This window comes from Callospermophilus lateralis, chromosome 3 (genome assembly GCF_048772815.1).
Source record: "Callospermophilus lateralis isolate mCalLat2 chromosome 3, mCalLat2.hap1, whole genome shotgun sequence".
NCBI lineage: Eukaryota > Metazoa > Chordata > Mammalia > Rodentia > Sciuridae > Callospermophilus > Callospermophilus lateralis.
The window spans coordinates 103570866-103628158 of record NC_135307.1 but is presented as its reverse complement, the minus strand read 5'-3'; the positions used below and the strand labels follow the sequence as shown (position 1 = coordinate 103628158).

The 57293-nt window shown below is 35.4% G+C and overlaps 1 protein-coding gene across 5 annotated transcripts; it reads left to right on the top strand.

Moving 5' to 3' along the window:
* The first annotated feature begins 7255 nt into the window (after nucleotides 1-7255).
* On the top strand, nucleotides 7256-53063 carry Sltm (SAFB like transcription modulator). Of its 5 annotated transcripts, none has more exons than XM_076850861.1 (21): nucleotides 7256-7489; nucleotides 8455-8542; nucleotides 19676-19740; nucleotides 22390-22587; nucleotides 23475-23522; nucleotides 31330-31357; nucleotides 32732-33146; nucleotides 33762-33811; nucleotides 35943-36061; nucleotides 38035-38184; nucleotides 38765-38868; nucleotides 39460-39626; nucleotides 40093-40178; nucleotides 40384-40547; nucleotides 43015-43195; nucleotides 43926-44050; nucleotides 44883-45053; nucleotides 45841-46155; nucleotides 46265-46409; nucleotides 49528-49688; nucleotides 52009-53063. In XM_076850861.1, exons 1-21 carry the CDS (start codon nucleotides 7328-7330, stop codon nucleotides 52115-52117), a joined length of 3051 nt encoding a protein of 1016 aa, XP_076706976.1. In that variant the 5' UTR covers nucleotides 7256-7327; the 3' UTR covers nucleotides 52118-53063. The 5 variants fall into 5 exon arrangements, with proteins under 5 accessions (XP_076706976.1, XP_076706974.1, XP_076706980.1 ...); XM_076850859.1 differs by having other exon boundaries at nucleotides 32678-33146; XM_076850863.2 differs by lacking the exon at nucleotides 7256-7489 and adding an exon at nucleotides 7761-7849 and having other exon boundaries at nucleotides 32678-33146.
* Nucleotides 53064-57293: the final 4230 nt, after the last annotated feature.

Sequence of the window (57293 nt, the reverse complement as noted above, 5' to 3'; positions counted from 1 at the left end):
CGTGAGAGGCGAACGCTCTACCACTGAGCCATAACCCCAGCCGGGTTTTGGTTATTCTTAATCATTTGCATTCCACATAAAATCTGAATGAATTTCTCTAATTCTACTCAAAAATAGGGTAGTTTTCTGCTTCACACTCCATTGAATAAATATATCAATTTAGGATGACTTGATAGCTTTACAATATTGAGCTATTTATTTATTTTTGTGGTATTGGGAATTAAACCCAGGGGCACTTTATCACTAAGCAACATCCTCAGTGATTTTTTGAGACAGGATCTCATTAAATTGCCCAGGCTGGCCTTAAACATGATCTTCCTGCCTCAGCCTCCCAAATTGCAAGGATTATAGGCATGCACCATTACACCCAGCAATACTGAGCTTTTTAAATCCTTTAACCTGATATCTCTCCATATATTTAGGTCTTTCATAATTCCCTCAGAAAGTTGTATAGTTTTCTATACAAAATCTTCCACATACTTATTAGCTTTGTTCCTAGAAACTTTATATTTAAAAAAAATGTTTTTAGTTGTTGATGGACCTTTAGTTTATTTTGTTTATACATAGTGCTGAGAATTGAACCCAGAGCTTTATACATGCTAGGCAAGCACTCTACCACTGAGCTACAACCCCAGCCTAGCACTTGATATTTTTGATATTATTGTAACTATATTATTATTTTGTGGCATAAATATATAACCAGTTTAAATTTGATTGACTTTTAATAATTTTAAATGAGATTTTTTCAATATTTCATTTTGTTAATGACTGCTATATAGAAATGAAATTGATACTGTGTCCAGAAACTAAGCTAAACTATCTCATAAATTCTAACAATTTTTAAAATAGATAATATCATCTAGGTTGAGGCTGGTGTATTTATTGCTACCAGGATCCCATGGCTTCCTTGCTATGAAGTCACCATGCCTATATCCCCCATTAGAGCCATGGGCCTCTCACACAGTCCTCCCCATAGGGCTATCTTTTCTGAGTTTTAATAATTTATTAATTCCTTGTTTACGAGGCTTAGAGTTAGTAACAGCTTCCAATAGTTTTAACCCAAGCATAGTATCTTTTGTGTTTTCACTAAACCTTGCTCACAGCTTTGTTAATAATCCCTTTATTGGGCTAGGGATGTAACTCAGTTCACAGAGCTCTTGCCTGGCATACCTAATGCACTGGGTTTGATCCCCAGCACTGTAAAAAACAAATGAAATAATCCTTTATTAAACTTGTCTGGGTTGAGCTGGGTGCAGTAGTACACATCTGTAATCCCAGATGTTCCACAAGCTCAGGCAGTAGGATCCCACATCTGAGGCTAGCCTGGCCAATTAAGCAAGACCCTGTCTTAAGATAACAAATAGAGCTGGGAACAGTGGCTCAAGCCTGTAATCCCAGCACCTCAGGAGGCTGAGGCAAGAGGACTGCGAGTTCAAAACCTGCCTCAGCAATTTAGTGAGACCCTAAACAACTCAGCAAGATCCTGTCTCTAAATAAAATATAAAAAGAGCTGAGGGTCCAGGGGTTGTAGTTCAGTGGTAGAGCACTTGCTTAACTCATGTGAGGCACTGGAGGGTTTGATCCTCAGCACCACATAAAAATAAATAAATAAAATAAAGGTATTGTGTCCATCTACAACTAAAAAAAAAAAAAAAAAAAAATTAAAAAGGGAGGGGGACTAGGATGCAGCTCAGTGGTTAAGTGCCCTTGGATTTAATCCCTGGAAAGAAAGAAAAGAAAAAAGAAATAGAGGGCTGGGGATGTGGCTCAAGTGGTAGTGTGCTTGCCTAGAATGCATGAGGCACTGGGTTCGATTCTCAGCACCAAGTAAAAATAAAATAAAGATATTGTGTCCACCTAAAACGAATAAATAAATAAAAGAAATAGAAAAAAAACTTGGGATATGACTTAGCAATAGAGTACCCTAGGCTTTTTCCCCAGTGTAAGGAAAAACAAAACAAACTAAAAAACCTGACCTACTCAATTCCAGTTTTTAAGACACTAATTAATATGTTTTCTTCTATACTTCCCATCTTTTTGCCTTTCCTTGGTTAATTATGTTTGTTTTATGGTGCTAGGGATTGAACCCAGAACCTGACACATGCTAGGCAAGGACTCTATCACTGAGTTATATCTCTAGCCCTTATAGTTCATTCTTGATTTTCTTCTGATTCATTCTCCAAATCATAAAATCTATCTCAGCTGTGTCTAATATACTGAAGAATCCATAAACCAATTTCTTGGTTTTATTTATATCATTTTTCAATTCTAGAATTTCTACTGTCTCTTTTCTTGATTCTGTAATGATACTTTTTAATTTTTCAAGTTGTAGTTACTTGCTTATTCATAATAGGTATCTGGTAATACTACTACCTGCAGAACCTAGGACCTGTTTTCTGTTGTTTGTGGTAGTTTCTATTCATGGGATTTGTCTCCTTGTGAGACTGAGTGAATGCTAGACAATGCAATATTTTAAATATTTGTAGAAATATTTGTGGACATTGTTTACCTTTTTGTATATTCCTTTAGAGATTATTTATACTTGCATAGCAATGGCACTAATGTGACATAGGTATTGGGATATGACTTCATGTTATCTGTGTGATGCCAAGCATAGCTGAAGTCCATGCAGGTTTTCCTTTCTACAAATTTATCTTTTCTTCCTCAGAGAGCCCTGTAATGTCTCAAAACAAAGCCTGGAATGGTCTCCTTCCTTTAGCAGATCCTGGTCTTCAAATTTTGTACCTTTGGGTAGGTGCCATGGTGCATACCTATATATTAATCTCAGCCATTTAGGAGTTTGAGGCAGGATGTCAGCCTGGGCAACCTAGTGAGACCTCTCAAAATAAAATATAAAGAGAGCTAGGAATGTAGCTCAATGGCAAAGCACCCTTGGGTTCTATCTCCAGTACCATGAAAAAATTTTCTTTTTTCCTTTTGTACCTTTGACTCTCAAATCATTCCAACGTTATGTTCAAAATCTCAACAGCTTTAGGACATTAGCGAATACCTCCTTCTACTCCAAATGATGGGCTCCTCTCACTAGATTTTGCTTTCTTTCAATTTTTTGCCCAGTAATTTCTCACTATCTTGTTAGTTCTTTGATGCTTTTGATATGTACATTTTAAAAATACATATTTGGTTAAGGATTTTGTATCTGATTTACTACCTCTGGCATAACCAGAAGCTACGCACTTTCCATTAAGAGAAGAACACAATAATTCAACTGTTGCCAATAGGAAACAGCTGGGTCAAGTAAAGATGTTGCAAGATAAGAAATGTTTAAAAGTATATTACAAAGTAGGAGTAAGGAATGATGGTGTTGAACAGGAAAATGGTTAGTAGAGTTTAAGTGTCCCCCCCAAATTGATTAATGTTTCAGTTTAACATCAGAGTGTAAACTTCATAAGGGCAAACTTCATAAGGGCAAGTCAGTTTCTGTTTTCATTAATCAGTATTGAGGGTACACTCTATAGAAGCTCATACAATAATGAAATAAACAATGGAATAAACAGTATAAGATTGGGACTTAGCATTAGGACGAAGGAAGAAAACTCTTTGGGAATGCAAATAAACTTTGATGGAAAACAAGATGTCATAATTTTAAAACTGCAATGAATTTGAATCATTCTGGATCTTCAACTTACCCTGTGCTCTCAGACTAATTATTGACATTTTTTTAAAAATAGTTTTTAGTTTTGAAGGACCTTTATTTTGTTCCTTTATTTATATGTGGTGCTGAGAATTGAATCCAGTGCCTCACACATTGAGGCAACCTCTCTACCAGTGAGCCACAAATCCAGCCCAATTATTGACATTTTTAATGCCAGATTTTAATTCCATAAAATAACCATCATTTGATCAATCCTAAAGGTTTTTTATTATAAGCTTTCAGAGCTCTATGTTCTATTTCTTCATTGCTCTAGCTGCAGTTGCAATTTTACATGTTTTTATGATCGATTAATGTTTCAGTTTAACATCAGAGTGTAAACTTCATAAGGGCAAGTCAGTTTCTGTTTTCATTAAAGTAATCAGAATTGAGTGTACACTCTGTAGGAGCTCATACAATAATGAACAAGGTAGGTAAGGTAATCATTACCTTCCCACAGTTGTATAAGATACATTTAAGATATCGAATACTCAATAGATATTCGTTGAATAAGATTTTATAGAATCAAAATAACATGAATGCCAAAAACTCAAATGGTGAGAGGTTTATACAAAAAAATGTAGGTTCTTATTACTTTTTGAAGATTATTTGTTACATGGAAAAAATATAAATATGTATATAAAATAGTTGAAGCTAGAACAGGTCAAATATTGGTCTTATCCATAACACTGTTTAGTGCATTTGCAAAGAATGGGAGATAAGACTATTAACTGTAGGAAAAATGAAATGGAATATATCCAAACAATAAGCTGAATATTGAGAAAAAACTCTCATATTTCTTAATTTAAGATACTAAAATATGGTAACAAAAAAATTGTACCAAAGAAACATTCATTGAAAAGTGAATTACTTAAAAATAATACTCATAGGTTAAATGGCAAAGTTAAATATTCTGTTAAAAGTGACATTTTCTCCATTTTATATTTTCTTTACTAACAAACAAACAAACAAAGAACCCATAGATTTGTGTATGGGTCTCCCCCACAAGTTATCATGAGTAACTTCAAATCTATTTTTTAAATGTTTAAGCACTATAAAATTTATTATATCCCCCAATTAGTAACACTTTGCTACATTTATTTTAATGATTGATAACATATTGCCACAGTTGCTTTTTCTCTTTCCCCCAATCACAAGTAAACTGCAGATAGAATGACAGAATACCTTCCAAGAATGTCAGCATCCATCACTTAAGAACTAGGACATTTTACATAATTATGTCACACTCCAAATACTTTACATTGGAATAATGACAAAATCTAATATGTCAAGACTCCCAATCATCACAAATTTTCTAATTGTCCCCTTGGTAGCCACCTTCTTCCTCACTTTGATTCAGGATCCAAAACAAAATCACACATTCAATTTAGTTGTCTAGTCATTTTTATTCTAACAGTTTGAATATTTAGGGGTTTTGTTTGTTTGTTATGCAATGCTGGGGATTGAACCCAGGACAATGGCAGGCAAGAGCTCTACTATTGAGCTACATCCCCACTAGTCATTTTTATTCTAGAGCAACTCTATTGCTTTCATTTTCACAATACTGCTCTTTTAAAGAGTCCAGAAGAGCGGTTATTTCAACTACAATTGTCTGATTGTCTTTATCAGATTCAGGTTAAATAGTCTCAGCATTTTGGCTAGTGATGTTACAGCTTCCTCAAGTGCATTAGATCAGAAGTAATAGATACCTATTTTAAGGTAATTTCTTTGTAGATTTTTTGTTTTGTTTTCTTAAAAGACAGTCAAATAAAAATCCATTCCCTTTAAATATACTGCTAGTTTTGGGTTGCTGTAACACACCCTACCCCCATTCCTGCTTCTAAAGTGTACACAGGAAGCTAGCTGGGCATGGTGGCCATGCCATAATCCTAGAGACTTGGGAGGCAGAGGCAGGAGGATTGCAAGTTCAAGGCCAGCCTCAGCAATTTAGTGAGATCCTGTCTCAAAATTAAAAAAAAAAAAAAAATTAAAAAGGATGGGGATGTGGTTCAGTGGTTAAACACCCCTGGGTTCAGTCTTCAGTACCAAAAATTAAATATATGAATAAATAAATAAAGTGTCCGCAGGAGGAGTGGGAAAGACATTGGGTTGAAATCTGACATTTAAAGCAAACGGGCCAATAGTTAGTTGTTGGCCCCTTAGTAAACCTTTTAAAATCTTTATTTACATGAGGGTGGAGGGGAGTGAGCCAAAGAATGAGAGAGAGGAAAAAGAGATTGGGCTAGAAATTTTCCAAAGAGCCTTTGAATTCTAAAACTCATAACTGTGAAACCAATGTTTCGGTAGAGAGAGAACTGGATTTTGAATCAGGAGGCTGGGATCAGGAGCACAGCTATGCCACCTACCAGCTGTGTGAACATGGACAAGTCATTTAATCTCTCTAAGCCTTGGAGAGATTTACCTCGTAGAGTTGGGAAGGATTAAGGGGGTTACTGTATGTCAAAGTGTCTTAGAAACCCTGAAGAACTATCTGAACGTCAGGAATTATTTTAAATAACATAATTATTTTATAATTACATAATTATTTATATAATAATTGTTTTATAAAGTCTTCCTCTTTTTGAGCTAATTATTCGATAAAAAAAAATTTAAAAAGCAACCTAAAGTGAGTTTTAAAACCTAAAGTGAGTTTTAAAACCAGGAAATGATTGGGGGGGGGGCGGGGAGAGGCAGGAAATGCCAGACTATAATTGTGCATCATACTCAGTTTATAGAACTTAGTTTCATTCCATCAATGTGTTGATAATTAATTATACTGGCTAAAATTAGGAATAGGTACTCACTTGTTCTGATCGGTCTTCCATAAGGTCACTGTTCTTGGAATCCCAAAGTTTGAGGGACAAAACAGTGAACATCGCATATGATTATGGCAACAAGTATTTTAAAACTGATTTCCTCATTCAGTAAACACTTTCGTGTTAAGTAATCGGGTCCACCATGGAGGATGGCAAACCGAGGCACGTAACAAGTGGAAGTTTTCCTGGTTTTCAAGCAAGCAGGGGGAGCCCTGAAATGAAGTAAGCTTTAGTGGGTTGAAAGCATGACATTCTTCTCTGAGACAGACAGTGTCGCACAGGACGGCCCTAGGTTTCCTTGGAGGCCTTTGGAATGGAACTCGGGGACCCCAGTTCATTAGTGCCCACTGGCCACATTTTTTCGATTATTTAGCAGAACTGAATAAGTATTTCCCTGGGAGAGGTTCGGCGCGTGCACACGCCCCCTTCGTTTGTGTTGAGTAACGAGCGAACTATCTATGCCTCGTAGCGTCCAGCCCACTGCTGTTGCTCAAAACTCGAGACGTTGCAAGAAAATGGCTAACGAAGCCGCGGGGAACCGCGGCGCGACGGACGTTGGTGCGGTTGGACGTGGCTGACCTCGCAGCCCACGCAGCGGGGTCGCACCGCCCAGGTGGCCGCAGCTGGCTTCGCTGAGCGCACCTCGTCCGTCCCCGCGCCAGTTTGCGCACGCGCGCCCGTCATCCGGGTGCCGGCTGCGGCTGCAGGTTGCGCCGGGGTAGCGGACCGGGGGCGGGGCCAGCGGCTCATTGTGCGCAGCGCTGCGCGGCGCCGCCGGCCGCCGAGGCCTGGGTGGAAGTTGGTGCTGCTGCCGCCGCCCTGCAGCCCACTCGCTGCCTCGGCAGCGCGCTGCTCTTCTAAGATGGCTGCCGCTACCGGTGCTGTGGCAGCCTCGGCTGCCCCGGGTCAGGCGGAAGGTAAAAAGATCACCGATCTGCGGGTCATCGATCTCAAGTCCGAGCTGAAACGGCGGAACTTAGACATCACCGGAGTCAAGACTGTGCTGGTCTCCCGACTCAAGCAGGTGAGGCCCGGCGAGATCCGCGAAGAGGAGCTTAGGCCGCGCCTCGGCGCCCCCCTTCCGCCGCAGACCCTGGCCGCCCGCAGCCGCCAAGACCCGCGGGGCAGCGCTGTAGGGAGGCCCCGGGCGGTGCCCGCGTGCGCAAGGAGGGCGAAGACCCTCCCGTGTCGCCTCCGCCCCCGCGCGCGGGGTAGGGCCTGCGACGGGCCCGCGAGCCACCCGGGACCGGCCGCCGCAGCCGAGCGCGCCCCGCCTCCCCCGGGACGTCCCCGCCGGGCTGCGAGGGCAGCGGCCGGCCGGCGCGGCCTCCCAAGGGCGATCGTGGAGACCTGGGAGGCTCTGGATTCCCAGCCTTTAGCCATGGTGAGCGTGTGCATTTCTTGGGCTCGGAGGGAATGGTTACTTTGGTGACTTCTGCGAAGTTACCGTTTAATTGTGCCCAACCGTTTCCTTCCCATCTTGGGGTAATTGGTAGTGGGAGTTGATGGGTGGGTGAGAAAAAGGTCTTGTTTTCTACTGGGCTTTTAGTTTTTGTATCATTATAATAACCGTTTTCATCCCTGATTAGCTTTCTGGTTTATTTGAGCGGTGGAATTGTAGTAGAGGAGCAGTAAGTTTGCGCTATAGAGATCAAGGGGGAAAAAAAAAAAACCTAGTTATTTCCTTTAGTAGCTAGAAACTTTTCTGCAATAGAGCATATTTAGATTTTTCTTCAGTACAGTGATGTATGATATTTAATTATCGACTCGGTAGAATTTAAAGCTCCATGTGATTCTGATACCTAAAATTTTTCCCCTGAAAGTTTCCTTCACTCTTTGGTGTAGCTTAATTTTTGAAGTCGGTTTATGACATAACTGGCAATTCTAATGTCTTGAGGCTTGAGGTTTGCTAATTTTTTTTTCATTTCTTTTTTTATAAAATAAGTTTAGATAGATTGTGTAGCATATTAACTTCTCTTTCTAATGTAGGCTATTGAAGAGGAAGGAGGCGATCCAGATAATATTGAATTAACTGTTTCAACTGATACTCCAAACAAGAAACCAACCAAAGGCAAAGGTTGTTACGAGTTATGAACATATTTTAAAATATATTTTGGTTATATAACTTGCCTCTGCTCTTGTGCCACTTGCCCTGTTTATATAGTGCTACTCTTTGCTATTTCCCTCTGGCACTCTGCCTTCTTGGGTCAAGGAAGAAAAGTTACTGTTGCCAGGCTCTGTGTAACTTGTATCCTTTAAGATTCGGATGAAGCTGATCAGAAAGTTAGAACAGTTCTTTATTGCTTCCATACAAAAGTATAAAGTCAAGTTGCGTAATGATTCTTCATAGTGTGAAGACTTGGAAGAATAAAATCCACTTTAATACATGTCTACCTTGCCCCACAATTGGCAGAGTATTGATGGAATTCCTACCAAATCTTTCACCTTGGTTCCTTGCTGTTCTCTCTAGTTTTTTAAAATTCTGTAACTTTAATGCTAGTATTTTGTTTGACTTGGTGAACTTAATTTGCATTTATGCCATTATACATTCTAATAATTTTCAGTGAAATTCAAAGAGACCTCACCAATTGTACTAACAAGGTAGGGGGAAAAACCATGATTAATTAGCTTTAAAAAAAGTTTGAAGCTAGGAATATTAAAGTTTTTTATTTTATAACTTCTAAATTAGGCTAGGTATATTTCCAGGATATGGTGATTTAGTATATAGCTAAATAAACATTTTGATAACACTTAGGTGTTTTTTGAAGCATCTGGTGAGTAAACTCTTTATTTGAATAATTGCAAATCCCTCCCTTCAAAGGACAGGCAGAGGGTGGACATGACTTATATCTGTATCCTAACCTGGTAGCTATCTATAGTTTCCATGCAGAATATGTCATGACATCTAAAGCATTTTGTTTTGTAATCTAACTTTACTGCTTTGTGTGATCCAAATGATACTACTACTACTGGGTGATTATAATTAGAATAAAATAATTGGTTAATCTTGAAAAGAGGGGACTTTGAACTTTATCCTTAGGCAAACAGCATCTGGACAAGTCCAACTCACTATTTCGAGAGACCCCTGTTTGTGTCAAAAGGAAATTGAAAAGGGCTAAGAAGCATTTCCTGGGTGAGATGGGAAAGGCAGAGGTGGAGATAGAATTTAGAAGAGTAAGAAGGGCTGTGGCTTTTAATGTAATGGGGACTCAGTGTAGCCCTTTAAGAGATACATTTGTATCACCTTGAAAGATACATTACTCTGTTTAGAGAAGCTTATGTCAAGATTCCTCTGCTGAAAAGTCAAATGGATCTTCTAAAATGGAGAAGTATAAAAATTAAAAAATAAGTATATTAGGAATTAACCATTTTTCTTATAGGGTTTTGATTCATATCTTTTATTTGGCATGTTGTGATAATATGACAGATGCTATGTATTAATCACAGTTCCAAGTTATTTGAGTTGGCTATTAATGATTTTAGCATTTAGAGTAAATTTCATTTGATTTATTCAGTTCTCACCTACTTTTCTTTTTATATCCCCCCATTTTTTTTTTTTACTAGAAACTTCATTTATCTTACCCTTAGAAATAACTTCAGCAATATACTTAAGGAATTTTTCAGTATCAGTATTTTTTAAAGAATAAGCATTTATTTTTGTTAGTGTGTTATTTTTTCCTTTGATAAGATTATAAAGATACTTGAACTTTATTTTTTCCATTACTTTGATGTTAAGGTGTTTTAAGGTCTTTAGAAGTTGTACAGACTACCGAGTACTTAATTAATAAGCCTTATTCTAGGACATGCATGACAAATAGCTCTAGTCTTCTTGAATTTCACCTACCATTATTCTGGATATTATATAAATTACAAAGAGCATAGTGTAAAACCCCAAATCAGAACTTAGTTTGAATTAATTTACAATTAAGGTACCTGTAGATAAGATAATATTTACTTGGTTGTACAGGGGCTAAAACCCAGGTCCTTACCCATCCTAGGCAAGTGCTCTACCATGAGCTAATCTGCCAGCTCCCTAAGATTGTTTTAACTAAGAAGTTTGAAAAACATTTTTTAGAGACCAAACTTCTATAAGGAAAATTGATCAAGATTGATATTTAATGTATTTTTAAAACTAAGTTTATAAACAATTAAGTTGGCTTTTTACCATTATGTCAGTTTTTCAGTCTAGTTGCTAAATTACTACATTGAGCTATTTTTGCCAAATTTTATTACTTTGTGGTATCTATATTGAAAATAATTTCATCTTGGTCATGCCATTCTTCCCCCTTCAATTAGTTTGTTTCTTTTACTGTGAAATTGGAAATTTTACTAGTTTATAAGAATCTTAGTTTTGAAATTTAATACTTACATATTGTCAGAAGAAAGAACAAAGCACTTTCTGTTAAAATATATACATAAATAATAGCTTATCTGGAAAAGTAATCCTTATATTTTTAAGGTAGCAAATAAAAGTTAAATGATAAGAAAGCAAGAAAGAAATTTCATGGATTTGGAAAAATTACTTTAGTGAAACATGGAGTTTATTCTTTTAGAAGATAAATATAGGGTAGCTTTTTCCTTTTTAAAAGTTGTATGTGCTGGGGGTTTTGCTCAACGGGCAAGGCCTTGGGTTCAATCCCACGCTCACGTGTGCACACACAAAGAAAACCTGTTAAAATGATTGTGTTTAGACATGTTAAAAGGAACCTAGTTTTTTGTTGTTATTGTTGTTCTGGGGATTGAACCCAGGGGCACTTAACCACTAAGTCACATTCCAGACCTTTTTATTTTTTATTTTGAAATAGAGTTGCTTAGGTCTTTGCTAAGTAGCTGAGGCTGGCCTGGAATTTGCAATCCTGGTATTACAGTTGTGTGCCACTGCACCCAACCTATATTCTTAAGAATACTGTGGAACTTTTTAAAATGCAGTTATAAACACTTTCTTGTAATAAGTGTTGATTATGTTATAGTGGGTTCTGGTATTTATAGTAACATTTATAAAATCTGTTTACATGTAGTAAATATAGTTGAACAGTTTGTGACTTGGATTGTTTTTCCCTTCTGAGTCTTTTTACAGTTTCTTTGCTAGGAGCCTTTTAATAAGTAACCTAGATGAAAGTTTTACCCAGTGAGATTTACTGTTGAATTATGTGGGCGTATGTCAAGAAAGCAGTTAAACAGGTAGAACTAATTCCTCATTAGCTTGTTGTAGAGATTATAAAGTCTTTTGGTTCATCTGATAATGCAATATTATTTTTGTTTAGATTTTTAACTTTTAAAATTACCTATAAACTTCAGCAAAAGTTATGTGGTTAATCAGTATAGTATTCAGAATTATATATAGTGGGTTTACTGATGTTGAAACTAATTTACAATATATTTATCACCAAAGCACTTTGATACTTTTTTCATTTTTTTTAATATCAAATATGGTATTTATCAAGAATCCTGGTAGAGAGTTAAAATTTTCTGTTGCAGTACTTTTTCTGAATCAGTCATCTTCTAGGTATTCTGAATTAGAGACAGAGGAAGACTTTTTAGTCTTTGTTCTCTTTTTTATGAACTCATGTAAAATAAAATGTTGATTTTTGCAGGAATTACAGAAAAAATAGATATTTTCTTTTCTTTTTTTTTTTTTCTTTCTTTTTGGTACTGGGGATTGAACCCAGGAGTGCTTCACCACTGAGTTAAATCCCCAGCCCTTTTTATTTTTTATTTTGAGACAGTCTCACTAAATTCTAAGGCCTCACTAAATTGCTGAGGCTTGCTGAGTTACTGGGATTACAGGCATATAGCACTATGCCCAGCCGGGTGGTGGGGGGGGAAATATATATATATATACACACATATATTATTTGTTGATGACATAAGAAAAGGTTTTAGTGAAGATGTTGAACAATGGCTTAGACTTAATGGGTAGAATTTATTGATTGATTTAATCAACTATACTCTTGTCTATAATAATAAGGGCCTTGGTGTTTTGTAGTTCCAGGAGTTAACTGTTCAGATTGTAAAGTTCACAGCCTGAGTAGCTTTATATGGTATTCCTACTACCTCACAATACTAGTTTGCATTGTACCTTTATGGTAATATTTTCCATATTATAAGAGTGAAATGTTTCTATTTTATTTTAAATTTTTTTTATAAGAGAGAGAGAGAGAGAGAGAGAGAAAGAGAATTTTATTATTTATTTATTTTTTTTAGTTTTCGGCGGACACAACATCTTTGTTTGTATGTGGTGCTGAGGATCGAACCCGGGCCGCACGCATGCCAGGCGAGTGCGCTACCGCTTGAGCCACATCCCCAGCCCCATGTTTCTATTTTTAAAATAAGATGGTCCAGAAAAATACAAAAAGTGAAAATTACTCTTAATTCCACTACCCTTAATTTGTCATAAGGGTAACGATTTGTTGTTCTAAGGTGTGTGTAGGTACGTGTATAAGTGCTTGTAGGAAGTTTATTTTAAACATTGCCCTCCCACTTTTCAACAACTAGAATAGTTTCATACTGTATACATGATTTATTAATGGTAGAATTCAATTTTTTCTCTTATCTGGAGAATCTGAAAATGATAACCTTCTTTATGCTTCTTTAGTTACATTCAATCATCTAAATAGTAGTCTACACTCTGCAATGCAGAGTCTTTTGAACTTTAAAAAAATACAGGAGACACCAGGCTTATGTGCCCCCACTGAGATTGGATTTCCATTTCCCTGTTGTGGGGCCAGGCATCATTTCTAGATACATTGATTCTCAAATGCAACTAGAGTTAAGAACTATTGACTGTTCTAGATTAAAGCTTGAAATTTAACATCATTTCCATTCATCTCTCTTACCCGCTACCAGTTTCCAAAGTATTTTATATACTTCACATTTTTCAAAAAACTTCTACATTGCTTTGTTTGATTCTTTCAACTATTCTGAGTGTTAAGCAGGACTTTTAAAAATTGATAGATATAAAAGTTAACTCATTAGGAACCCAGTTTTTACCACCTTTCAAAAATCTCCTATGTGGGCGGGGCAGGAGTTGTGGCTCAGCGGTGGAGCCCTTGCCTAGCATGCGCGAGGCCCTGGTTTCAATCCTCAACTCCACATAAAAATAAATAAATAAACAAAATAAAGGTATTATATCTAATATAATATTAAATATTTAAAAAAATAAATATTAAAAAAAAATCTCTTATGTGTATGAGTGAATGCCAGAAATGTTCATCCTGGTCCACCCTACCATTCACACACATACACATATTGAGGATTTAACTCAGGGATACTTTACCACCAAGCCCGAGTCCCTCCCCCACACCGCTTTTTTGAAACAGGGTCTCACTAAATTGCTTATTCTGGTTATCTTTAGATAATACATTTAAGAGAGTTTAAAATTATACTTTTGGTATTTCCAGATTTATTATAATGAACATAAACTATTTCATAGCATGTATTTTTTCTTTCTTTCTTTCTCTTCTCCACATTCCCCTAAAAGTAGATTTTTTTTTTTTTTTTTTGGTGGTGGTGGTGGTATTGGAGATTAAACCCAGGGACATTCTACCTCTAAGCCATATCCCCAGCCCTATTTTTACTTTGAGACAGGGTCTTAAGTTGCTGTGAGTGCCTTCAAACTTGCCATCTTCCTGCCTCAGCCTCCTGAGATTATAGGTGAAATTATAAGTAAATTTTTTTTTTGAAAAAATAAACTATTAGATGACTATAGTACAAGTTGCTTTAGAGATATGGCTTCATTACTAAAATGCCATTTTAATAGAAGCTAAAACACAAGCAGTTTACACAAGGCATTGTCTTTGATTGTTTTAGGATATTTACTGTATGCACTTTGGGAGAGGTTGTAGCTGGAAGCATTAATATTTATAAATATTAAATAATAATAAACATTTCATAGTAGCATCTGTGAATATTTAAAGAGTAAAGTTACTTGGCCACAGAATATTTTGGCAAAATTATTTTTTAAAAATCTATTTAATAGGGCTGGGGATGTGGCTCAAGCGGTATAGCGCGCTCGCCTGGCAAGCGTGCGGCCCGGGTTCTATCCTCAGCACCACATACAAACAAAGATGTTGTGCCTGCCGGAAAACTAAAAAATAAAAAAATAAATATTAAAAAATTCATTCTCTCTCTCCCTCCACTCTCTCTAAAAAAAAAAAAAAAAAAATCTACTTAATAAATGAATTTTGTTTTGGGAGGTACTTCTAAATTTAAAAAAGGAAATTGTAAACCCTTAGATGAAGAACCAGTTTTCCTTTGAAGGGTAAAATCAATTGGTGATCCATAATCCTTTATTTATAATCCTGAAATACAAATGTTCTGAAAACCTTTGTTCAGGAAAGTTTTTTCTTACGTTTGGTGGCAAAAGTGATGGATAAAGTGATTTATCCATTTGATATGAATATGCATACATTTAATTGATGTGTGACTATGCATATATTTCATTGCCTAAATGTTTATATGATTGCTTGAAATACTGTGCTAGAAGGCACTGGGAGGTTTCACTTAATCTAAAATCTTAGAATTCTGAGCTCTGAAACATGTCTTGGCCCTAGCAGCTCACTTTCTGTGGACCTGTACGAATTCACTTGTTAAGGGATGTTTCTAGTGAAAACTTTGGTATGTGGTTTTACTTTGCTATTTTATTTCAGACCCTAAAATCATGCAAAGAACATTTAAATAAATTTTATGTAACTTCAAAATTGTCATCTGTTGCTATGATACTACTATGCTCCTTAAGATGTGGTAGGTTAGGGTTGGGGTTGTAGCTCAGTGGTAGAGTGCTTGCCTTGTATGTGTGAGGCACTGGATTCAATCCTTGGCACCACATAAAAAAATCAGTTAAATAAAGGTATTATGTCCGTCTACAACTAAAAATACGTTTTTTAAAAATATGTGGGAGGACTGGGGATGTGGCTCAAGCAGTAGCGCGCTCGCCTGGCATGCGTGCGGCCTGGGTTCGATCCTCAGCACCACATGCAAACAAAGATGTTGTATCCGCCAAAAACTTAAAAATAAAATATTAAAAAATTCTCTCTTAAAAAAAATATGTGGGAGGTTAATCTTGCTTCCATTTGTATTTTGTTTTTTCAGACAATGTTTACTGTCCTTCATATTTTCTAATTTTGTTCCTCGAAGCATTAAGTTAGGCTTGGTCTACATTAAACTTTCAGTTAGCCTCTTCATTGTGATCATGTTGCTTTGGGCCAATTCACATTTCTATGGCTTATGCTAAATTCCCCGAAGAACAAAAGACATAGAGCTGTTTGTTGATTAATTGGTAGCAGGCACAGGGTTAAATGGAACACTAACTATATGAAAGTGTGCTAAAGGTAGTTTTACTTGTTGGATTGTAGAAGAAATTTGATTTTTCTTTAAGTTCATCATTTGTGTGATTTCACAAATGTTAGGGACCTATAGATGCTGGTGGCATCATGAAAGTTAGTAGTATATAATCTTGCTGATAGGATGGGGTTGCACATGAGGGTAGTTTGACTGCTGTATCACCTCTTACCTTTGTCCCATTTGGTTCTGATAGAAGTCCAGACCTTGTTTACTTTGGACCAGTTGGAGCAGGTAGAAGTCCAAGCCTTGGGCCTAATATAGTGTCCAACCTAGGACTTACTCCAAGAAATAAATAATGTTGAGCATCTCCTCAATCTTTTGTGTTGTACTGGGTTCTCAGCTAGATGATGCACATCATAAATTTTAACAATAAGCTGGGCACAGTGGAACACACCTGTAATCCCAGCATTTCCGGAGGCTAAGGCAGGAGGATCACAAGTTCAAACCAGCCTCACCAATTTAGTGAGGCCCTAAGCAACTTAGCAAGACCCTGTCTCAAAATAAAAAAATAAAAAGGGCTAGGGATATGGCTCAGTGGCTAAGCAACCATGGGTTCAATCCTCAGTACAAATCAAACAAAAAAACAAAAGTGAGTTAGTTGGAGAGGGATATTATTTCTGTCAGAAAAGAAGAAATTACAATGTAGTTTCTCAATCGTGATGTACAAAACAAGCCCAAAGTTAGATTATGGAAGCTAGTGTAAAATTTCAGTTTTCTTAAAACACTCTGTATCTATCAGGTTATTGCTCCAGTTTTGTCACTGTGCGTTTGGAAATCTTGTCCTCCTGGCTTATGGTATTTAAATTTATAAGCAGATAACATTAAACATCTAGTGCTTTCATGTTGTATGGCCTATAGAAACAGTATGGAGTAGCAAAGTTAGACCTTTTGCATACCCTTCCTCTGCCTCTTATTACCTGTGTGTCATATGCCATGTTGCCTCATCTCTCTGAATCTCACAGTTTTAAAATTTTATAGATGTGGCTTTTGGAACCTCTTTGTTCAGCAAAAGAGAAAACATTTAAGCAGCTGATAAATTGTAGCCCCTGGAAAACACTAATGGCTTCCAGGAGTGAAAACAGACTGGGTTTAAATTTACTAGCTTTGTAATCTTTATTAATTTTTCAACCTCCCTGTTCTCTTTTATGAAAACATGTACATATATAAAGCATCTGTCTTAGTGCCTGGCCTGTAGATGCAGCTTAAGCTGTAGTATTGACTGCTGTTGTTTTTGTTGCTGGAGTGTAATTTGATTTTCCTTTAAGTAAAGCAAGTGGGACTCACCATGGAGTGCACATAATATATATAGTTTGTCATTATGCTGAGGGCTGCCTTTTCAAGATAATGTCTATGAGTTGTGTTTATTACCCGCTCCTTACTAGAATAATGTCTTTTAAGCAGGTCATACTAAGATGTAGTAAAAAAGAATTTAGGACTAGAATTGAGAGACCTCATCTTCCTCTGCTAGTTAGAAGCAAGCTATTTAACCTCTGAGACTGATTTTCACTTTTGTAAAATTGTGATAAGCTGCTCCATGTACCATAGGGTGTTTGGTAAAATGAAGTGCACTTAAAAAAAAAAAAAAAAAAAAAGCTTTGCAAATTGTAAAGCAGTTTTTGGTTGCAAGGAGTAGGTTTAGCATCTGTGAATGATCTAAGGAGTTCTCCCCAAAGCTCTGTTCTATAGGTTATTTGATGGTACATTTATGGAGGAAAGAGCTCCAGAGGTTTTTTTTCTGGTACCAGGAATTGAATGCTGAGATGCTTAACCGCTGAGATGCTTAACCACTGAGCCATATCCCCAGCCCTTTTTAATATTTTGTTTAGAGACAGGTCTCACTGAGTTGCTTAGTTCCTTGTTAAATTGCTGAGATTGGCTTTGAACTCATGAATTATAGGCATATGCCACTATTCCCGGCTTCCAGATTCTTAAAAAGTTTGTTTTCCCAAAAGACAGCATCTAAGATTTTTTTATTATGATTTTTTTTCCTCTAATGAGAAAGAAGAATATAATGAGCTCTTTCTCATCTAGTACTCATTCCCCTCCCCCTCCACACACACACACACAGGAAAGGGACAGCTTTACTTTTTTTCCCTCTTCTTTAATGGATTACTAAACATTTTCTTTATTTTTTTCCCCCTTTACCCTTGTTTTGCAGTACTGGGGACTGAGCCCAGGAGTATTCTACCACTGAGCTATGGCTCCAGACCGTTTTTTTTTTTTATTTTGTGACAGTGTCTCTCCAAATTGCTGTGGCTGGCATCAAACTTCCCATCCTCCTGTCTCACCCTCCCAAGTATCTGGGATTACACACATGTACCACTAAGCCCAACTGATATACACTTGACGATGAATAGATTTTCTTAGCGGTTGCCCTTGTAGTAACTTCTAATTTGAGACTAATTTTAGATTTTTGGACAGAATAACAGATAGATTTTTTTGGTGGTTGTGTGAAATTCTAACATAGAAATTAAACTCGATGACACAGGGAATGAAGACAATAATTGTAAAATTATTCTAAATAGGAAGTTCATACAACACTAAACTCCACACTTTTGGTTCTCATTTGGTTCTCACAACTTGTTGGGTACTACTCAAGTAAAAGAAAAATCTCTGCTCCTGATCTTGTTTTTAGCATACCTGGAAGGACAGTGACCTGTTTCCCTTTTATCACTTATTCATGGAAAGGGTTTTGATTTGGGAATAGGTGAAAGAGGTTGGGTGAGACAAGAGAAAGGGAGATATTCCTTAACTTAAAAAAAAAAAAAAATTTTTTTACCCCAACAGCTAAATTCTCTACCCTAGGGGTCACTGAAGCCTGAACTAGGTAGTAGCACTGTCAGTGCCTGCTATAGGCAAAAAGTTTATTATTAGTTGCTAGTCTCAGTAAAGAATGGCCATTCATATTTCAAAAGAAACGGAAAAAATTTTTTAAAGTTTTAAATACTACAGTTCCAGCAGCTGTGCTTTTTGACCACGTTTCTGGCATTTTGCTGATTTCTAAGTAGGTTTTTATGGACTAGATATTATGGACATAATAAACTTTTAGCGTTGACTCTGTGAAAAGCTTTTTGAAATGTGGATAACATATTTAAAGTTAAACCAAATTGCAAAGTTTTGGAGATGTGGGCTGGACAGAGAAAGTCTAGTCCATCTGGAAGCTATCAACAGTTTATTTTGAAATAATTTCTACTTTTCTTGAGTCAGTTAAATCAGTCATTATGTTAAATGACCAGCACTATTCATACTAAGGCTTTTGGAGAAATGCATAAAATTAACATAAAAGCAGTCACTGTATTTGAGGACTTGCTTTTCTGTGTTGGGAGGCAAAATGTCCTATAAACAGTACAGAGCAATACATAATCAAGTTGGATTGAAAGGTGGAGATTAAAGTGGGAGAATTTTATTTTAGAGAAACCTTGTTGAAGATTATTTATGGTAATACAAGTCTTAAACTTAATTAGCTAGCTGGTATTTGGTTATATATATTTGATAGAACACCATTGAAAGGTACTGCTATTTCTGAGAGAAATGAAGATAGAGAATTCAAGTGGTGTAAAGGAAAATATACCATATCTGTTAAATCAGTTGAGATGATGGGTTCATATGTAGAATTGTTGGCATGGCTTATTTCAGTAAGACCACATGGATTTGTATATAGTTTTGCTTGGTTGTTTTTTTACTTTATTTTATTTTATTTTATTTTTTGGAGGGGGGATAGCTGTGACCAGATGGTTTATAAGCAGTTGGCATTAATTTTGTTACTTGACTTTGGAGTGGAGAGTGAAATTGCAGAGTAAAATTGGAATGGTTTTTGCTCTTAAAGTGGTAAAATATTGGTTGTTAGCCCATTTTCCTTCTTTCACAGGTAAAAAACAAGAAGCAGATGAGTTGAGTGGAGATGCTTCTGTGGAAGATGATGCTTTTGTCAAGGTAAAGTGTTAATTACTCAGGTTAAGTTGTTTATTTTGAGCCTTGTATTTTGCATGATGAATTTCATGCATTTTACTTGAACAATAGATACTGAAATAAGTGGGTTAAATAAAAATGGAGACTTATGGAATATTGTCAACCTCATTTTCTGTCAATTATATTTGAGAATTATAATAACTTACTTTGGTTAGATGACACATAAAGCTAAAATAATACTGTTTATTCCATCTTTTATATAGAAATCTGAGAAATAAGGACCAGGGAAACAGCTCTAGGAAAATTAGTATGCTAGTTCTTAAACAGGGTACCACTGTGAAGGATATTGGTGATTTATATTTTATTTGCTCATTGTATTTAGCTTTTGTATATAATATTACAGGACTTAGATCAATGTAGACCTTAAAATGGAGAGAGGAAATTGCTGATGTGTTGCTACTTGGTAAAGATCAAATTAAGAAACTAGTTTTGTCCTTCAAAGATAAGCAAGCCAGGTCCTTTTGGTGTAAAAAGAATATACTTCAAAACTGACCAGCCGGAAGAATAAAATTATGTAGTTATAATTGGGGCTGTGGCAGTTCTGTGTAATGTTGATATAAAACAAGTTATTTTAAATTGTATTTGGGGTTTTTATTTTGTTTCATTTTAATGAAAAATGATCTACACTCATTGTTAAGTCTTAAATAATGTGGCATTTGCAGGTATTATTTAAGGAGCATAGTTTCTCTTAAATTATGTACACTTTTATGCCCATGTATTTTGTTTCCTTGTGTAGTTAGTCCATATTGTCATAATGTCTCTGAGTGTTTATGTGCTCCACCATGAAGTCAACTCATATCCATTCACCCACCTGTCTTTCCTACCTCACAGCTCTCTATCTTACCCTCTCCACACACGCACCACACAGCCCACACTTTTGCTCCTTTTACCTTGGGGTGAGGCATGGAAAAAAAGAAGTGTTTGGTTGAATAGTTAACCATGAAAGCAGGTATTGCCCAGGGATCATTAAATTAATGATTGCATGTCTATAACCAGCTTTTGTTTGAACTCTTAAGAACTATTCTGTATTCTGTTATCCTTGTGGTATACCTTTCATTAGGTCAAATTTTCTTTCTTTTCTTCAGTTGTCTTCACTAGTAAGTGTATGATTAAGCAAATATTATTCTTACACTGGAAAAACATTGTGATTTTGTTAAAAAAATCTTTTAATTTTCAAATGTGTTTCAGTTTCTTCAGTTTATAAAAATGTTAGTCATTTGAAATGTTACAAGGAGACATAACTTGTTTGGAAGAATAATTGTACTGCCTCTTATATGTGCTATACAGGATGCCTTTGTGTTATTAAATGAAAGTGGTCATATGCCTACAAGAGCAAAAGAGCTTTTTAAAAATCTGATTTGAATATATCTTCAGTTTCTTTGTATTTCTTTTTTCACTTTGGAGGTGTTTCACTTTTTTCAATTTTAAGTTACAAATTACCTAGCATATATGTGATGCTTTTGACAGAAATTAAATGAATTTATTTTCTTGTGTCCCAGAGTTGATAATTTTGAAATTTATATAATAGTGGTGAATAAACATCACCTACTGCCTAAATAGATAGTATAGAAGTATATTGGTTCTGTAAATAAGTGAGGAGAGTGGTCAAATTTGCCACTTCAGAATACCTGAAGTTCCCTTGTTAAACTCCCTTGATTTTTTCTTTCCCCCTCATATTCTAAACCATTTCAACCTCCAGTGTTCCCCTACTCTATGATGAGGTTGGTCAAATCAGAGAGCCCTGCTCCTTAAGCAATCCATACCCCCAAACAGTCATATTCCTCCATGTACACCTTCCTTGCTAAGAAATTTTTGTTCCCTCACAGCAGTTGAGCTTTGAGTAATTAGTAGTCCTGCCTCTACCCTGCCCTTTCTGCCTTTTAACTCAGAAACCTTTTCTCATATCACTAGTTACTGTAAGAATAGGAAAGGAGGAAGAAATATTCATTGTTTTCAACCCTTTCTCTACAGTTAATTAAAGATGAAAGTAAGCAAATGGCTACTTTTGTTTCTACCAAAATACATAAACTTCAAGGGCACAAAGACCTTCCTTTACAGAGCTACTCCAATATATATTAACCCCCCTGCCCACCTAATTTGAATTGTTGCACAGAGAGCTTCCAAAACATAATTTTTTTTTTTTTTGGCTTATTTTTCAGGAAGAGCCATTGATAGAACAGTTGGGAGTGCCATATTATTAGTCAGAAATAAACTTTGTTTCAATGTATAAGACTTCCAGGGACTTTAACATTAAAACAGACTATGACACATGGAGAAATTAAGTCAACCCTTTGAAGCCATATCTCTGGAGTGCTTCTAGAATGTGGCTTGTAAATATTAAATAACTGGAACCTAGATATCTCTAGTAGCAATTCAGTTAGTGTGCATTTCAGTGTGATCTCTCAGATTTATTGTTTAATGATCTTGATACTAGATCTGTATTTCTAAAGACACGGTTAATATGTAAGGTAAAATCACTGAGCTTTAACTTTGGGAATAATATCAAAATATGATCAAACTGACACATTTAGAGATGTAAATTACCAAAAACTTTTGGTGGATAGCCTACACTGCTTTGCCTCTAGTTGTACCAAATTTTCTTACCATTAAAAGGACTGTGAATTGGAGAATCAAGAGGCACATGAACAAGACGGAAATGATGAACTAAAGGACTCAGAAGAATTTGGTGAAAATGAAGAAGACTGTGTGCATTCCAAGGAGTTACTTTCTGCAGAAGAAAACAAGAGAGCTCATGAATTAATAGAGGCAGAAGCAATAGAAGATATAGAAAAAGAGGACATCGAAAGTCAGGTCTTTAGCCAGTTTTGTTAAAATATGACACCAATAAATTTTTAAGTAATATATATTTTTTTCTACTTCAATTTGGAAGTCTCAGAATTTAAAAAAAAAGAAAGAAAGAAATTTTAAGTTACTTACAAATTAACCAGAATCCTACCACCTAAGTGATCTTTTAATTTTTGCTTATTGCACATAAATTTTTACATAGTTATCATGCCATAAAGTTGCTATTTATTCTATATTCTACTTTCACATAACATATCATAATGACTTCATAATCCATGTGTTATACCATAATTTATTAGACTGCTTTCTGTGTGTCTAATAGCTATTCCTGTAATTTTGGCATTAAGTTTTCAGTTTTTTTCCCATGCCACTATGAATGAGTATACCAATTCATTCTGATATTGTCAACATTATTTGGTGGTGGATTCTTCTCAACCCCGCAACACTTTTTGCTATTTCAGTAGGTATAAAAAAAGCTAATTTCATGTGCATTTTCGTAGTTTAATATCAAGGATGGGAAATTTAAAGCAGATAATTTTTCAGATCTTTTCATTTGAAATTGCCATTTTTTCCTGCTTTGAAGTTACATTAGTACATCTTACGAAAAATCAATGGATTAGGGAAGTCATTGCTACTACTAATATTCATACTAATATTCATACACTTCCTTTCTTCCTAGCCTAGTGAATAAGGGCTCAAATTTTTTCTAATTCTGTGGCAATGTGACTTATTTTTTATGTTGGTATAAAAAATGTAGTCTGAATCTTACGCATTGACTTAGTACCCACAGTATCAGAACATGAGGCAAATGTTAATCAGGTATAAACATAAAAGAATTCTCATGTTTCCCAGATGTTTTGTAAAGCAAAGCTATTGTATACCCTTTTACTTAGGAAATTGAAGCTCAAGAAGGTGAAGATGATACCTTTCTAACAGCCCAAGTAAGTTTACATTTAGTCCTATGAATTTGATATTGTGGGTGGAAGGGCTTGGAAAAAGAATCTTATTTCGACTACACAATTCTTTAATTGATTAAAAAAACTGCATTAAATTTAATATTTATGTGGCATATACAAATTCTTGGTAGCTAAAATTTCTCTTGCCACAAATGTAATTGGGAGTTACGAGGTTTCTATTATTTCCGAATTTAAAAGTGTCGTTCTTTTTGAAATCCTTTTGATTTCTCCCCACCCCCGTAACTTTGGTATAAAACTAATTATTTAAAGTATCAATATCCTTTTTAAACTTATTTAAGCTTTGTTAATTTACCATTCCTAGGATGAGCTTAAAGTAAGTGATTTTAAAACTCTGTGCTAGACATTTACTTTGTTGTGTGTATGGTTGTACTTCAGTGTGTGATAAAATTGGTTTTGCTATATGTAATATACATTGTGTATATTTAAACAAGAGTTTCCAAGTTTATGTGCTTTAGAAAAAATAGTGTTCCAGTCTGTTATTTCTTCACTGTAGTATTTACTAGTAACTAGTATTTAGAGGGGTTCATATTCACAGACTGTTTAGCTCATTGCCTCTGGTCATGCCTTCTTTAATACAGCTCTCTTGCCTTTATACACAGCCCCAGATACACAGAGGCTGTGTTAACTGTTTGTATTTATTGCAGTAGAGAAGAAGAAATACCTTTGTTTGGAATATTCAGGAGGGAAATACTAGGACTGTTATCCATCCTATCCACAAATGTGTTCAATTCTGCATAATAATATATGAGAAAAATTAACTTTCAAGTTGGGGGAGAACCCTTCCTAGATTACTTATTTGCAAAAAGGAGAAATTGAGCTCTTTATATTCTTTTGACAACTAGTCAATTCCCATTTAAGCACCATTTCTTCAGTTATACAGGTTGCAGGTTGTGTGATAGAATCATATCTAAGGATCCCCATTTACATAGTAGACCATTGATTATAAACTTTTTAAACAAATGGATATAAAGTATCTTAAGAAATGGGTACCATTTTCTAATTTCTTCAAATTTTTGTAGGATAAAGATGGCCTTGTTACCATTCCATCCTGATAGTGAAAGAGTAATTATTTCTTTGCAGAGGACAAGATTTCATTATATTGTATATATAAAAAAAGGGACCTTACATCTTTTGAGTTTTCTTCAAGTAAAATAATCTTTGTTATAAACAATATATAGTGGAACATCAAGAAACATGCAAATGTATCTAGATTCCATCATGATCTAATGCTTTTACACACACTTCCTAAATATATTAATATGTGCGTTAAGTGATGCTACATGAAGAGTACCCATTTATCAGCTTCAGCTGATACCAACTCATAGTCAGTCTTACTTTCTGTATACCTCTATTCGCTTTCCCCCTTGTGCAGTATTTTGAAACAGATATATTATCCCTTGAAAAAGTTCAGTATGAAAAAAAAAGTTCAGTATGTATCTCTAAAGGAGAACTCTTTCCTTTCTATATAATTCCTAATCTAAAAAATGTTTATTTAGACCATTAAATATACGTTAGTATTTAAACATTCAATCAGCCATGCCCTCTTCCAAATATAAATAAGATCTATGCATTTTAATCTTTAGTTTTTCTCTCCATTTTATTTCTTTCCACTATTTTACTGATAAAATTTATCTGTTTATCCTTTAGAGTAGGGGTTCACAGTTTTTCTAAGGACCAGATAGTAAATATGTTAGCCTTGTGGGCCATATGATCTCTGTCACAACTATTCAACTCTGTTATTGTAGCATGAAAACAGCCATAGGCAGTATGTAAATAGTGGGCTTGACTGTGTTTTAATAAAAATATTTCTAAAAACAGGCATCTAGTGTGGTTTAGTTGTACTGTAAATTGGTAAGATCTAAGACTTTCTATCAAATTTTGTCTGTTCCTGTTAAAAAAAAATAACTATTTTATAGGTAGTATTATATTCTTTAGATACACATAATATCTGGTTTTATCTTTGTGATGATATCAGTCATTATTGATCCATATCTCATTAGGGATTACAAAATGGTAATGTGTTAATGCCATCATTTCTTTATCTATTAGCTGGAATATTTCTAGAAAGAAAAACCATCCCCTAGTCTGTTTGGTTACCCAGAAGTATAATTTGTAAAGGAAAGCTAGGATATACGTCTGATTCTTTCCTTTTACTTAACAATTTTCAGAATAATGATCTGGTTACTAACATCTCCAATAGTGACCAGTGAGTTTTGAATTTTTCTTTTTTCCCCTTCATTTTGAACTCATGAATTGAATATAATTGATGTATAATTAATGTCCTTCTAAGTTGATGTCTATTGCCATTATTATCCTTCATAATGTTCAAAGTGTTCCATCTTAATGGTGTGATAGTCTCTTCAAGTTGGCTCTTGAGTCCTTTCAACATGATTTTTGTAGTTTGATTCTTATTTTCTGATATTATGTAAAGATGTTCCATTTCCTCCTCCAGACCTACAGGTAGCCAATTCTTCCTTTTAGCCGTAAATGGTATTTCAGGTCAACAATCTCGTTATTAGGGGTGTCCATTGTTACTGAGTTGATCATTGTTTCTAGGCTTTTTGAATGTATAGAGCAATGGAATGTGTTGGGTTTTGTCCATTTTCATTTGTGTTTACTTTTAAAATAACATCAATTTTTAGTTCATATGGGTACTTCCAAGTTAATCATTTCCTACATCTCGTAGTACACCCAGGAACAACAGTCTTAGAATGATAAAACCACCACCAAATTACTGAACATAATTTAAGGATTTTTTTTCTAAGTTTTATTTGTCATAATGATGTACCCCACTAGGGATGAACAGATTAATGTGTTTTAGGCAAAAGCTATAAAGTCAAAATCATGAGACAATATTTTTAAAAAGTCTCCTAGATGATCACAGCAGTGCATGCCTCTTATCTCAGTGACTCTGTAGGCTGAGACAGGAGGATCATAAGTTTGAGGCCAGCCTCATCAACTTAGTGTAACTTTGTCTCTAAATAAATAAATAAATAAGACTGAGGCTATAGCTCAGTGATAAAGCGCCCCTGGTTCAATGCCCAGAAAATTGGGGGGGGGTAGTCTGCTTCACATGATTCCTTATTGTCCCCTTATTAGTAACTTTTTAAAACTTCATGATTTATTTTTCTATTATTTGCTTTAAAAATATAAATAAATAGTGGTTCTGTATAGGGATATCTCTGTTTACAACTAATTCTCAGGTTTTGACTTTGAAGCTTAAATCTTAGGCTTTAACTTCTAGGTGCAGTGCTTAGTAGACTTTGGTTCAGATTCTACATCTATTAGTTTAATTTTGTGACTTTGGACCAGTTCTGTTAGTCAATTTCTATGTCTATAAAGTGAAAATTTTAAATTTTACCTTGGTGTAAGGATTAATCCTAGATTCTGGCACATAGAGCATTCGCAATTAGTACTTATTTATAGTATTGTTTTACTAGTTTGGAAGGTATCAATTACTTGAGAATTTTCTGAACATTTTTCTTTAAGCTGTTTTTGCTTGCTTGTGCTTTAATTCTTAGAAGTTTGATGTTAACTTAAAAACCTCTTCAGTATTCAATGATCACAATATGTGTATCTCTTTTCCTATTTGCCTTTGGCCTTACCTAATGTTTCACTTACCTGAACTAAAACTTTTTTTTTTTTTTTTTTTTGGTCAAATGACATCAATATGCTTTCAAAGCCAGACTGTCCTCTACCTTCATAAAGTTTTCTCTAATGTCTATCTCTCCTATGTTGTGCTTTACTATACACAGAGAATTTTTTCCATCCATGTTAATTCTTGATACATCTTGTATCACATGTGATTGCTATTTTTTTACAGTTAAATTTGTCTAGATGGATGATATAACACGCAAAGTAAAACTGTTTTAGTTAAATAGTGATAGAATAAGCACCTATGACTCATTGCCTAGTCTTTGGGTATTCTTGTCACTAAATAAACCCCTCACTCGTCAATGTTCTATTGTATGTACTTAATGTTGAAGTTAAACCCTTTAAAAACATCAGTATCTTGTACTACATGTAGTCAGTAATTCATATCAACAAATATTTATTGCTTATGATATTCCAAGCATTTTGTATTTCTCATAATGTTTAGCATATAGCTAAATACATGGCAGGCAGTTACTGATTTAAGGTTATTTTAAAGGTTTATTCAGTCAATTTGAATACAAGTCAGAAGAAGGAGAATCATCTTAGCACATAAATACATATGTACTTATAGCAAATATATGTACCTGGACTTATATCATATATATAGCACATATATGTACCTATATCACCCTGTATCTAGGAGGAGGTAGTATAATGGGTACACAGTAAATACTTGATAACTGAAAAATAAGTTTTAGTATTGCCTTTTGTCTCTTAGTAGTCATTGCTGCTGCTCGGATGAAATAAAAGTTAGAAGAGCTTTGCATTAAATCTTTCAGCATAGCATATTATATCATTTAAAGAGGAAAAATCTCCCATTTTGTTTCTTAGTTTGTTTCCTTATTACAAGAAATTTGGAGCTTATTTAGAATTTTTGCTTAACCTTACTAGTGCTGTGCTTACTGTACTACACAATAAAATGAATATGTACTTAACATCTGTGGTTCATCTTTTGTATTAACATCAGTTGTTTTTGTGCCTCATCTCCATTGTAGTTTTGTTTCCTGATGGCTCCGTTAGGCCCTTTTCTTACAGACATTAAGAATTTGTAATAAGGCTAATATAACCATTGTATAGAAAAACTGAAGTTATGAGATCCTACAGAAGATATGTTGAATTATTAAGATAAATATCTAAAAATTCTTCAGCAAAGTAAGCCAGACTTTACCAGTTACTTTAGCAACTAGAAATAACATTTTTTAATTGGCAGGAACTACAAGAAGAATTTTGTTTTTTACATCATAATATTTTAAGTTTTTATTCTTTCAAATATTAGCAAATAATTTGGTCATCCTTTTGTTGAACCTAATCAATGATACAGCTCTAAAAGAATAATGCAGGGCTGGGGATGTTTTTCAGTAGTAGAGTGCTTGCCTAGTATGCATGGTTCAGTCCCCAGTACCACAAATTAATTAATTTATTAATAATGCAGAAGAGGTGTGCTGTTGACATCACAGGTAAATAAGGAGAGTGAAGTTGCATTCTTTAAGTTCATTTGTTCTACTTTCAAGTAAAGATTAAGGTGTCTCAGTTTATTTGCCCTCTTTCAAGATAAATTAGAGGCTGGGTTCAGTGGCGCACACCTATAATCCCAGCGGCTCGGGAGACTGAGGCAGGAGGATTGTGAGTTCAAAGCCAGCCTCAGCAAAAGCAAGGCACTAAGCAACTCAGTGAGATCTTGTCTCTAAATAAAATACAAAATAGGACCACGAATGTGGTTCACTGATCGGTGCCCTTGAGTTTACTCCCCAGTAACACCCCTCGTCCCCCACTCCCACTCCCTGAAAAAAAAAAAAATGAGATAACTAAAAGAGTTTGAGCTGGGTGCTGTGACTCAAGTCTGTAATCCCAGCTACTAGGGAGGCTAAGGCTGAAGCCAGCCTTGGCAATTTAGCAAGACTTTGTCTCAAAATAAAAGGGGTTGAGTATGTAACTCAGTGGTAGAATACTTGCCTAGCATGTGAGAGGCCCAGGGTCCAATCCCCATTACTGTGTTAAAAAAGAGTTTGAAAGAAAATATTTGTCCAATTCATCTTTTTCTTGCTGCCACTGCCTATCACTTCACCCAAATAAAAGTGTTTTCTTTTCCTTTCCAGTATTGCAGATTAGAGAGGCTGGGGTTGTGGCTCAGTGGTAGAGCATTTGCCTGGCATGGGTGAGGCACTGGGTTCAGTTCTAAGCACCGCATATAAATAAATGAATAAAATAAAGGTTCTTCAACAACTAAAAAATACATTAAAAATCTTGCAGATTAGAGATATAATTGAAAGTAAATTCATATATAGATTTTTATTAAGAAATTCTGCTGGACGTGGTCATGTACGCCTGTAATCCCAGCAACTTGAGAGGTTGAGGCAGGAGAATGGCAAATTCAAGGCCAATGTCAGCAATTTAGCAAGAACCTATCAGAAAATAAAAATAAAAAGAACTGGAGAAGGCTGGGCGTGGTAGTAAATGCCTATAATCCCAATGGCTCAAGAGGCTCAGGCAAGAGAATCATGAATTCAAAGCCAGCCTTAGCAAAAGTGAGGCCCTAAGCAACTCAGTAAGACCCTGTATAAATTACAAAATGGGGTTGGGGATGTGGCTTAGTGGTCAGATTCCTCTGAATTCAATCCCTGGTGTTCTGCACCCAAAAGAAAAATTGCTGGGGATGTGTCTTAATGGTTAAGCGCCCTGGGTTTAATCTCTGGTACCAAAAAAAGAAAGAAAGGAAATTCTTATAATGAAATATAGTATAATTATGTAATAATGGGATTTACTTTTCTAACAATTAATGATTTCTTTGTTCTGGCATATTTTTACTTCCTACACTTGTGGTGTGGGGTTGAAGTATTTTTAGTTTTCTTCATGTTTCTTGAATATATAAAATAATGATTCATTCCTTGATCTGGACATTTATATGGTAATTTAGTTTCAGTTTTTGGTTAAAGTTTTTCTCCAAGAAGATGTCATTTTAAGACAGTGTTCGTCTCAGAGTGTTCTTTCTGGACCAGCAGCATTAACATCGCTTGGGAGCTTGTTAGAAATGCACATTCTCAAACCCTGCTTTTACTTTTTGAAACAGAAATACTGGGGTAGGTGCCCAGAGTCTGTTTTAATTAGCCTTATAGGGTTCCATTATGTGCTGAAATTTGAGAACCACTGCTTTAAGACTTTTAACATGGTAGCATATTACCTGGCCTATAACAATCTACTTCTTTCTGCTCAGCTTAATTTTAAGAGTTATAAATAAAAATCAAGACATTCCTGATGGTGGATGCTGGTGGCACATGCCTATAATCCCAGCAGCTCGGGAGGCTGAGACAGGAGGATTGCAAATTCAAGGCAGCCTAAGCAACTTATCAAGGCCTTAAGCAACTTAATGAGACCCTGTCTCAAAGTAAAAAATACCTAGTACTCCCTCAAAAAAAAATCCTTAAAATTCTTTTCATTTGAGATTGTAATGCATATTACTTTTACTTTTCTTTATGGTCTTATTTTTGGGGAAATGTTGATTGTATCTCTGTGGATCACTTCAGTGATTTTTGCAATATTTTCTTAATAGAATAAAAATCAGTTATGAATTTATTTTTAAATAATAAAATGAGTAGTATGAAACTGTCTACTACTCAGTCATCCTTCTTATGTCTGAAATGCTTAATGAGGGAGTGTTTTTATTTGTTTTGTTTTATTAATGTGTATTCAAGTCCTTGAAAGTATATATCTACAGGTTGTGCTTTCTAGTACTGTTTTGAATAATATGCACTGAGTACCTGTGAACTGAGTGACATAAAATAATCAGGTCAGTCTTTTTATTGGCAGTTCTTTGATATGAGTAAGATTTAGATTACATGAACTTACTTTGAATAATGAAATTAAATATTCCCCGTTTGTTGATGTAATTTTTGACAGATTTCCCTTTTCTTTTCTAAAATTGCATATACCAAGCTTGTGCTACATCGCTCTAAATGGGCCCTGGTTCTGACTGGAATATTATATTTATTTGTTAGTGATAGCTATCCCTCATTAATGTTATTAAATTATCCACCAGTTTAACTTAACTGATTTTTGTGTTCTTATTAAAATCTAGTTTTATATAAATTCATTTTACATTCAATTATTCTTTAAATTTCAGGATGGTGAGGAAGAAGAAAATGAGAAAGGTATGTTTGATGCTAAGTAGAGTGTAAAAATTGCTAACATTTAGAAAAGTAAATTACATAAAACAGTATTATTATATGAAATCTTAGTTTTAAAATGAGTTTATTTTTAAATTTACCAATTTAGTGAATGAAGTTAGCGTCTTGATTTAAGTTTTCAATTGATTTTAATTTTCTTTTGACCACTTAAGATATGTTCTATCTTAATAGTACATATCAGTTACTGTAAGTGAACTATGCCATTTTGTACTTTAAAGATAACTTCTACCATACCATACGGTAAGTTGATTGTGTCCTTAAGACCAACACTGCAGTAACTCATATGTGCTTATTGGAGTCCTGGTATATAACTCATAATGAATTTTGCAACTAGTTCTAAAAATGGTGAGTGACCAGGAAACTGACTTTGTGTTTGTTGTTTAAAGAAATTTTCATATAGTATTTCAATAGTTTTAGTAGTTTAGGAGAGCTATATCATCCAGTACAATTACAGGGACATCAGTAGCAATTCTTGTGATCAATATGAGGTTGAATTCTTGGACAGAAGTCACAAAGGATCCTACTTTGGACTAGAAAGGACATGGAGCAGAAGCCTCTAAGGAAGGCAGAATAAACAGCCTAGAAGTAATGATGAATAAATCAAGCTACTGACTGAAAATCACATCACACATGCCTGAGGCCTTTCTATTTTTCGGGAATGCAAGACATCTTTGAAAAATGGTAATTGCAGACTGGCTGGACAGGATGAAGACTGGAAATAACCAATTTCCTGGACGTTATGAAGCAGGAGCATCATCGGAGCCCTCCGTAGCAGTTTTCCATTCGATTCTGGACTACCAGGAATTGAAGAATGAAAAAGATGGGGCCCTGAAACACTTTGAAGACTGATATCCTCAGACTGTGACCTTCCAAGAAGTCACTGTGGGAATTCTGAAGGTCAGAGGGTTAAATCCCAAGATGATTTGAACACTGAAAAACAAATCTACACATTTGTCACTATCCCATGGAGGGGAAAAAAAAAAAATCTTCCACATGTCATTAACTTCTAACCAGAAATGAAGAACTGGTATCTTCAGGATGGAACATTTTCTCACTATTGTTGTTTGATGTTTGTATGTAGAGATCATTTTTCCCGTGAAGAATAAGTGATCCTGGGTAAAGGATTGTTTATGTTAGTTAATACCCTTGTGTTTTTTTTTCTCCCTAACCTTCCATCAGTGCTAATAACTGGCTTTATATTTTCTAGGTCCTATTCTAGCTTATGAATATGAAATTGTTTAAACTTCTTGTTTTGCCATATTTATTCCTGTTAAATCCTCTTAGATATAGCAGGTTCTGGTGATGGTACACAAGAAGTATCTAAACCTCTTCCTTCAGAAGGGAACCTAGCTGAGGCTGATCACACAGCTCATGAAGAGATGGAAGCTAATGCGACTGTGAAAGAAGCTGAGGATGACAACATCTCGGTCACAATCCAGGCTGAAGATGCCATCACTCTGGATTTTGATGGTGATGACCTCCTAGAAACAGGTAAAAATGTGAAAATTACAGATTCTGAAGCAAGTAAGCCAAAAGATGGGCAGGACGCCATTGCACAGAGCCCGGAGAAGGAAACCAAGGATTATGAGATGAATGCGAACCATAAAGATGGTAAGAAGGAAGACTGCGTGAAGGGTGATCCTGTCGAGAAGGAAGCCAGAGAAAGTTCTAAGAAAGCAGAATCTGGAGAAAAAGAAAAGGATACTTTGAAGAAAGGGCCCTCGTCTACTGGGGCCTCTGGTCAAGCAAAGAGGTTTGTTTTTCTATGTCAGTTCTTTACGATACTGAATTCCAGCATTCAATAAGATCACTCTACATTAAGGGGGTGGCTTCAAGACCATGTACAGTAATTAGTATCTTATGATCCTGCCTATAATATTTTTGACCGTCATAAGTTACTTTTAAAAAAAATTCAAGACCTTCATAATATGCAGTGTGTCCTACTGATTGCATTGTCGAATTGTCAGCATATATTTGGTTTTTTGGTTGTTTTTGTTTTTGTTTTTGTTTTTCAAATTGACAATTTTTTTGTGTTTTATTTTTAAAAATCCTTGTGATGATGGTTAATGAACAACTATCAGTTCTAAGAACACAAAATGAAGTCAAGTCCCAGTCCTGAAATCTGGAGAAGATGGCCATATATCCACTGAATAGAATTATCAGAAAATCTAGATCTTCAGGCATCTTGGGGAAAATCAGTGCAAGAATCCTAAGGGAGTCCTTTGTTCAAATAACCTATTCTAGGCTTTTGGAATTGTTAATTTGTATGAATAGCACTAGTTTGCAATATAGTCAATATCAAACTGCTCGGTTTTTGTTTTGTTTTTGTTTTTGTTTTCAATTTTCTTCTGATGATTTGCCTCTTTAGCTCTTCAAAGGAATCTAAAGACAGCAAGACATCATCTAAAGATGACAAAGGTAATGGATTTTTTCCTATTTCAGTGATAGCATTGATTAATTTCACTAAAAAGTAATAGTTGTCTGTTATTTTCTTTGACATTCAGTTCTTATAATTTTTATTAACTAAAAATTTTGCCTTTGTATAACTATAAATAAATAAAGTATTATTATTTAATTACTTTGTAAATTGGTATGAGTATGTTAAAAAAACGTTTGCTAGGGAAATTTATCGATTTTGTATTCTAAGCAATTGTATTGAACAATAATAGATATTTCATGCTTATAATTTCAGAAGTATTTTATCTTTAGTTGCAGTCATTTGTAACCACTGTACATGGACCACATTCATTTTCCCATTCTCTTGAGGAGAAAATGTAAATAATAAATATTATTTGTGTGAATTCATGGAATCAAGTATTTAAAAGATAATTAGTCTCTACCCTTTGGTTTTACTTTCTTCATTCTTTAAATCAGAGCATACGTCTATGAATATAACCTGCTTACATGATTTTAATGCTTTAGAATTTACTTCCTAACTTGGCTTACTTTGTGGAAAAATAATTTTTTTTTTTATTTTTTATTTTTTATTTATTTTTTTTTTAGTTGTGGATGGACACAATACCTTTATTTTATTTGTTTATTTTCATGTGGTGCTAGGGATCGAACCCAGTGCCTCATGCATGCTAGGCAAGTGCTCTACCACTGAGCCATAACCCTGGCCCCGAAAAATAATTTTTTTAAAAAAGTCTTTTAAGTTTCAAGGTGTAATATTTGATTGCTTTTTGTTTTGGAAAATCACTGGTTATCTCATGGTCACAAGCTACAAATAATACATATTATTTGTAAATAATACATACAAAAAATCATCTTGTACATAATGCTGTGTCTACTTGAAAAATGTTTGTTTTCTAATAAAAGCATTTTAGAGTAAATCTACCATTTAGATAATACAAAGTCCTAAAATACCTCTTTAGTGTCTAAAGGAGGATCATATGCCTCCTTTATGGTTTATTTAGTGCATTTTGTTAGTATATTTTAATAGTTAGAAATTATAGTGATTTGATTCACTAATTGACAGAATACTCACATTTCTTATAGTTTAGGTTAATGAATAAGATACAAAAAGTTCGTAAAATTATCCTTTAAATGTAGAAGCTTGATTCTTGGTTAAGTAGTGCTTTTTATTTTTCCTGTTATTTTCTTTTTCTTTTCTTTTTTTTGTAATAAGATATGTGACCCAAAATGTTACTAGTAACAAAAAAGATACACAAACTTCTAACCTTTCATAAGATACAATAGATTCTTTGATGAATGTTATTCTTAAAATTAGAAAAGCATAAGCCATTAATATTTAAAATATTTGAATCAATACATTGTCTCTCTCCCTATAAGTGGACACTGAGTAGTTTTTCAACTGCCTGTGTCATGCAACTCTTAAAGTATTGAAAAATTTACTCTTTCTACATATAGTAGCATGGAATTATAAAAATTGTTCTATGGTGGCATGTTTGAAGAAAAGCATTAAAGGGTGATTGACTAGGCTTGTATTCTCATATATAATGTGTATGTATGAATCATGAATCATGGATCCAGTATTATCTAACTGTATATAATTCCCATTTTTTCTTATCCTTTTTCTAAAAGACTATGAAGGTGATGAATCGGTTAGTCAGTCTTAGGCTTTGTTATTAACCATTTAGATACTTGAAAACACTTTATCCTTTGCTCTGACTTATCCCTCTTCCACTACATTTTCTCAAAATATAAAGCCCCCAACAGATAAGGAATTAAGCAGTCTGTTCATTCCAGATGACTGTTTATTGTTTGTCTTGTTCAGTGCAGTAATAGTGTTTAAATTATTAAAACTGAACAGAAAAGGTCCAAGACACACATTCGATTTTCACCCACTTTGACTTAACATTCATGTTATAGGAAGTGTACAAATAATATTTCTTTGCTTACTAATTATGTTGTAAGTTATTCTGTTTGATTGTAATACTAGCAGATTCATAGGATTTTGCATATAGTATGATCATATTATCAATTGAAATGAAAGGATTTGATACTTTGAAAGAACATGGCCCTTTTAATTTTTGAAAAAAAAATTCTGAGTAAGATACTTAAACATCTGATATTAAATCTATTCTAGGAAGTACAAGTAGTACTAGTGGTAGCAGTGGAAGCTCAACTAAAAATATCTGGGTTAGTGGACTTTCTTCTAATACCAAAGCTGCTGATTTGAAGAACCTCTTTGGCAAATATGGAAAGGTACATTTTTTTTACCTTCTTATCCATCTTTCTAGTATCTGCAGTTGAAACAGATTATATTCAAAACAATATTATATAAATGTGTTGTCATTTTTGTATCTCTTTGGATGATTACAATTATTGAATACTGAGGTAATGATAGATTGGGGTAAAGGGTTGAATGGTGTTTTATCTCACTTTGAGCCCTGATGATCTTTATTTTCCAAAGCTTAAACCTGCTTTAGCCTAGGACTGAGTTTTATTCGTCATGATTTTTTCTAGTACTTTATTTAGCATGGGATCTAGCATGTTGCTGAGGTTAATTTGGTCATCTTGCAAATGTAACCAGGCTGGTATTAGGTAATAGGAGTTATGTATTTTGAGGAGGAAGATCCCAAATATGATTTGTGTTACAGAGATTCCATTCCAGTGATACGGAAAAATGTAAAACTGGATATATATTTCTAGGGATTTTCGTGTGTGTGTGTGTGTGTGTGTGTGTGTGTGTGTGTGTTTAAATAATCAGAAGTTGTTCTGAGTGTGAGAAAGGAAGAGTGTGGAGTGTTCAGAGTGGGGGAGGGGTGTCTTACTGTGGCTCATACGATAGGAAATGTTTCTCTGGCATTTAAGGGGAAAACTAAAAAGAAGTAGTGGTTAAAGAAGAGTCAATGTATTCCTGTGGCATTGGACTGCAGTGTGTATCTCTTACGGCACAAAGTACTTTTTTCCTTACATTAAGTTTTTCACTTACATCAGTGTTTCTTTGAGGGCAGGAGCCTTATCTACTGTATTTTGTATATGATAGGGTTTGAATATTTATTAAATGAATAGCCAGTATTGGTATATAGCCATTAATGAATATTGCAAAAACCTGTCCTGTTGACTTTAGGAGGGCTTTTTTCTTCAGCATTAGAGAGTAACCTGAGCAAATGAAGTTCTTGAGGTATTAGATTTAGGACACTGAGGATTGTAGTACCTTAATCAAATGTGGTATATATTTCTATTTTCAGTAATGTATTGTTAGGCAAAAGCAATATTTTAATGTTGGTATTTGTTAGGACTAAACCTATATAAGGATATATCTATTTGATAATAGGACCTTGGACTTAAATTTAAATTGTTGTGGGACAATAAAACCTGATAGTTTCTTGCCACCATACTGTAAAACCTCTTAAATTAACTGTTTACCTCTTCCTGGCATTGTGTCTTTGTTCCTCCTTGCTCAGCACTGAATTATTGTTTTCACTTTTCTTCTCACTCATCCATACCTGCTTTGTCTCTTTTCACTATCCATTCTATAGAATTGAAAGTATTTGTCATTTTTGTATTAATAAATATTTTAAAATTATATAGGTGTTGTTTTTTAAATTGGGGGGTATATATTTTTAGGATTTTTTTTTAAATTAGTAGTCAATGAACCTTTACTTTATTTGTTTATATGTGGTGCTGAGAATTGAACCCAGTGCCTCATACATGCTAGGCAAGCACTCTATTACTTAGCCACAACCCCAGCCCAAGGATGTATTTTTAAGTCTTGCTTTTTTTTAAAAAAAAAAAAAAAAAACAAGTGACTGGTTCTTTATTCATTTTTGAAATACAAAGTGACTCATAGGAAAGTGTTAACATTTGTCTATAATCTAGAAACGTATGTGGTCACTTTGCTTTTGTGAATCATATCATTACTTTGTTGATATGACTAGTTGTTTGGGGGTACATTTTGGGGTGGGAGAATAGGTAAATAAATAAATTTAAAAAGTAGTTTAAATTGCTTTTTAACACTTACCTTCCCGTGAGCACTAAGTTCATAATGATAAGGCAGATATTGATCATAAGAACTTGAAACAGAATGGCACATATACAGAATTTGTCTTGAATTAATGTCTTCACTATATCCTTTAATTTGAATAGTCTCAGTTCTGAAGTTTTATCTATTTTGAAATGTGTAATTAGTTGTTAAATTATAAAACTTACTAAAGTATAATCTCATTTTATAGGTTCTTAGTGCAAAGGTAGTTACAAATGCTCGAAGTCCTGGGGCAAAATGCTATGGCATTGTAACTATGTCATCAAGCACAGAGGTGGCCAGATGTATTGCACATCTTCATCGCACTGAGCTGCATGGTCAGCTGATTTCTGTTGAAAAAGTAAGTTTGCCTAATTGTTCATAAGAAGGAGATTAATGCGATGACAAAGGCTGGTTGAAAATCACAAATCTGGAAATCCAAAATCTGAAACTCTTTAAACTGCTTTAAACTTCAGAGCATTGTTTATTTTTTAGAGTTTCAGAATTAGTATACTCAAATGGTAAAGCCTGTGTACATATTCCAAAATTCAGACATGGAACATTTTGGTCCTGAGCATTTCAGAAGAGATAATCAATCTGTAATTTTCAATTTAAGGATGATAAGGGCAGGAAGTAATATCAGAGTGAGTTTTATTTTTATGCATTCACTTTTTTAAAAAAATTATATTTTTTAGATGTTGATGAACCTTTATTTTTCATTTATTTATATGTGGTGTTGAGAATCGAACCCAGTGCCTCATACGTCCTAATCAAGCACTCTACCACTGAGCCACAACCCCAGACCCTGCATTCACTTTTTAATTTTTTATAAAAATAATTTTCTATGTTTTCCAAGTTTTATGCTATCAACACACTTTTTATAATCGTAATGTAACTTTAAAATTTAAAGATTTATTTTTTTTCTGGTTTAAACCTTTCAGGTAAAAGGTGATCCTTCTAAGAAAGAAATGAAGAAAGAAAATGATGAAAAGAGTAGTTCAAGAAGTTCTGGAGATAAAAAAAATATGAGTGATAGAAGTAGCAAGTAAGGATTTATTTATTTTATTTGGTGCTGGGTTCAAGTTTATTTTGTTTTGTTAAGCAGACTTTTTTGGTTCTCACTGTGACCAAATACCTGAGAAGAATGTTTATTTGGGGCTTACGGTTTCAGAGGTCTCATTTTGGAGGTGCCTGACTCCTTTACTCTGTGCCTAAGGCAAGACAGCACATCATGAAGGAAGGCCCCAGCTGAGTAAAGCTGCTCAGCAAATGGAGGGGTCAGGAAGTAGAGAGAAGTAAGGGATAACAGGGAAAATACACTTTTCCAGGGTACAACCCAATGACCTGCCACCTCCAACTATGTCCCATCTGCCTACAGTTAACATCCAATCGTTCTGTTCAAACAAGAATGGACTGATTAGGTTATACCTCTCACAATCCAATCATTTCATCTATAAATTCCTGCACTAGCACAGGAGATTTTGGGGGACACCTCATACCCAAACCATAATAGTTTTATTTAGTGCTAGGTTACGTTTTGTTTTGTTTTGTTTTGTTTTTAATATACATATAGACTTTTTGGTACATTAATGAAGTAGTCCTCATTCTGTTTTCTTGTCTGGGGTGATATGGTCAGGATACAAGCCTCTGTCAAAAAAGAAGAGAAAAGGTCATCTGAAAAATCTGAAAAAAAAGAAAGCAAGGATGCTAAGAAAATAGAAGGTAAAGATGAGAAGAATGATAATGGAGGAAGTGGCCAAACTTCAGAATCGATTAAAAAAAGTGAAGAAAAGAAGCGAATAAGTATGCTATGTATATTTCTTCTCAATCCCTTTCTAATGCATTCTACTACTTACTTTTTACAGTGGAAGGGAAAACCTGAGATTACAAATCCAGGTGAATATTTAAGCTTTGTTGTTAGGTGTCTGTGGTAGAGAAGAAGTTTTAGTAGGACTAACTGTCTTCTCTTTAACTATTTGAGCTGATTTGGGCTAGGGATGTAGCAAAAAAAAATCTAAGCTGTCTTAAAATGATCATTGATTTATAATATTGAGTTAGGATCTTTTAGTTTCATTGAAATTATTTACGTTAGCAGGTTGAACTATTTAAAAATCTCCCATTTAATTTCTCAGAATAAGAAGCTTTTTAATTTTATGTATTGGCTTGTGAATATCTGAATAAGAATTCAGCATTTTTTACGTGTATATGTTCTTTTCAACAAAATATTTTTTAGATGTTTGTTTACCTGTATATTTTTTTCTCTTTTTAGGTTCAAAGAGTCCAGGACACATGGTAATATTAGACAAAACTAAGGGAGATCATTGTAGGCCATCAAGAAGAGGAAGATATGAAAAAGTAAGTCTTTGAGAGGATATTATATACTCTTTCAGTTGTTTACCAAAGAAGATAATTGTGTAACCATTTTTGTATATGTTCATGCTAGAAAACCTAAGAAAAAATGTTACTCAAGCATTTGAACTTTTTAATTGATCTGTTAAACTTGAAAAATAAAACCCAATATAATTTTAACTTTTAATCCTCTTTTTTTCCCCCCTGATAGATTCATGGAAGAAGCAAGGAAAAGGAGAGAGCTAGCCTAGATAAAAAAAGGGACAAAGACTACAGAAGGAAAGAGATTTTGCCTTTTGAAAAGATGAAGGAACAAAGATTGAGAGAACATTTAGTTCGTTTTGAAAGACTGCGACGAGCAATTTCCCTCCGAAGGTAGGAAAGAGTCTATTTTATACTTGTTTTATATTAGTACATCTTTAATTCTAGTTACCAGCCAGATTTCTGGAAACTATAGTCCTGCAGAAGACTATTTGCCACTTTAAAGAAATGTAATACTATTTATGATTTCTTAAATTTTCATAGCATTTTACAAAATTTTAGAAAGCATTTTCCCATCTGTTATCTCCAATCACAATTTATTAAGGTTAGTTATGTGCAATATTTCATACAAAAACGTGGAGGCCCAGAGAGGCTAAATGACTCTTCTAAAACCACATGGTTATTGAGTGGCAGAGTCGGGACTCAGATCCAAGTCTTCTGACTCCAAGTCCAATGCTCTTTCCTGTACTCCAAAGCTGCTGCCATTAAAAAAAAAAAAAAAAAAAGACTTTAAAAGAAAAAATTTTTGAGATAGTTTCAAAGTAAGTTACAGTATTCAAATGCTGTGCTGAAATTTTAAGACAAAACTCATCAATAAAAATGTATTGTTCTTTAGTTTGTTATTGCCCAAGTGAGGGAAGACTTGCTCAACCAATAAATGTTACTGTATTCAAATTCCATCCCTACATAGGCATTTTTTTTTTTTTTTTAAATCGGACTGAAAACAAAAAATTTTGTTTTGTTTCTAGTGGTGATACCTCAACAGATAATCATGAGTTCCAGTTTACCTTCATCTACCAATTTTTGGATGGCATTTGAAATATTCTTGTGAATGTGTTTTTTAATATATTTTTCCAAATGCTAAACTATCTTGTCCAGAGGTCAATTATGGGATTTCATCTACTCATTTGCCAGAGATACTTTTAGCAACTTAAGTAATACAGTCATTACCATACAGCTTCACTAAAACCTTTTTTCCTTTTTAGATGAAGTCACAATGTGCTTAGCTTCCTGTTTAATTAACAGGTTTTGAGGAGAGAGGGAGTGAGGAGTTGGTAGGACAGGGATTCTCAAACCTGTTAGACCAATACCCCTTTTTTATTTATTTTTGAGGTGGAGACTCACTGTTTCCCAGGCTGGCCTTGAATTCCAGCTCAAGGGATCCTTTTTGTCAGCCTCCCAAGTTGCTAAGACTAAAGGCCTGCACCAATACACCTAGCCCAAATGCTCCTTTTTAAATAAAAAACTATTTCAGATGCCCTTCTTACTTGCCTGAAATGACATTGATGCATAACATACCCACCTATACAAATAATTTCCAGAGAATCAACATAATGATTTAACTCTAAATGAGAAATAAATAATTTATAATAAAATATATATTCCAGATATGAATGTTTAGGCATGACTCCCTAGAAGACTTAATGGAGTAGCCAGATGTTTGTACCTTATTTAGACTCACTGTGAATGTGAAAATTGCAAATACAGACTGATTGGTGAGTCAAATACCAGGAGTGGTGTTTACATTATAATGTGATTTCTGAAATGGTGAACAACTCTTGGTGAAGTTCTCAAAAAAAGCATTATATTCCCTCTGTTTACATGGAGTTTCATTACTGAAAAAATGTAAAACTAATACATATTTACATATATTAATATGTAAAAGTAAGTAAACAAGACTAGCATTTATTAAAATGAAGTTAGGTTCTAGACTCAGATGTTATTTTAAGGCTTTTGATTTATAAATGACATGAATATCCACTGTGGCATTTGAAAGGCATGTTGGATGGTTTTTGTTGTGTAGGATTACTCTTGACAATTCATGCATCATAAGGTTTTTAGAGTTCTTGGTCCCCAACTACTAAATTCTAGGAACAGCCCCATGGTCATTTAAAGTGCCCCTTCAGCTTCCATGGGAGTAACATTGACCCAATGAGAGAACCACTAGGTTGCTAGAGGAAGACATGGTGATGGACAGAAAAGTATGCTGACTACCTGAGAGTGATGAAAGACAAAAACACTATAAAAAAGTATAAATAGTGTTTTAATTTAGTTTAAATGATTGAGCTCCCTCTGACTCCAGAAAGCATGTTACCTGGAGCCATCTGTTAAATGCACCAGATGGGACTCTTGAGCACCATTTTTTTTTTTTAATATATAGCATTTGCTATAATTGATGTTTTTAGTTATAATTCCAAGTCATCAGAATAAAGTACATAAATTATTTAAGGAGATAGAATATACGTTAGACAAATTTGTAGTTTTATAAATTTATATATTATAGAATTTTTTTTTAAATGACAATTAGTGGGCTATTTCAGTGGGGTTTTTGTTTAAACAGGAATCATCTAAAAGGCAACGATTCTATAAAAATTTAGCGTTCAGTTGACAGTCTTATAAAAAAGTGACAATATTGGAATCTGTTTAAAGTTTTATTTTGAGTTCTCTTTCCAATTACATTAAAACGACTGAGATTAAGTTGAAGTTTAAAATTGACAACCTCAAGGAAAAATTCAACAGCTATTCTCTTTCACACAGTGCTAGCATAATTTAAGTATTTCTAAATACTGATTTTTGTTAGACGAAGAGAGATTGCAGAAAGAGAGCGTCGAGAGCGAGAACGCATTAGAATAATTCGTGAACGGGAAGAACGGGAACGCTTACAGAGAGAGAGAGAGCGCCTAGAAATTGAAAGGCAAAAACTAGAGAGAGAGAGAATGGAACGCGAACGCTTGGAAAGGGAACGCATTCGTATTGAACAGGTGCAGTCAGAAAATCTTTTCATCTTAAATAACTCACCTTTTTTCAAACACTGTGATTTTTTTCCTAAAATTTGCTTTACTTATTGTAAAGCTTTTATAGATTGAGTTAAACTAATGAGCATTTAAGTATCCCTGAAAGATAACAATGAATTAGGTACTAGTTCAAAATACGTTTAATAGTGATTCTGTTCTAGATAATTGGTAATAACTCTAGCTCTGCAATATAATGGCAGCCTAATAGTCTGAGCATAGGACTCTGAGTCCAGAGTAGTTGTAATCCAGGCTCTGTCACTATCCCAATCTTAGAAAACAATAAGTATTTTCTTACATATGATAGTGGGAATAAAATCCCACGGATGGAAGGAAATAATGCCTCTCTTTGTACAGTTGCAATCCAGGGTTTTAAGGCACTTAGTTTCCTACATATTAAGAGTTCTATATCTAATTCCCTTTTAAGTGCTTTTGTTTTAGTCAAATGATTAAACTAAATCTGACCTGCCCAAATACTTGCCAGCTTTCACCACTCAACCCTGTTATATTTAATGTTGCAGAACAATAGTTACATGTAGCGTAGATTATTGAAATCAAATTTATTTGTCCCAGGTGTGTATTTTTCTTGGCGCTAGCCTATGATGGGTTTTAACTGACTGGATTAAAACACGGTTGTATATATGCTTACCTTCTATCTTCATTTTGTATTGGCTGGTTCTTCCTTCTGTGTCACCTAAAGGAACGTCGTAAGGAAGCTGAACGGATTGCTCGAGAACGAGAAGAACTCAGAAGGCAGCAGCAGCAGCTACGTTATGAACAAGAAAAAAGGAATTCTTTGAAACGCCCACATGATGTAGATCATAGGTATTTGTTTACTTTCTTCCTTACTTGCTATATCATTCCTATCAAGCCAAGACTAAAGAACTTAAAAAGTACAGGCTCCTGTTCCTGGAATAAAAGGTCATGGCCAAGTGGGGGGTAGGAAGGATTTCAGTACTGGAATGGACCCAGTGCAGTATCAAGTAGGAATAGTCTGCTTTTCTTTCTCTCCCTTTTCCCCTTCTTTAATGCCAAATGATTTTTTGTTATGATTGAAAATATGTAGTCATGGTAGGTTTTGATAATGATTCTCAAACTCAGACCCATTTTGAAAGTTTTTATCAGTAATGCAGATAGTTCAAAAATATAAGTCATAAACTAGGAAAGACTGACTTCTTTTGTGTTTTTGTTCATGCTTAATAATAGATTTTAAAATATAAATATATTCATTTAATTATCTTGATATAAATTCTGTGAGCTTTAGTAGATTGTATGAAGAACTAGGTGGAATGAATGTGCTTGAGACTTGTTTTTCCAAAGTTAAAGATAACTGCAAAGGTTGTGGACTGCTAGTTAGAGTTTATTATAACATTGCATCAAGTGTTTTATCTGTCTTTTCCATTTAATGATTTTTAAAACAGGCAGATTTTAAAAACTATTTTTCTCTTCTGTTTAAATTCCTCTAACATTATATGACTTTACAGAATTTAGCAGTTAATTCCTTGCTAGCTTGCACTCCTAACTAAATTGTGTTGTGTCTTGAGTTTAGTACCTTCTTGTGTCCACAGTTCTAACATGGTATGTATGACTCCAAGTGAGTGGGTTTTGATTATTGTAAAAGTCATTTCATATAAATGAGCAAAAATTTCTCTTTAAGGCGAGATGACCCTTACTGGAGCGAGAATAAAAAGTTGTCTCTAGATACAGATGCACGATTCAGTCATGGATCTGACTACTCTCGGCAACAGAACAGATTTAATGACTTTGATCACCGGGAAAGGGGCAGGTTTCCCGAGAGTTCAGCTGTACAGTCTTCATCGTTTGAAAGGTAGGTAGATATGTTAAAAATTGAGACTTGTTATTGCTAACTCTGTTTCTCTATTAAAATATTAATTAAGTAGTGTTGAATCATGGGACTGGGGTATAGATCAGTGGAGACCACTTGTCTAGCATGTGCAAGGTCCTGGGTTTTACACAAAAAAGAAGTACCAAGCCAGAAGTGAATGTTCAGATCAAAATGTGTTTGTCTAATTTTGCTTTTTGTTAATGGGGATGTGGTTCAATATTCAAAATTAGTTAAATAGGCCACCATAGCAAGGTTAAGTGGGTTGGCTGGCTTTATCTTCTTACCTTTAATACTGAGTGGGAACACATAGCTTAACAAGTACTTCAATTGTTAAAAACAGTAAAATATTCTTAAAGTTGCTAGTGATTTGAGTGACATTATTTCTCCTATTCTAAAAAAAAACAACTATCCTGCCAGACATTTAGCTAAATTTAAATGAAAATTCTTTTTTTTAAAGAGAGAGTGAGAGAGGAGAGAGAGAGAGAGAGAGAGAGAATTTTTTAATATTTATTTTTTAGTTATCGGCGGACACAACATCTTTGTTTGTATGTGGTGCTGAGAATCGAACCCGGGCCACACGCATGCCAGGCAAGCGCTCTACCACTTGAGCCACATCCCCAGCCCGAAAATTCTTAAAGTTAGCTTTTTGGTGGGTCTTGCCTTTAGTTTTTTTGAAAAGAAGGTGGCATAAGTTACAGGTTATACGAGTAAAGTTCAGAAGAAGACCAAGTGAGTACTTCTTAGGACCTGCGTTGTTTTTCTTCAACAGGCGAGAACGCTTTGTAGGTCAAAGTGAAGGGAAAAAAGCACGACCAACTGCACGAAGAGAAGATCCAAGCTTTGAAAGGTATCCCAAAAATTTCAGTGATTCCAGAAGAAATGAGCCTCCACCACCAAGAAACGAACTTAGAGAAACAGACAGACGAGAGGTACGAGGGGAACGAGATGAGAGGAGAACAGTGATCATTCATGACAGGCCTGATATTGCTCACACTAGACACCCTCGAGAAGCAGGGCCCAATCCTTCTAGACCAACGTCCTGGAAAAGTGAAGGAAGCATGTCTGCAGATAAACGTGAGGCAAGGTATTTGTGTACTTTTAACACCTCCCTAACAGTATATAATGCATTTGGATTTTAAAAAAAATTATAACGAAGTTTTGATTATATCTTGTTTCTGTGGTTTATTTAATAGAGTTGAAAGGCCGGAACGGTCCGGTAGAGAAGTATCAGGACACAGCGTGAGAGGCGCTCCCCCTGGAAATCGCAGTAATGCCACAGGTTATGGAAGCAGAGAAGGAGACAGAGGAATCATCTCAGATCGAGGGAGTGGAGCCCAGGTAAATGCTGAGGATGATTTACTGGAAACTCATACTCTGCAAATATGGAGTATCATTTTAATGTGGCCTAAATTAGTTAGATTGGAATGACCAAGAGACTGTTTCTTTCAAAAAATCTAACTCTTTCTCAGTTGAACTGTTAGTAAACATCAGTAGTAAAAAAGTAGGATACTAACCTTGACATATTTACTTCATTTTTATTAAGCTTGCTGCTATAATTTGAGAATTATTACATTTGGTAAATGAACCTTCCTAATGGTTACTTTATTTTAATTGTCTCCTTTCCTTCATTAAGTAGCTTAATATAGAAATGCAATAAAACTTTTTTTGTTCTCTTCTAAATAAAGGAAGATGAGTAGAATATATTTTAATTGCTTTCATTTTTAATTTTTGTGGAATTGAGGAGTGAACCCAGGGGTGTTCTACCACTGAGTTGCATTTCCAGTGCTTTTTATTTTTGCTTTTGGACAGGGTCTCACTAAGTTGCCCACACTGGCCTTGAACTTGTTCTCCTCTGCCTTGGCCTTCTGACTTGCTGGGATTGTAGGTGTGTGCCATCCCACCAAGCTCCTTAATTGCTTTATTCTTGTGACAGTATTGACTTGAAAGTTTTGTAAATTAATGAGCTAGGTAGAGGAAAGTTTTGATTTCCTAATGGCTTGAATGGGCAAAAAACTTTTGCCTTATATAAATTCATTTTATTGATGAAATATTGGTATTTGAGTTGACACTAGCATGAATAGAATATACTTCTATAAAATTGGATATCAAAAAGAATCTGAGGGGCTGGGGCTGGGGCTCAGCAGCAGAGTGCTTGCCTAGCATGCGTGAGGCACTGGGTTCAATCCTCAACACCACATAAAAATAAACAAATAAAATAAAGTCATTCTGTCCATTTACAACTACAAAAAAAAAAAAAAGAATCCTCTGAAGTGTGTCTTTGTTTTGTATCCTGGTGTTTCATTTTGCATTTGAATACATACATATTAGGTTTTGTAATAATATTTTTTGACCAGGAATCTGGCCAAAAATCTCTTTGCATTCTTTTTAGTATCATTATATATCATTTTACCCAACATATATATGCAACAGATTTGAGTCTTGTGGCTGTATAAATTTTTATGTTTCTAATAAGTAGAAATGTTTAATAGACAGGTTCATTGAGCTATTTATCTTGAACAGAACTTTTTTTTTAAACTGGGGATTGAACTCAGGGGCATTCAACCACTGAGCAATATCCCCAGCCCTACTTTGTATTTTATTTAGAGACTGGGTCTCACTGAGTTGCTTAGTACCTCACTGTTGTTGAGGCTGGCTTTCAACTCACAATCTTCCTCCCTCAGCCTCTGGAGCCTCTGGGATTTCAGGCATATAACACTGTGCTCAGCCAGATCTTTTCTTTTTTCTTTTTTTTGGACAAATATTTGTAATAGGTTTCTCTTTTTTAAAAAATTTCATTTGTGCTTTTTAGATTTACATGACAGTAGAGTGAATTTTGACTTATTATACATACATAGAGTGTAACTTATTTTAATGAGCATCCCGTTCTTATGGTCGGTCATACATGACGTAGCATTTCACTGATGATGTATTCATATATGAACATAGGAAAGTTATGTCCAATTCATTCCACTGTCTTTTCTATTCCCACCTCCCTTGCCTTCCCTTCATTCCCCTTGTCTAATCCAGTGAATGTTGATGGGGACCACAAGCATTGTATATTAGTACCTGCATTTCAGAGAGAACATTTAGCCTTTGTTTCTTCTTTTTTTTATTGTTGTTAGCTTATTTCCTTTACTATAATCTTCAGTTCCATCTATATACCAGCAGATGCCATAATTTCATTTTTTTTTATTTCACTGCGTATTTATACCACATTTTCTTTATCCATTCATCTGTTGAAGGGTACCTAGGTTGGTTGAACAGAACTTTTAAGACAGAGTATGTAGTCTATATGTTCTGCCTCATTTAGAGTAAAACTTAAGTCTCATAAACTGACCACCTGCTTTCAGGTGTATTTTTAGAAAACACATCTTAAGGAGGAGAACCTGTATTATCCCAGGAAAATTCTCTTTTTCACAATGTTGCTCCTTAAGTTGTCTAAGTATTTCTGTGGACACCTTCAGTTTCCTGTAAGCTAGTTGTCACAACTCTTGACTCTTCCTCAGATCTTTAGTTCTATGGCTTCCGTTTCTTTATGCTAACTGCTTTGTATTTCTATCGTCATGGATGTGGCACCTTGTAAGAGCCATAGCACTAACAAGTATTGTGTAAAATAAGATGACAGCTCTTGAGCTGGGGTTATGGCTCAGTGGTAGAGCTCTTGCCTGCATGTGTGAGGCCCTGGGTTCAATCCTCAGCGCTGCAAATAAATAAATTAATTAATTAATTAATTTAAAAGAAGATGACAACTCCTATTTCTTTTTTTTTTTTTTAATTACTATTTTTATTTATTTTTTAGTTTTTGGCGGACACAACATCTTTGTTTGTATGTGGTGCTGAGGATCGAACCCAGGTCACATGCATGCCAGGCGAGCGCGCTACTGCTTGAGCCACATCCCCAGCCCCGACAACTCTTATTTCTAGGTTCCATTTGCATCCATTTGCACGTTGTCCTGATAGGTTGCTCATATACTCTCAACCTGATTTGTCTTAAGGTTTTGACCTCTTTTAAGTGTATGCGTGTGTGTGCCTTCATTTGAAATACTTAGGGCCAAAAAATGCTATGGTGCTGAAAGCTATAAAAATAGAAATTAAGGTTCTCAACCCTTTCCCTTAAACCCTACCCTGAAGCCTGAGTAGCTTCTCAGTACAAAACAGATGGGCACTCTTTGTATACTGTTGTATCACTTATCCTTTTGATCTTCTCGGGTACTTTATTACTTTGCTTCTAGTATTAAAAGCATACTAGTTTAGGAATGGGGTTATAGTTCAGTGGTAGAGGGCTAGCCTAGCACGTCGGGGGCACTAGGTTCAACCCTCAGCACCACATAAAAAATAAATAAATAAAGGTATTGTGTCCAACTACAACTAAAAAAAAAAAAAATCCAACAGTATAAATAAATTAGTATGAAACTGAATATGTCAGTGACTTTTCTTTTCATATGCTATTCTTTAGCACTATCCTGAAGAACGACATGTGGTTGAACGCCATGGACGGGACACAAGTGGACCAAGGAAAGAGTGGCATGGTCCACCTTCTCAAGGGCCTGGCTATCATGATACAAGGCGAATGGGTGATGGCCGGGCAGGAACGGGCATGATAAGCCAACATTCAAGGTAAATAGCTAATTTGTTAAGACATTTTCTGCTATCACACAACCAAATCTTTATACTTCCCTTAAAGGTCATTATAGTTTCTGAGATTAAATTGCAGTTAATAAAATCTAGGTCTGCCAAACATATCCCATTTTATTTACTCAGAATCTCTACAAGATTACATGCAGGGCAACTGATATTAATTTGTTAGTTTGTATTCCTCATTGAAGTTGATTGATAGGCATTTTGGCAAGTTCATCTAGATATGTATATGCCTGTGTGTCAGAATTCAGTGGGTAATTAACATTAACCTCATGTTGGAACCATCATGTTATTCACTACCTAGCATTCCTAATATTCATAGGAAGAAGAAATTGAAGGTATGTTCTATTTCTTGCTCTTTCAAATAACTAGCAAAACTCTTGGACATTTAACCCAAAGCCTGTTCATATGCTAAGAAGCAAGTTTGTTTTGCTTCCCTTCCCCACACCTTCACATCAGCGTCCTTTTGCCCTTCAGCAGGCAATCTTTAGCCTCTCCACCTCCATCTCTCTCTTGTCGTTCTTTATTTCCCATTTCCTTGTCTTAAAGAAGATACTAGCTTGGCTGAGTGACCCCAATCACGGCTATCCTATTGATCACTTGTATCATCAGACTTGAATATTAGCTGGGCATGATGTTGTAGGCCTTTTATCCCTACCTGTCTGAAGATCACCAATGACTTTTTCTTGATAATTTTCTTAGTTCTCAGGCTCCTTAACTTAGTTAAGCTTTATTTTATACTTTTGTTTTTCCTCATTTTAAAAGTCTTCTATTTTCTAAGGTTACATAATTTTTTCACTTTTTGTTTCTCTTTCCTGGCTCCTCCAATGACTGAGCTGTAGACACTACTGTTTATTGTTAACTGTATGTTGCCACCTCCATGAAAATGCTTTAACTATCTCCATCAATTCATGGTCACAAGTAAATTTTTCTCTTGTTTCAACTCTCATGTCCCTTTTGTTGCCTGAAACTTCTTTTACTTGGCCAAAGTCAGCAACTATCTCACTTTCTCCAAGTAGAAAAACATGAACCTCATCTTGGTCTTAACTGTTGGAAATTCCCAATTTGGTATATCATTTACTTGCTCCAGCCTGGAATTCAGACCTTTTTATAATAGGTTTTATTCTATTTAAACCATTTTATTTGGGGGGCGGGGTGTGATTGTTGGTTGAGACAGGGTCTCTCTATGTTACCTAGGCTGGCCATGAACTTGTGATCCTATTGCCTCAGCCTCCCAAGTAGCTAGGATTACAGGCATATGCTGCTGTGCCTAGCCATTACTGTAGATTTTTGTCTGTTTCATTATTGTTTTTTTGGAGTGGGTCTTTTTTTGTCACTTACTACTTTATATATAATACAATTACACATAAAGTTGCATTATATATAAAGATTCCAGAAACATTTCTTGAGTGACTTCCTATAACACATAGGTTCCTCGAGCTTTAGTGAACAGCAGAATCTCATGAAAGGCTTATTAAAACATACAGTTGGGAGTCCTACCCCCAGAATTTCTCCTGCAGTGGTCTGAGGTGGGGATTAAGAATTCACATTTCTAACTTGAGCATGGTAGTGCAGCATGCCTGTTAACCCTGCAGCTCTAAAGGCTAAGGCAGAAGGATTGAAAGTTCAAAGCCAGTCTTGGCAATTTAGCTAGACCCTGTCTCAAAATAAAAAGGGCTAAGGATATGCTCAGTGGTTGAGCACCCTTGGGTCCAATCTCTGGTACAAAAAAAAGAAAAAGAAAAGAATTCACATTTCTAATAGCACAGTGTAGTGTATGCCTATAATTCTAGCAACTCTAGAGGCTGAGGCAGGAGAATTCAGCAACTTAGACCATCTCCAAATTAAAAACAAACAAAAAGACAGCTTAGGATATAGCTCAGTGGGAGGGTGCCCCTGCATTCAATCCCTAGTACTACAGTAGAATTGGGGAGGTGGGATTTGCATTTCTAATAACCTTCTGGTTGGTGCTAATGTTGTTGATCTGGGGTCCATTCTTACGTAGGCCATCAAATGGCCTCTGAAGTGGGACACAGAAATAAGACGGCCAGTTCAGATTCACACTCCACCATTAGTTGCTTTATCTCAAGGTCTCAATTACTCCATCAAGTAAATCAGGATTACTGTTGATATATATACTGTCGATATATATACCTCATAGGGCTTTGGAAAAGAGTAAGTGATTTAATGTAGATAAAGTACAGTAAAGAACAAAGTCTGATAAAATGTTCTATGTTGGTGTTTGTGTGATTATTTGTTCTTTGTTCTCTGACATTTTTTTCTTTTAAAACTCTTTCAGTAATGCATCTCCAATTAATAGAATTGTACAGATCAGTGGCAATTCCATGCCAAGAGGAAGTGGCTCTGGATTTAAGCCATTTAAGGGTGGACCCCCACGGCGATTTTGAAAATGAGCTCTCTGCCATGGTTTTGAGATAATTTATTGAAATCTCCTGTAAACTTTACTTGACTACTTATGAAGAGGACCTCTGACTTGCTTGAGAGTTCTGTCAGACTTTTTTTTCTTTTTTAAAAATTTAACATGATTGCTTTTCTCAATTTTAGAGAAGATGTTTAAATAGTTCTGTTGTAACTTTTAATAGTTTTGTGTATCATTCAACTTTTTTTCTTGCAGCACCAAGACACATTTGAAAAGATTGGAATTGAAACTGTTTTGTTTAATGCTGTGTGAATATGAAGAGTAGTTTGCAGCCATGTAGTAGTGGTTTAATTTGCAGCGTTACCTCTGCGGTGTCGGGCTCTAGAGTTACTTCTTGTCACCAAGCATTTTCAGGCTCCATTTTGGAGGCTGTCTAAGCTTAAAAGTCTGCTGTCTTAATTTTTAGAGAATAAGATTGTTCTTTGCATTTCTGAGTATTATGTAACCTATTTTTGCAGAAGGTACTGTTACATTAAGTGCATCTGTGTATCCTGGTTTAAAAAAAATGTAATCTTTTTTGAAATAAACCTTCATATTCTGTATAGTTGCTAAAGTGTTGAGAACCTTTTTAATTGTAAAATGAGAACTGATTTTCAGTTTAGTGTAGCAACACACTTGTTCAGGTTTGCATGATATGAAACCAAATAGATTAACAAAACCTTGGCCAAGGTTTGTATCACGAAGTTCTTAGACTGAGTTGTGCAGGTAAGTGCACTTTTAGGTAATCTGCACTGTGTGATGGATAAATTCCATCTCTGGGAATTGTGTGGGTATTAATGTTTCCATGTTCCCAACTATGTTGAGAAGTGGAAAAAACCCAGATTCTAGATTGGTGAATCAGTTGGGTTTTGTAAATACTTGTATGTGGAAAGACATTGTTGTCTTTTTGTGAAAATAAAAATCCACACCTGGAAGTGTATGTGTCTTTGTTTCCAGCTCTTTAGGAGTTAGTCCTCCAGCCCTTTCTGGTGTGATCCACAAAGTAACTTACTAGCCATAGAACTTTAAAGGAAGTCTTCGGATGTTTGTTTCTAGGAAATAGATCTAGCTCTGACCTTACCCCAGTACTAGCAGCACACTCTCTTAATTCATTAGAAACTTTAACTGCTAGGGTTCAAATGTGTAGCTCAGTGATAGAATACTTGGTTAGCACATGCAAGACCCTGAGTTCAGTCTTCAGAATGAGAAAGGAAGGAAGAAAGGAAGATAACCACTATTTCTATGGTATCTTTTTCCAAGTCTTTTCTAGGAAAGACTTTCCAGATAAACTCTGAACACCCCCTCCTTCATGAAATCTTTCCTTGTCCATTCATAGAAATCAGTGATGATTAATCCAGTCTAGATTCTTGGTAAACTCAGCATTCTGCATGTCGATACATTGTGAAAGATGGGAGCCAGGGGTCACTCTGAAGCCCTTCCCTTGATAGGAGGAGGGATCTCCTTAAAGTTCTTATAGATGTTTGTTCCTGGGTATATATGGTCATACTCATGACATGGCTCTGACTGGCTCTGACTTTGGAGTGGTGTGGGCATCCAGAGCACTCTGATCTTTGGTCCTTTGGTGTACTGACACTTTTTGTGCCGTTTAGATTTCATAAGGAGTGAACTAACTCTAGTTTCAGCCCTACTTCTGTTTTGTGACTTTGGGTTGTGATGTCATTATATTCATTTGTAGAATAGGACTGAATTTCTTAAAAGGGATTATCGTATAGTGACTGCATTGGCTAGACATGATGTGCTGGACAACATGTAAACATTTTAAGTACATTTGCTTGCCTAATACTCCAAAGAATCCTACTAGCCAAAGGTTACACTTATTGTCCTGCCCATTGTTGAGATAGTCATCTAAGAAGGTATCTGCTCTTTAAAAATTAGATCTTTGAAGGGCTGGGGATGTAGTTCAGTAGTAGAGCATTTGCCTAGCATGTGCAAGGCCCCGAGTTTGATCCCCAACCTAAAATCTTTGAATTGGGCCAGACTTTTCTACATTTATATTGAAGGGCACAACGTGTAACAGACACTGGGCTGAAGACAGCGTCACTTTGGATACCGTGTGATTATTTTTTCGACACATTACTATGGTTATAGCTTTTTCATGTTTTGAAAAACCTGAAAAAACCACCTGAGATTTTTGACTGAATATTGGAGGTTGACAATCATCCTTAAGATTTAGAACACCTAAATCTGGCAGATTTGGCTGGCTGAGTCAATAGTGAAAAACAGATTGGAAGATTCTCAAAAGGAAGATGGAGGCCTTCGATATGAGAGACGGTGGGTGCTCCCTGAGTTTAGGTACTTGAATAAACCCCAAATAGTTCTTTGTACGAGGATTATGTAGATCTAAACCTCAATCCCCTTCTGCACGGTACTGGGAACAGCTCTCCCCAAGGCCTGAAGTAAAGGGAGCCAGATCTAGCAGACTCCAGGTTGTCCCAGGGGGATGACCCAGTTGAGGACTTGGGCTCTTGACCACTAGGTCCCCTTCCATGACAGGAAGATTGGAGGAGGAAAGGGCCCTGCCAACCCTGATTCACCCCTGGCCAGCTGCATTACTATTTCATAGATTCAATTGAAATCCTGCCAGCGGCTGAGGGGTAACGAAAAATACTTATGTGCTGACAGGTTTGTTGTTATTGATGTTGCACTAGAAGCATGTAAGACTAGACAGTGGCTTTTGTAGGTGGCCTGGCCAAAGGAACTAATTGAGCTGAGTTAATGTTAACTTACGGATTCCCTTGGGCAAAGTACCTGTGATGGCCAAAGGCCCTTCCCTTACCATCTCCCAGAAGCAGCCCACTGCCATGTACTCAGTTCCTACCTTGCAGTCATTAATGCTTGTTGTAAAGCCAGAATACTTGTTGTGAAGTATCTTGCCTATGAAAGTCTTGATGATTTTTAAGGATAGAGTCATTTGCTACAATTGCAACTGATTAATCTTTAGGACAGATCTATACTTCCTGGTAGAATGAGCTAGAGCTGTTACTGACCTTTAAAAAGTATTTGGTCATCACACGAAGTCTAAGAAATTCACGATAAAAATAACCCATAATGCATCCTTAGCCGTGTTGACTTAATGACATTGTGTGGTCACTGTTAAGGTAGGTGACATAATAAACTGGAAGAACCATTGTTAAGTCCCAAAGGTGTTTGTATCTTCACTATGTTAGGAAGGAACAGTGTGATCATTAGCTTAAACCCATTAAGCACATCCTTGTGAGTGTGGCTTCAGACAATTTAGAGTACACAATCAAAATTTGGACATTTTTAGAGAATCTTGTGTTTTATGTAAAAACATTCAAGAAAAATACTGTGGCTTTTCTAGAAGTGCTCCTTTAGACTCTACCAATTAATGTATCTACTTTAAGCCAGTTAAACTTCATTTGGATTATGTTTGGTAAAGAACATTGAGAATGAAAGACTGAAGTTGTAGTGGCCAATTTTAATTATGTTCATTACTAAACACACACCAGATACTAGCAAAAAACAAAGCTGCAAAGAAAATGATAGATGATTAGAAACTTTGTATTGTTTTCACTGATATCTACATTGTTTGATGTGGTAGTAAATGTCAAATACATTTTTAAAAATAAATAAATAAAAAAGGAAGATGAACTCCTCCAGGCCAAAGGAAAATTTGATATCTTCCATGTACTTGATGAGCAATCCAAGTGCTTCACCACAATATCAATGATTTAGAAACACCAGAAAGCTTATAATTCTTCAAGAAAGATAAGGCCCGGTCTTTTTAATTTTGGGCAAGATACTAAAGTCAGAAACTACCATGCCAAAATTAATTGTAAAAGAAAATAAAAAACTTAAACCAGGCACAGTTGTGCTTGCCTGTAATCCCAGCAGCTCAGGTGTCTGAAGCAGGAAAATCACAAGTGGTAAGGCCAGCCTCTAAAATTTAGCAAAACTGTCATGAAATTTTTTAAAGGGGCTGGGGATGTAGCTCAATAGTAGAGCACCCATGAATGCAATCCTTAGGACTGTAAAAAAAGCTTAGAGCTGGGTGTGGTGGTGCACACCTGTAATCCCAGCTGCTCGGGAAGCTGAGACAAGAGGATTGTGAGTTCAAAGCCAGCCTCAGCAATGGCGAGGTGCTAAGCAACTCAGTGAGACCCTCTCTCTAAATAAAACCCAAAAAATAGGGCTTGGGATGTGGCTCAGTGGTCAAGTGCCCCTGAGTTAAATCCCTGGTTTACCCAAAAAAAAAAAAAAAAAAAGCTTAGAAATAACCGGGGGCCTGGGGCGGGCGGGGGGCACCAGCGCGGAAGGCGGGACCCTGACCCTATCGGGAGCTCACGGGGAGCCTCAAGATACCATCCTGCAGCAGCCCTGTCTTCTCTGCTACCCGCAGACTTTCTAACCAGCCAGTCACCGCCATCTTCCATAAGCATGTTCTTATAAGAACACTTTAACATATTTGACACCACAATGCAGATAACACTTTTTTTTTTTTTTGACAATATGAGAATTAACCCATGGATGTTCTACCATAGGGCTACATCTCCAGATCTTTTTATTTTATTATTTTTTTAATATTTTTTAGTTGTAGCTGGACACAATATCTATTTTTATTTTTATGTGGTGCAGAGGATCGAACCCAGGGCCTGGCATGTGCTAGGCGACTGCTCTACCGCTGAGCCACAACCCCAGCCACACTAGACCTTTTTATTTTTTTATTGAGACAGATTCTTGCTAAGTTGCTGAGACTGGCTTCAAACTTGTAATCTTCCTGCCTCAACCTCCTGAATTGCTGGTATTAAAGGTGTGCACCACTGTGCCAGGCAATGCAGATTATGAATGATAAAATTATTTTTCATTTTTATCATTATTTTTCCTTAATTTAAAATAACGATTTAAAAATATTTTTTTCAAGGTGCAATAGTGTACACCTGTAATTCCAGTTACTCAGAGGCTGAGGCAGGAAGATCCCAATTTCAAGAAGAGCCTCAGCAATTTAGCAAGATTCTAAGCAAACTAGTGAGACCCTGTTTTAAAATAGAAAATAAAGGACTGGGTTGTGGCTCAGTGGTAACGTGCTCACCTAGCATGTGTGAGGCCCTGGGTACAATTCTCAGCACCACATAAAGATAAATAAATAAATAAAGGTATTGTGTCAATCTACAACTAAAAAATAT

Coding starts and splice junctions, on each gene's coding strand:
- Sltm (XM_076850859.1), top strand. CDS start 7,328: ATGGCTGCCGCTACCGGTGCTGTGGCAGCCTCGGCTGCCCCGGGTCAG. Junction 22,588..23,474: donor AAGAGGACATCGAAAGTCAG/GTCTTTAGCCAG, acceptor CCTTTTACTTAG/GAAATTGAAGCTCAAGAAGG. Junction 45,054..45,840: donor CAGTCTTCATCGTTTGAAAG/GTAGGTAGATAT, acceptor TTTCTTCAACAG/GCGAGAACGCTTTGTAGGTC.